Here is a 72,089-nt window from a genome sequence, read left to right as displayed (position 1 = left end):
TATACACATCCAAAGAGCTTTACAAAAGCAGAGCCTATATGTAGCCGCGGTAGACTGAGCAGAGCATAGACTGAGCATCTACACAGCAAGTTTAAAGTGGTCTTAGCGCCCACCGGAATACATCCAGACAAAAGCTGTAAAAGCAGTTTTCTTATTTCACAGTGTGCGTTTAATGCCGTACAATCGCGTGCATATAACGAAGTGGATATTAGATAAGGCTGTGAAATTGCAAAACGTCATTTCAAAGGCCGCGCGCAATTTTAGATGTCATCTTCCTGCTTTTCAGACCAATCTTCAAATACTTTTTTTGCTAACTTGCACCGCAGATTAATTTACCCGACAGCTGTTTGTGGCCCTAGAGCCTTATGGAGAGTGACTGTGCCTGCATCGACATCTGGATGGATACTATCACTTTCGTGTATCAGATATTCAATTGCTTCCATGGATTTACCCCACACATGCACATGTGTCATCTTTTTTTCCTTAAATTTCTTTTTGTAGCTGCGTTTTCTAAAGCACCCTGATCTAACTTCAAAACCTACGGCACTGTCGATTGAGTTATCAAGGAAAGGTCCGTTCCTGATCTGCCTTTTCCATTTTCGATATATTTCTCCACTCTGCATGCTTCTTTTCCATAGAATGTAGCCAAATTTTAACCTCTGTGTTTTTGTCCGATGTCTAATGCCTTTTATTTCTCCGCCCTTGTGCCCTGCATACATACTCGTTAGTTTAGTACTTGTTTTCCTTCATTTTCAGTGAATGCTTTTCGCGTATCTAAGTACTCTAGCTGTCCAACTGTTACTGTCCATTTTTCTCCCTCAGGCGTGTCTAATATAATATTTTACTCTGAGCTTCCCGTGCTTCGAAAATTACAGCCTATATCATCCTGTACCGTTTTGTTTTTCGTTTTGCCGTGGGCACCTATAGTGCTAATCGTCCAACAGCTCTGATTTATTTCTAATCCCGGCTTCACCTCTGCCTTTAGGCCTAAAACTGGATTCCTGAAAGTAAGACCTGGCACCATAACTTATTTACAATGAAAATGGGATTTATTTTTAAAAATCCCCACAATGTGCAATGTTTCCTTATCCCGGAATATTTTCACCCTTTCGTGATCACAAAAAGGCGAAAAGATGCCGGGATAAGGAAACATTGGGCATTGTGGGGATATAATAGATATGAAGCGCCGATTGATATTTGTAAATAAGTTATAATGCCAGGTCTTACCTTCGGAAATGCGGTTTTAGGCCTAAAGGCAGAGATAAGGTCGTGATTAGAAATAAATCGGATAGCTGTTGGACGATTAGCACTAGGTTCCCACGGCAAAACTACCAACGAAACGGTACAGGGTGATATGGGCTGAGCAATTTTCGAAGAACGGGAAGCTCAGAGTAAAATATTATATTAGACACGCCTGAGAGGCGAAACTGCACAGTAACAGTTGGACAGCTATAGTACTTAAATACCTATGCCTTTCCATGTATGTCAGTCCTTCGTTTATCCATACCCCTAGGCATTTATATATTATGGGTATTTCATGGCCTTGTATTTTAAGAACTTGATCAGTTGAAATATTCAAGATCACCAGACCTGACATAACTGCGTTAAATATGAAGATTAGAGTGTCCCCTTCCTCTCTACAAGAATTAACTAGAGTTTAGAAGTCTTCCCGGCTATCTGCTAACAGTACAATATCGTCCGCATACATGCATACATTTAACCGGGGAGGCGCTGCTCTACGGCTTTTCAGTCTAATATATGCGATATATTAAACCCCAGTTCACTCTGTTGTATAGCCTTCTTTCCATATTCACCATATAAAGAAGGAGCAGTAGTGGTGACAGAGGGCAACCTTGTCTTAATCATTGGCGTACCTCGACAGTTTCCGTGCTCGCCCCTTACCACGTAATTTCTACTGTATTATTCCGGTATATTTCCCGTCGGAAATCTTTTACCTTATGACTTATACCTTCATCTTCTCTGGGCTCCGTGAGCGCCATCTATCCTTGCAACGCGATATTAGTCGTCTGCTACCGCGCTCATTTCTCTATCGTGCTATAAGAGGTCTGCCTTCATTGTAAGCCTTGCTCTTGATTGAACGGCAGCATTTTAGAGTAAATTTAGAGTGCATAACACTGAAGGAAATATATACAGCTTTTGTCAAAATTTTATAGCCCAGAGTTTGCTTTTAAACCGTATATCCTGGCTCGAAAGTCCTAGCCATTTGAGAGGGTATAGACGAAAAATATTCTTGCCTTCAGACCTGGGAATGCAATAATGAGCCGCATGGTATGACTCAGAAGCAGACCCCCTGGACTCTAAACTTTTGATGAAGACCGTACTTAAGCTCACGCAAATCGGCTCAAGCACCCGATGCTTAGTGCGTATTTTGGGGTATATGTCTGGCTGCGTATCACGCATATGTCGTAGAGTTTTAAAGGATAAGCTTCGATATGTCATAACACCATACGTCACATTCCTGTTTCACATTCTCAAATCCCCATGAGTGAACCAACAGCAGTATCCCATGTGTATTCATTTTGATACAAAAAACTTTTTTTTTTTAATTCTGCTTTTTATGTTGGTCAGGCTCCAGAATAACGGCTTGAGGGGCAAGTTGGTGCATCATCGTATTCAGATATGTGGCGCAAATAAACACAAACACAGGAGAAGGTACACAGCACACGCGCACACTACCAACTGTAAGAAGAACCGGAAAACACTTCCTCTTCTACACTCAGGCACGTCTCAACTTCCTCTTCTTCTCATTTTCCTCTTCTTTGCCCAGGGGGAAAATGGCACTCACTTCCTCGCAGACCTTAACCTTGTCCAAACATGGCGGTGACCAATCTCTTCTTCCTCTTCTTCTATTCTTCCTCTTCTTTCCCAAGGGAATATTGACACTTTCTTCCTCTCAGCCCGAAAACATCAACCAATCATGACAGTCACAAAATCTATACCGTCTTGTAAATCCACACCTCTACTTTGCCCAGCAGCTCCTACCACGCTGGACAGGCAAATATCACCACAAAGTCACAAGTCATTCACTAAACACCACCACACATATACAGTAGGATATGTCCATCTACACCCCATAAACTTAAGTAGTCCCTATATAATGAGCAACTTTATCTTGCCAACATCTAAGAAGCCACGAAGCCCATGTACTTGAGGGGAAAAATTCAGTAAACTCCCATGGCCCCAAAACGTAAGATGAGTCCAAGAATACCAACTTTAGGCCAAGATTAACAGCTAGAGGCCCGATAATAATCTCATTATTTGCATAACTCAGGAGGATTGCTCAATAAAATTAAATTATTTTCTACGTAAACTCAACGAAGCTTCACTAATGCATCTCTCATCTTTCTTCTGTATCCAATACGCCTCTAAAATTTCGCGTGCCATCTTATCCCGACTCTTGCCTAATATGTTTAGCCTGCTGAACAACGGCTCACACTTGCACTTTTGGCAGTGCAAGGCTAAATTTGACCCTTTTCCATTTTCTATGGACTTCTCATGTTCCCTCATTCTATCATTAATGCATCTTCCTGTTTGCCCAATATATAGATTACCGCACGTCAGAGGAACCTCATAAATCACCCCCACCCGACATCCAATAAAACTCTTAACATGCTTCTTATCGCATTGCCCCTTGTTTTTTCTTCCTATTATTGCACATAACCCACCCAGTTTATTGGGTGCAGAAAACACAACTGGCACCTCAACCCTACTAGCCACCTTTTTCAGGCAGTGTGCAACTCTATGTATATAGGGGATCACTTGTGGTCGTTTATTCCTCAACCTATCTGGCGATCTTTTTTTCCCTTTCATTTTTTGAAGCAAAGACTCTGCCACCCCACATATAATCATACCCGGGAAACCAGCCGCATCAAGTCTTTGTAATTGATTATTAAAGCTTTCCTCTGCCATATGTATACATGATTTTAACAAGGCCGACTCCAAACAAAGGGAAGCTATCCCTCTTTTTATAGTCTTTGAATGGGCTGATCCATATGGAAGTAGCTCTTTTTTAGCCCTGGAAAAATACTTCCAACACACTTCCCCATTACAAATTTTCATATTTAAATCAAGAAACTGCAATTTGTTGTCCACCGGTAGCTCATGAGTAAACGTAAGCCCTTTTCCTTGTATCTTAAAAATAGAAAGCACACTTTCCACACTATGACTCACTGCAGCGCCCTTATCCACACGCGCGCCAAGTCCACTGTTGTATCGTTTGGGTCTGATTTGTATGTGCAGAGAAGGGGCATTTGTATAGGGTCATGTGTTGCCCCAGTTCTATGTAACATCTTTTTATCCTGTGTTGATAGAGCAATTTACACAGCCCTTAATGGATCAGGTTTTAAAATATTTAGATATGTTGACGATTTCTTGGTCATTGTGGATAAGGGCGCTGCAGTGAGTCATAGTGTGGAAAGTGTGCTTTCTATTTTTAAGATACAAGGAAAAGGGCTTACGTTTACTCATGAGCTACCGGTGGACAACAAATTGCAGTTTCTTGATTTAAATATGAAAATTTGTAATGGGGAAGTGTGTTGGAAGTATTTTCCCAGGGCTAAAAAAGAGCTACTTCCATATGGATCAGCCCATTCAAAGACTATAAAAAGAGGGATAGCTTCCCTTTGTTTGGAGTCGGCCTTGTTAAAATCATGTATACATATGGCAGAGGAAAGCTTTAATAATCAATTACAAAGACTTGATGCGGCTGGTTTCCCGGGTATGATTATATGTGGGGTGGCAGAGTCTTTGCTTCAAAAAATGAAAGGGAAAAAAAGATCGCCAGATAGGTTGAGGAATAAACGACCACAAGTGATCCCCTATATACATAGAGTTGCACACTGCCTGAAAAAGGTGGCTAGTAGGTTTGAGGTGCCAGTTGTGTTTTCTGCACCCAATAAACTGGGTGGGTTATGTGCAATAATAGGAAGAAAAAACAAAGGGCAATGCGATAAGAAGCATGTTAAGAGTTTTATTGGATGTCGGGTGGGGGTGATTTATGAGGTTCCTCTGACGTGCGGTAATCTATATATTGGGCAAACAGGAAGATGCATTAATGATAGAATGAGGGAACATGAGAAGTCCATAGAAAATGGAAAAGGGTCAAATTTAGCCTTGCACTGCCAAAAGTGCAAGTGTGAGCCGTTGTTCAGCAGGCTAAACATATTAGGCAAGAGTCGGGATAAGATGGCACGCGAAATTTTAGAGGCGTATTGGATACAGAAGAAAGATGAGAGATGCATTAGTGAAGCTTCGTTGAGTTTACGTAGAAAATAATTTAATTTTATTGAGCAATCCTCCTGAGTTATGCAAATAATGAGATTATTATCGGGCCTCTAGCTGTTAATCTTGGCCTAAAGTTGGTATTCTTGGACTCATCTTACGTTTTGGGGCCATGGGAGTTTACTGAATTTTTCCCCTCAAGTACATGGGCTTCGTGGCTTCTTAGATGTTGGCAAGATAAAGTTGCTCATTATATAGGGACTACTTAAGTTTATGGGGTGTAGATGGACATATCCTACTGTATATGTGTGGTGGTGTTTAGTGAATGACTTGTGACTTTGTGGTGATATTTGCCTGTCCAGCGTGGTAGGAGCTGCTGGGCAAAGTAGAGGTGTGGATTTACAAGACGGTATAGATTTTGTGACTGTCATGATTGGTTGATGTTTTCGGGCTGAGAGGAAGAAAGTGTCAATATTCCCTTGGGAAAGAAGAGGAAGAATAGAAGAAGAGGAAGAAGAGATTGGTCACCGCCATGTTTGGACAAGGTTAAGGTCTGCGAGGAAGTGAGTGCCATTTTCCCCCTGGGCAAAGAAGAGGAAAATGAGAAGAAGAGGAAGTTGAGACGTGCCTGAGTGTAGAAGAGGAAGTGTTTTCCGGTTCTTCTTACAGTTGGTAGTGTGCGCGTGTGCTGTGTACCTTCTCCTGTGTTTGTGTTTATTTGCGCCACATATCTGAATAAGATCAGGCTCCAGGTTTGTACATTCATCGGGTGCAACTACAACGCGTACGTATCTCGACGTCTTGAAAATGCATCGCCATTGAAATTACTTTTCATATACTCGTAGTCTGTTCTAGGGTGTACTTATAGTTATTCTTCATGAAAGTACATCCTATATGCGCACTTCCAAAGTTTATAACTGTTTAGAAAAATTTTCTTTACAAATTCCTACAGTGGGCGCTAATCGTACTTTACACACCCGGACGGCCCATGCAGCGGCAGCGGCACTACCGCAACCTTGCTTACGGCACAGATCTACGTTTTCCTACAAGCGAGCATCGCGGTAGTGACGTCATATCACTATGTTGTCAATAACATGACACAACTTCTTTTTATTATTCTTTTTGATAGATCTATCTAGCTCCAGTGCCCGGGTGCCACTGTATTGTTTGCGAGGACGAAATCAATAGTCCTAAACCTCTACAAAAAAAAAAAAAGGAAGAAAAACAAACTCGTAAATTGGTTTCCATTACATTATTAACAAGCGACATAGAACTTACGTCATCAACACCCGCTTTGATTCAAGCATTAAGCGCCTTCGTTTCTTCGCCCGCCCTAAGCGTAGACTTCACCCCAGAGCGAACGTACTGCTATGCAGAGAAGCCTAAGGAGCATTGTTCTCTCGTTTTTGGAGTGGTGTCTCCACAGTTCGAGTTTGTACACAGATATGATACATCGGTACTACTGCAGACATGCAAATATACAGGTGCTGGTTCTAGCTGATGTTCTTAAGGTGATTGTATGCTTCGTATTAAAGACTGAGCACAGGGACGACTGGCATCTGCAGCGCCTAGAAACTTTGGCATCACAATATACAAAACACAAGGTGTATATACAAGAGAAATGACGCGACATTCCCAGCCAGCTGTGAAGACCTAAGGGCGCATTTGGGCCATGGTCCTTACGCTTTGTGCATTTCCATTATTTGTGGTGTCTATCGAAGTTTGTGCCATTTGATTTTAGAGTTGTTCCTTGCCACCTGTGTTGTCGGCCCTCGTGTTTTGCGGGAAGCACCGTTATATAGAGACAACGGAAAGGTATCGTCCAGTGTATTCAACGCTACTGTTCGTGATTTTGGACGTGGAGGCTAACAAAGAGGGTTCTGCTTAAGTTGAAGACAATGCAGAGGGATATGGAACAAAAAATGGTATGGGTAACATTAAGAGATAGGAAAAGTACAGAGTGGGTCAGAGAAATAACAAGTTACTGACGTTCTAGTGGAAATCAACGAGAAGAATTGGGCATGGCCAGGACATGTAGTGCGAAGAGAGGATAACCGATGGTATCTTAAGGTAACAAATTGGATTCCAATGGAAGGAAAAAGCGTAGCAAGGGGTGGCAGAAAGTTAGGTGGGCGGATGAGGTTAAGAAGTTGCAGGGGTCAAGTAGATGCAGCTAGCATAGGACCGGGTTAATTGCAGGAATATGGGAGAAGCCTTCGCTCCACAATGGGTATAGTCAGGCTGATGATGATGATGATTATTATTATTATTATTATTATTATTATTATTATTATTATTATTATTATTATTATTATTATTATTATTATTATTATTATTATTATTATTATTATTATTATTATTATTATTATTATTATTATTATTATTATTATTATTATTTGCGATTTTAACCATGCCTTCAAAATAAAATAAATAAAGACCTGTGGTAGATATTTAGACGCCGGATGTTTTATATGATAAATCAACTGATTTGTCTCCCTTGCTAGCTGTACAGTGGCCAGTCTCCATGTCATATAAATTTATCCTGCAGACGACGTAGCCAAGAGCAGAAATTTTTCATTTTATTTTGGTATACCTTTGTTGTCTCGTGCTCACCTTTGTTAAAAAAGCTATTATTTGCACTATACATATATTCGCCCTCTGCGCCCTTTTAATACATATATTCGCCCTCTGCGCCCTTTTAACTTTAATAAATGGTTATCTGGTGCCTATAGAACAACGCACGTGATGTCAAGCGGCAATATGCCTCAACATCTTTCTTAATTAGCAAAATATAGTTAGCCTCCATCTCTTTTATGAAGTGCACTATCTCACTGGTCTTGGTGAGCTGCCTTCGCAAAATAACTCGGAGAAATTCTGGACAAAGAACACGTGGAAAGAAGGACGGTCGTCCATCATGTGTGGTGTCCTTCACCCAAATTTGTCCAAGTTAGCACTGCCCAATTCAATCTGTTATACCAAGTGACCAAAGTCGTCGCAAGCAAAACACTTCTCTCAACATTTCGAGGCGTCCACGATAAAAAAGTGGGTTTTTGTATCTGCTGTATACGATAGTTACTCGACCAAGTGTACCTCCATACTGAATTCTTTTTGTCACTGAAATCATGTCCATGACCAGGCGCTTATATTTAATGCTTAGGGCTTATGCCATAGCCAGAATCGAGCGGCGGAGGCAGGCGCTTTGTTGTACATGCTTCAGAGCAAATTCAAGTGAGTTGTTTTTTATATATGGTTTATCATTTTTTTAGTTTTCCGCCACGCCTTGACTTGTAACTCAGATCATGTGATTTCGGTATGCGTAAAGCAGTTTTCAAAGTTGTTTTCGTGCATGGCGTTCACGTTTGAATCGGGAGTGTTTTATTGTGGGTGGCCTTCGGGTTTGTGATGTGAAAGCCTTGAAGTAAAATAAATGAAATGGAAGTTGGTTAGTCATGGTATACACTGAGCTATTTTTTTATTAACTCGTTCAGCGGCATAATTTTTTACAGCTTCATTGTTTGCGCCGCATTCCATCTGTGTCCTCTGTTGTCTGAGTCATGCGGGATTCCTTCTTTCCTGCTGAGACTGCAAGGTATCTGGGGGCGGGGGCGCGGAGGGGAAGGAGGGCGAGAAAAGAGGTTTTCCATGGAAGATCAATTCTGAATCGCCATTTTTTTATACAAAGAAGCTGAGAAAGACATGCGAAATAACTGGAGCACACTTGCGAATCGTAACAACAATGCGAGAGAAATGAGTACGAGTCGCGAAAACGAAGAGGACTTCGTTATCGATGAAAGAAACCACTAAAGTGTATAGTAACTAAAAAGTGGAACTCAAGTCGCGTACCCTGCTATACGTTTCATCCTTGTATACGTATATAGTCGCAAATGCTAACTTAGCCGCAGCACATGGCCACGGGGTTATCCTCTAAAAAGACTAAATATCCACTCGGCTTCATCTCGCTACTACGGTTCCACTTCTGTATATGAACTATTCCGCCTGCCCTCAAGTAGCCTACAAGGGACCGAGTAAGGCAGCATGTAAACATGCCCATTTTCTTGCCCCACTATACGGCCGATGTAGGCCCCACAGAGATTTAATGTGGGCGGCCTCATTTCCGGTTTATGAGAGCTTTCCCATAAAGAGCCCACATTTAGGTTGGATTGCCCTCAAATATTCGAGAAGGGACCCTTGTGGTCTGGATGCACAAAGGAGCTCTGCATTAGCCCGAGCAACGCCTCTATACGGGAGCCATGCAGGAGGAACAGCGGCAAGCCCAAATGGGACTTGCCCACTTTTGCCCCGTCGGGGACCGATGCAGCTTTTATGATGGTTGCCTCAGCCCCACTTGCCTACATCGGACCTACTGGAGCCCCACATTCTGTGCTACCTGGGTGATTTAGGAGCAGCGTCAGCACCAATTGTTGCGCGTAAAAGTCACATAACCTATACGCCCCATATTGCATATCGCCAACATCAAAGGTTAATTTTTCCATTCTGTATGGTCCCTTTGAAGTCGCACTAATATACATATATATTCTGGTCTGCGTGGCGGCAACAGCATCAGCAGGGGAGCTGCCCGCACAGATATGCACATATACGGGGCGCGAGTAAAAGCAGCAGAAGCAGAAGCCCGCGTCCACGTGCGTGTATACTGTCCAGAAACCCGTCATTCGTAGAACATGCAGTTGAGTCCATCCAACGCGCGATTCGTTTGTCACTAATTTTCTGGCTCTGCATACGACATTCGCGAATCTTTATTCTATTCCGCGCACTCGACACGTTTAGCTCATTTCTTCCTCCTCACCCTTTTTCTCCTGCTCTTCCTCGCTTCATCACGACGAGGATTCCTTCGGTGAAGAACTCGAAGGCTGTCTCCTCTCGCTTTGTTGCGTCAGTGTTCTTTTGGTTCATCGCATTCATTCCCCTCTCTTTCTTTTATTCTTGGACTTTTCCTTTTTCTTTCTTTTCTTGTGAGATAGTCTCCGGGAAGCCGAGGACGAGCCCGCTGCAGCCTCTGCGGGCGCAGATTACGAGATGCCTTAGCGGACAGCCTATTTGTCAAGACGGCATCGCGAAGACTCTGCGGCGGCTGCTGCTGCTGATGCTGTTTCTACGACCCGGCGGCGGACTCCACGGCAGCGCGGAGCGCGTAGGAGCGCCCGCGCGATTCGACTCAGCCAAGTGCGAAAGGCGAGCGATCCGAGCCCGGAGACGACGACGAATTCTTATCGATGAGTGGCGTCGAACAGAACGAGTCGCCGCAACGGCAGAATAGGACGCGATAAGGAGCAACCGAAGGCGCTCTGGAATAAGAAACCAATTTGAAAAAATTCAAGCTGAAGCGGAGACGCCGAACCGAACCTATGCGCGGACGTAACGTTGAATCGCCAGAAAAATGCTCAATTCTTATCGAATCCGAGCCATTCGACCGTGTCCGCTTGTTTGCGTCACTATTTATTTCTTCTATAGGCTTGCCTTAGAGTATACAGGGATATGAACATGTATTTGGAGGAAATAGCGTATTGCAAAAGGCTGCCACTTAAAGGAGGATTCGAACTTGCCTTCGTTTATATGTGCCATTGAATACGAACGACTGGCCCCACCTGGAACAAGCTAAGCTGTCAGTGATGTTTTGGATTGGGCTAAGATATCTGGAGATCCCACACTTATCAAGAAATACTTGTCTCATTGTTGCCTGAAGTATGACTTCATTAACGCCAAGTTATCAAATCGTAGCTTTATTTGGTGCAGAAGGCAGAAAAGATGATTTTGTCCCGACGCAGATTTGAATGAGGACCGAGAAAGATGGCACATTTTACTAGTAAAGACTTCGACCAGAGAATTCTGTAATTCTGGACTTGTCAGAAAATTCCCCTGTCAACAGAGGAATTTCCTGCTCAACACCATACTACACTTTTATACCCGCCTTTCAATAGGGAGAACGAAATGCGTGTTTGACAGACACTTTAGTACAATGTTTGCTGCAGTGGGCATCATTTGAGAAGAGCCACCGTTTCTGAACCTTTAGCTCTGACGCTGATAATACCTTTTACCTAACCGCACTATTGTGCGAACATTATAGTATATGTTAATGAGATAATAACTTTCACATTCACGATGTCTTGCTTGGCGCGGTTTCTTGTTTTGATCACTATGGTCCTTTCGCACAGTTGACGCTGTGGGCATTAATATAAAAGCTAATAAAATATGATATAGCATCTGATCAGTTTACAGATTAAAATTATGTGACAGAACATCAAGAGATCATCCGAGATCATCAAACATTTATGTTAATAAATCTTATTAATAATAATAATAATAATAACAATAATAATATTAATTGATTCAAAGGAAAGGAACGGCGCTGTATCTGTCACACTTGTTCTGTGAACACCTAAACCGCACCGTAAAGGAAGGGAGCAAGGTGGGTCTGAAAGCGGACAGGGAGAAAAGGGGCGTAGTGGAGGTCTTCGGAGTAATTTTGACCACCCCGTTACGTATATCGCATCCATACAGTGAGTATAAGCTTAATTCACAAAACCCACGACGACCAGATTCCAGGTTTTTAACGACTAGCATCGTTGATTCCGAACATATTGGAGACTAGATGGAATATGCTTTTATGTGACAGTATTTCAGATATTTGCCGTTACCACTGCTGTGTTTTCTGATGTTTCATTTGTTGTACATTCTGTTAGGCTATACTTTCTTATTCAATTCAAAGCCTTCTTGCTTGGTTGAGAACTTAGACTCGCAGTACAAAATTAATTATTAAATATTTATTTATTTATTTATTTATTTATTTATTTATTTATTTATTTATTTATTTATTTATTAAACCGCTGGCACTTGCAGATTCCCAACTACACATATTGTATATAGGCTCAAGACGAAATAGAAGAATGTCCAGCCTTACATGTATTCGACAGAAAAAGAGCAATATTATATTCTATATCATTCATTCGTTTCTCACGAGACGCGACTCATTCTCGTGGCAAGCACAAGACAATTTCAAGATGCTGTATGGAGTGGTCATCGCCATGCCTTACCAATTCATTTAAGGAATGCGAGTCCGCAATACGCACACTTGTTTCGGGAGATCCGCAGCTTTATAGTATACAAAGCGCCTAGGAGATATTGTGAGAGACGTGCGAAGCCTACGCCAATCGTATATACACGCGCGCCTTAACTGCCGCAGGCGCCAGGGGGGGGCTTATCAGGCACATGGGAGGGGTGTACATACAGTGAGGTCGGTCGTCCCCTCGAGAACGTATACGTGCTCAAAATTCCGGTCGCGCGACTCGGCGACGCCACGACGTCTCCTGGCGCCGTTCGCAAGGTGAAGCTCGGGAGACGCGGACACAAAAAGTACATTAGGGCGCGCGACTGACAAATGGCCTGGTCGCCGTAACTGCGCTGACCTTTCTCCGGAAAGGATGCGCGCCAGTCCCGAGGTGGCGCCGTCGGACATTGTCGCTCATTTCATTTATATCTAGATATCATGAGAAATGCTTTCGCCATGACAATCTCGCACGAGGAGTTCTTGAAGAAAGTGGCTCGCTACAGTATATACACGTGCGCTTATCTAAGCGTGCGTTGGAAGGTATGGGAATCTTGCGTCTCGCAGCCTTGTCAAGAGAGTACAAGGTAGCAGGGAAGGCATATATATGGGCTGCTCGAAGATACTGCTACCCAGCGAACCGCGCAGAAACGGTTGTCATCTAAAAAGTCTATCTGACACCATTGTGCCCAGCTTTTTTATGGAAGTGTGGGATGACTTAATTTTCTGATACAAGAGCGCTTTGAAAATGGAGACCGAATTATCTGTATTATTTTTATTGCGGTATCTCTTTTCCATCTGTGTGGCGTGGTGTCGACTTTATTGAGAGATCCCGTTTCAAGAGAAAAACAGCGTGGCCACGTTCGCCCTCGGAACTCGGAAGAACAAAACTGATAAGAATACGAGTATAGAGATGATTGAATGCATACGGCTGGCTCGCGTGTGTTTCGGCAACACGGTGAAACCTTGGAACGGCTGAATATATGAACACTTTAGAAACAATTTTGTTTTCAGCTGGAATGTTGCTGGGGGCATCGATAATTGCGTGTCATATATTTCATCAGCGAATCAGCAGAAATCATTGCCGCATCGCAGACAAAGCAGGAAGCATGAGACATCGCAGAACTTCCTGCGCATGTGCATGGTTTCCTTCGATCATCTAACACATTGAGGCAGAGTGGCCTCTAGTCAGAGGTTTGAAATCAACGCGTTTATTTTCTGAAAATAGAATTATATATATTATAAGTGATACAGTTCGTTCGGTGGCAGTGGTAGTCGGTGCCGCGTGTCAGAAATAACCGAGGACTGCGTAAAAAACCAGAATATATCATGGTAATTTGTGGTTTTAGGGATTGATGATTGATTGGTTTATGCATGATAAGCGATGATGAGCTATTGAAATCATTGTAATTTAGTGAGCAGCTGATAAATTAAAGAAATGAGAAAAAGGAATTCAAAAAGGGGGTTCGTAGGTGTCAAAATGTTCAGAATGAAAAGCCAATGCTTGATGATGCTAATTAAGAAAATTTGGAGCGTGTAAGTGATCAATTTGTGAATTGAAATATTTGAAAAAAAAAAAGGGGGAAGATGCTTTCTAAGATGTCAAACTGCTTAAAATGAAAAGTCAATGTTTGCTGATGCTATACATATCGCTGCATAAAAATATAAATAACAATATAATGTTATATATATAACTGAAAAAGAAAAAAATTAAAATAACGGAAAGGAAACGAATAAAAATTATACGAGTGAAATAAATCATCGTTCGTGAGCGAAACGCTATCGTGTTATACCCTTAACAGCGGAGTTACAGTGTCCCCCAAACTACTGTATTCCTCTTAGACCGGGAATCCCAGTCGATCATTATTTTCTACGGATTAATGGCCAGCGCTTTCCGCAAATTCAGAGTATCTCTGCGCGGTTAAAGGTGACCTATTTTCTCTGGTGTTTTTTGTTAGCGGGGTGAGTCGACTTAGTATATTTAAATAAGAAATGATCGATCGTATTGGGCTTGAGCAAGAAGGCAACTGGAATTTAAAAAAGAAAAAAAAGTTATTGAATGGCAGTGGCGATATCGCCTGACCGAAACGCAAATAAAGATTTATTTCTAAAGCTTTGTTTTCTCGTTTCTGTTAGAATGTTGCTTATAGCTGACATATAGGACGGGACATCACATGGTCGGCTTGTCGATGTGAGTGACTTAGTGCCGCGCAGAACCCTCACGGGAGTCACATCATCGCACTTATTCGTGACACTTATTCAATTTTCATGTCAATGTCCATGCATGCAGATGGAAAAACATATACAGCCAAGTACCTGACATAAACCAATGATGACGGAGAAAAAAAAAGATATATAAATAAAGCGCTTTGAAGGAACGCGAGAATGATTGCAGTGAACCACTTTTGACCTCTTGGTTCCAGAGGTATATTTCCCGAGATATGTATCCTTCTTATCTCTCTCGTTCTTTAATTTAATTGAGGGCGGACTGGCGAAATCACTGCAGTACATGAATTGTCGCAATTTTGTGTTACAAATTACATCTCAGCCACCACCGTCGATGGGCTTTCCTTTGGTTTTACTGCATCAATTTCATTCAGACCAGCTGTCATGGACGCCAGCAGGCAGAAAGGCTGAGGCCTGGGAGAAGGAAAGGAAAGGAGGGGCAGAGGCGGTGCTTCCTAAAAATACGGCCCGATAACGTGAACGCACCGGGAGTTTTCTTTGGCCCTTTTTTTTGTTTTTTCTTCTGTGAAGTGAGAGGCTGAACACGCGCGACGCAACCCTGATAGCGACGATGATGATGATGATGATGCATATGATGCCGCGGTGGCGTCTGCGTGCCTGTCACGTCTGCGGGAGCAAATTGCCCGGTAAGTGGCGCCCACCTCTCCCCTCCTTGTCGCCGTTTAACCTCGCCCACTTTCTTCCGTATTTCAATGTTTTCTTCGCTTTTGTTTTTTTCGGGAGCGACGCTTGCCCTTCACACGAGAGCATCGGCGTCAGGAGGACTATCACAGGCGCCGGCACCGAATCACTCTCCTGTCTCGGGCCTCTTTCCCCTTCTACCCCTCTCTCTCTCTCTCTCTGCCTGCCCTGCAGCCTCCACCTCCGTGCTTTCACACTGGTCAACACCCTCCCTTGAGCGCAGTTACTACCACACAGCGTCGTCACTGCGTGAGTCTACTTAAGAAACACGAGGGATAATCAGCCGTCTTCAAAGCCTTTGTTTAGATGCCCTTGAGCGCACCGCGGGGAGCAGAATGGTGCGAGTTCGTTGACGACTCAAAAGCAAGTCTGTTTAGCTTGAGTATCGTTATTGTTAAGCTCGACCGCAAAGTGAAAGCACGCAGTTATAATTTTTTCTTTTCGCGCGAAACTTTAATGAGGGTTTTGACTATAGAGCACAAAAAATATATACATTTCGAGCTCGAGAACAGAACACTTAGAAATTTGTGATAGTTGCTGCGTACACGTAAAAAAAAAAAAAAAAAAAAAAAGAAAAAAAAGATATAAGAAAGAGGAAATCAGATTGTAACGATGCTCGCTCGCGGAGGTATACGCTGAAACATCTCCACGTGCAAGACCGCAGACATAAAGATCTTGTCAGGTTTTCCTGGTTTGTGTCTGTGCCGAAAGGATGCATTCTTTTTGGCATGCGATAAACGACATACTTTTGTCCGGTGAACGCACTGTTGAGGGCGCGGTAGAATAACAACATGTATATACTTACGAGAGAAATGACAGAATTTCACGGCAGGTAACGGCCGGAATGCGTTGTTGCATGCGTGGAACTCCCCCGAGATGCAGCGTCAGTTTCTATGCACCACGTGTTAAAGGAACTTCTTGCGACGTGATGGAGAAAGTGCGCGTATAGACCTGCATTTTCTTTTACCTCGAAAGAATGGCTCAGATATCTTCAAGGAGCAAACAAGCTCCTTTCAACTGCCTATACACGAGTCTGTTAAGGAGCACTCCATTCCCGTAGTCGGAAGGCTGAAAATGAATTTGGGTTGCCATGATGTTTTTCCACGTATATTGTGTGGATTAAATTATACTCTAATTGTAATTTTTGCTCCTTCGATACATTCACTTTAAATGAATGCTTGGTATGAAATGCGAAATTTAATCTGAGACCTTCCTCGGAAAAGTCGTTTTCCAAGAACTGAATCCGCGTCGTAGGAAAATCACTATAGAGCTAGCTTCTATAAGTTAATACTTTTGAGCGTTCCTGCAGCGATTACACGGTGCTTTTTCGAGTCTAAGTGCATGGTTTTTGAGGAACATTGTACGCCGGCTCGGCTGCATAGGCACAGCAAACCTATAGGCATTAAGTTATTCGTCCATCGAATAATGAGAAAGTGCGAACTGAGGCGAATAATGGCTGATGTGTATGGCTCGCACGGCATGAGCGTTGATGAAAGCCCCGTTTCGGCGGCAACGTGCAAGCTTGGCGTCGTACGCAAAGGTCAATATACGTTTGCCTGCTTCCACTGTCGCAAATCATACGCGCACAAAGCGAGAACGGCAAAATTCCAAGTAACACCTCAGTGCGCAGAAATGCTCAAGAGAAAGGTTAACTACGTAACTACTATTCGCGATAGTATTTGCGTGTGGTTCTAATCATGTACTGAACCTATCGGGAAAGACTGAAATACATGTACCTACTCTTCCACGGTGAACTTAATTTAAACAGAAATCGCTACATTGAACAGGTCTGTGGACGCACAACACGGTCGTATCATTCCAAGAAGCTAAAAAAGTTTGCTTGTAGGACAGATAGCTTCAATATTTTTTCTTCTTCCCACAACCCGTCCGAGAATGGAATAGCCTGAGCTGCGGTGTCATGGAACGCCCAACACTCGAGGCAATTCTTGACGGCACTTTAAACCTTCTCTTTCTTTATTTTTTCTTTTTTCCTCACAAACTTTGTATCTGCGTATCTTTGCCTCTTCCGTTTTTCAGCCTTGTTCATGCGTAATCCATCGTTCCTTACCTAGCGTGATAATTTTTCAAATGGGCTTCTACGCGTGCGTGTCCGTATTCATATATCTTATTGGAATGGCGGTACGCGTGAAACTGGCTGTTTTGCATTTTACAGCACATATCCTTTTTTGCCTGAGTTGTGTGGTGAGCACTTGGCCGTGTCAGTCACGTACAAGGTCTAACTCGGTGTAAGGTGCACAGCATGCTTTTTTGTACTGCCTTGATATTTGTAATTTTCAATGTGTTGTTATGTAATGCCCACTCCTGCCAAGGGCCTTTACACAAAGTCTGGCAGCCCGGAAATAAATAAATAAATAAATAAATAAATAAATAAATAAATAAATAAATAAATAAATAAATAAATAAATAAATAAATAAATAAATAAATAAATAAATAAATAAAATGCTTTACCAGCATGTTCCGAAGCTAAAGGTGAAGCCGAACAATTTTGTTTTTGTTTTTTATGTGGGCTCGTGTGCAGCTGCTGCTGGATTTGAATAGCTATTAACGCTTACATGAGGGCCCCTCTAAAGCTGTGTAGATAGTTTTGGACCCCTAAGCTATATAGCTTTTTAGCCTAAAGGTACGGACACACACATATATCGAAACAGCGTTTATAAAATATTGACAATTCGATAGTTTTTTTGTGTTGTATTTTAGAGCCTTTACATGCGCCGTGAAAGGTGAGCGGAACAGCTTACAATGCTCCACGCCCGCCTCTCTAAAGTTGTGACGCGTGTGAGAACATGACCATACTTCGAACGTTCCGGTCTGACCATGTGCCGTAAAGCGACTTCGTCTATTGACAACGGTGGTTTCCTTAAAGCATGTGGGAATAGGCCCATCAACAGTGTGCAGAATGACCAAAACGATTAGTCGTAAAATGTGCAGTGCGCGATTATTGAGCTTACACACAACTTTTTCCTCCTTTACGCAAGTTGTCCGCCAGTTTCCAGCCGAATATGTTTGCTTCTCCGACGTTCTTTCGCTGTATGTATAATGCCATAATCCGTACTGAGGCGTTTCCGAACATCCCCGAATGAAGCGATCCTATAGCGCCTGATGACGAAAACTTACACTAATTGACAAATGCATTAAGAAACACGAGTATATACTTCTATCGCAGACGGAGGCGCCTTCAAAAGCAAAGTCAGAAGTGTTCTTGGCAACTTCGTTATCACTTGAGAGCTCGAAACCATCGAGATCGGGTGAAATTCTAAGTCGCCTCCTCAATTGTGCACTAACATAATTAGACATTTATTGGCAGTCATACACCGTGATCACTATTCGTGCACCATAGCGGCTTTTGGCCGTTGTATCACATATGCACTGCGCCTATACTTGATGCTCTGTAAGCGCTGAAACCAGACATTTTTTGACATCTTCCATGCGTGGTTCGTTAACGATGATCCACAGCATACGCTGTGGATCATCGGGCGTTTTTAATTCGCATAACATTTGTTCCTCACCCACTGGCACTGGCAAGTGCTTTGAAGAGTACCCAACCCATCTGCTGACGTCACAGCTATAGAGTTAGATGCAATAGAGCTAATAGTACAACTTCTTCGAGGATGGTTTATTTTCGTTCTTCAGGCAACGTCGGCAAGGCAACTTTGATGTTACATTTTTATTGGACCAAAGTGAACCGTTAAACAGTGCTAGTTTCACGAGGTGTTGGAGGAAGCGAATTGCAAATTAAAAATATACATGACCAAGGTCAGCCATCTTGTTATCCATGCTGCATTCCTTTTCTGCCTGATTGGCTGTGCCTACGAACAGCGCCCTTGTTTGTCACTCGCTCAGTACACTGTCGTAAATTTTACGACGCATTCCTTTGCGTATATAGAGTCACTTGTCTCTTTAGCACTGTATACATGCGTAGCTACAGCTATTTATCTCGCGTGCTACATGTTAATTAAGGGCTTTAAAATATATGGCGTTCGAACGTGTTAAAGATAGATATCCTATGCGGATCTGCAATTCAAGTCTGAACACCATAGATGCATGACCAATGTTTCGCCGATTGACGAGTATCTCGAAGGCTCTCAGATCGAAGGGTGTTCAGCGGTATAAATACTTAAATGAACCAGTGCACAAATATAGAGAGGACAAGGACGAGAAGAGCGAAGGTCGTATCTCTCCATCTTGAGTACGTCGGACCCAGGCATGCAGCTGACAAAGAGAAATTTTATATATACTAATGCGCCCGGTATGTTCACTGTATGTCGCCACCGCGTAAAACCCTCCAGAAACATAATTTGCACAAGCTTCCGATAGCATAAATGTGTTTGGTATTTGTTGTATGTAATTTTTATTCGCTTGTAATCGAGTTCATGGCATACGGCAAACACACTGCAGCGAGTGAATTATTTCAATCTTTTCATTTTCCTTTCTTTGCATAGTAATGTTGCGACTATATACCGCTGATAGGACCTGGGGCATATTAATGGTGTTTTGTTTACACTTATAGCTTATTACGGGGCGGGACGTTCATTCTTTTTGGCCGAGAACAGTACGATGACATGTTGTATTATAACTGACCACTTAGCGTGCCTGGCTAATTCAATGAAAAAGTTCAAAATAGGCATTACGGTTGCTTTATATTAACAGCTGTTCGTCCCATTGTAACCATGACGTACTTACTACCAGTATTCCTTCATTAGGTTTTATGTAGTATAGGAGCGGATTTAAGTCCATTGATCACAATTTACAGTGTCACTTGAAGTTTCTGTCTTGTATGTTGGTGGCGTATGATATATTGCTCATAACAAGAAATCCTTGCCTGTGCTCTGAGCAGTGATTTAAACGAAATGTGTTTTTCACTCATACTGTGGTTTTTCATTTTACGTTGATTTGCAGTGACGTCACAGATAGAGATATATAGCCCACAAAATCAGGAAAAATTACCTTTGAGCAACAGGAAAAAGTTCCAAGAAATCTGACTGTAAAAACAAAAAAAAAGAAAAGAATGAAAATATGGCACGACACACTTTCTATGCAACGGAAGGATACGCCTCCCATAAGCAAACTCTGAAAAAAATCAAAACTGCTAAGCATATACACCTTTGTTAAGGGTGAATCGCGGGTCAGTCGTGCGAAATTTCATTATGACTTGCTCAGTAAGCAGAAAAATCTGGATAAATCAAAACTACTCCCGTCGACATCGATGGACGTTAAAGAAACCAAGGAGTTTAAAATTTATTCAGAGTGCTTCATTGTGAGTAGCTCACTCAATGAAGCGAACTTTAGTGGACGAGGTTCGTTTGTATAATTTCATAAAATATCGAAATATATTTCTGTTTGTATAGACTCGTCACCTTCTAATATATTCCCTGGAACGGGAATTATATTTATGTTATATTATATTATATATTATATTATATAATATATTATATTATATTTACGAACTGCACATCGCATGTTTCTTTCGGCATATAGATGCTCGCAGTTATGCGACATTATTCAATGGGTCCTTATTGTATACATTTCGTTGAGCTACTCAGAATCGCCGGTCGACTTATATTTTACGTGACTTCCGTTTCGTGTGGCCATCCACGCGAGCATGAAATACGTGCAGGAAGCTCTATTATGAAAGGAGGCATTGCTTTCAAACAATGGCAAGTTTTGTTACTTCCACACTGAAAGTTTATACACGATGTTTGTTTACATTGCACCCGTATGAAAGCTATTTAGAAAGCGAGGATAGGTACTTCTGTCACTTGGATCAAGCATTGGTTGCATGCTTATAGTATACCCCTTTCATATTTCCGTTATGCATGTGTCATCGCGAACAAAACGACAGACAGAGAGAAAGGGAAAGATCCCCTCGAAGTTCTGATCCGTGCCGCGTCGCATATGGACGTCACCTAGGTGATGCGCACTGTGCAGATCTAGACACCAGTAGCACATCGTCAGGTAGCGCCCTCACGCATGATTCACGCACATGATGATGCTGATGCGGCCACTCCCCTTTGTATGGCGGGGGAATCACAGAGTTCTGGATCGGTATCCATCTAGATGTCGGTGCGGACATAGTCACCATAGCCGAGGCCCTGGCGCTTAGAGGTAACAAAGGAAACGTGGATGAATCGGTGGAGGTTAGCAAGATGCGTTTGGAAGATTGGTCGCTAAATAGGAGGTGGGACGCAAGGAAGCTAAATCGAAGTTAAACAAGAGTATTTAAAGATAGCCCGGGTCTAAAATTAAAGTCGTTAAAGCCGATGAGTTGCATAAATTAAAAAGCGCACACACACACACACACACACACACACACACACACACACACACACACACACACACACACACACACACACACACACACACACACACACACACACACACACACACACACACACACACACACACGTTGAACATGCATGGTGACGTATACCCGTTTCAAAGGGCCTGCTCTCCATCCATTCATCCATTCGCTATTTGAAGGTGGGGCTTCCTATTTTTGGTCACGTTAGTATACGCGTGACTCGTGAGACATTGGCCGCAGGACTTTGTCAGAATGTGATCGAACGGAGGACTTGCATCGGTTTAAGCTTTTTTTTTTTTTTTTTTTTTTTCATGTCATCGTGATGTGTCCTCCATGCAGAAATTACAGCTTATGTGTAACAAAAAAGGTCTAATGAAATAGGATTATTATATTTGAGGCAAGCAAGGGAAGGATCCTTGCAGCGAAGTGCGTCTTTAATAGTAGTGCAATAAGTGGGATATTAAGACTGTTTTTATTTCCTGACATGTTAAGGAGAAGTATTCATTAGAGTATGCCGGCTGTATACGTAGGCTTGCACGTGTAATTCTCTATGCAAGCACATTGCCGTATTATACGAACCAATCCAAAACGTGCGCAAATGTGACATGTGATAAAACAAAACATATTGTACCGCTTTAGCTCATCAACTCGTCTTTCACCACTGCGCATGCTTGAAGCAAGTGAATGTGCCTTTGCTTATATGTGGGTTTATTATTACAACAAACCCATTTTGCACCAAATCGCTCATTTTGTCTCGCTTTTGCTTACGTTTTGTTGAGTACGCTCAAAACCTGAGTAGCCAAGGCTTGTTGACGGTGTTAAAGAAAATATGCACACCTTTTTAGCAAATAATTTCTTTTGCCGCAAATCTTGGACCTCATATCCCGAAAATGTGCACTTTAAACAAAAATGAGCCTATATGGGAGTAAAAAGAGTGTAACATATCCTCTAGCGCAGTCCCTCGTAAAGACATGGTATTCTCTCCAAGCCCTGGGGTAGATTTTCACCGCGAACATGTAGGAATGCTATAATTTGGTAACAGGAGCACATTTTCTTCTTTAATACTTACTTAATGTACTTACCAATGAAACGAGACATTTAACCACTGCACCAGAAGTTTTGATGTCATAAATTAGAGGACATCGAAACCTCATTTAAAATCTTCGTAATTGTTAAATTTCCGCTTATTCTGAAGTGAGGACTGGCTTCCGTATTTCAGTGATGAAAATCTTCCCCGGGTTTGGACAGCATGCCCTGACTTTAATAGCGAGGGCACTAGAGGACAAGTTACTCTTTTTTTACTCCCTCATGGGCTTTTTTGTTGCTGGCGAGTCCACAATAACATTCAAATTGTGATAAAAAGCCATTTTAAGAAATCGCCATCCTCTGCGTGTAGTAAGCTGCAGCGAACACGCTGCTGGCGCAAGACAAACAGTAGAAAACAAATCTGGACACCCACCTACTATAGTTCCCATCGACGCTCGACACACCGTGAACATGTCGTTCTTCGAAAGCGAATCAAAATTCACGTGGGATAGCTTTCGGACACTCTTGCATGTTACGCGCTATCAAGCAGGAGATGCTTCACCGTTTTGTTTGTTTTTCTCTAGGACTTCTCTCTGAGAGGAGGAATTGAATCACAGAAGCATTACCCGGAAAAGTTTTAAACAATCCTTGTGTAAGAATTTCAGACGACTTTGACTGGTTGCCAGTTCAACGACCCTGCCCCATGAAATATAAAATGACCTTTTCGGTGGTCAGACAAGACCCTTTACATTGTGAGGCATCAATCCCTTGTATTAGAAAGAATACCTCCTAAGCTATTGTTGACAAAGAACCCTAGTTGCGGTGTTATAATTCGTGCGTCGCCGTTCTCTCCCATGGGTGGATTAACTCCGGCGTATTGCCGCAAGGCTCGCGCAGGCACGTCTCAGTACGAGGCGAACGTTCCCGTCATCTGCCGCCTATACTCGGCCCTCCCAATCGGCGTAATCCATTCACGCTAGCTTAAACCCTTCTGGAGCAGGGAGCAGATTGGCTGCCTTCATCTCGGGAAAGAGGCGTCCAAATATATGGCGAGAGGCCAAGTGGGGGAAACAAGAGACCGAAAAAAAAAAAATGTAAGGAAAGCTGCTAAGTTGGCAGCAGGCAAGACAGAGAGAGGCGGAAAAAAACAGGCTCTACGAGTGAACCGAGCTATAAAACAAAAGCTCAAGTTCAGTTTAAAACGAACAGAAAAGAGCGAGCGTTGGCGCCAACAAGACAGGCTAGGGAAACTCTGAGGAGTCTGCTCCGCCCCCTAGGGACTGAGGAGGCGGAGCCTTCCGGAAATGGCGGCCTCGTTATGCGGCCTGCCGCAACTTTTTTGCGTTTTCATTTGGAGCAGCGCAGTCGCATGCGAGACGGTGCCGCGGTAAGGTGTGCTCGGGCGGTCGAGGCGAGTGAGAAAAAGACGGGAAGGCGGTGGTTTGACTCGTGATTACGAACGCAGCTAGCAGCCTGTTCGCCTTTGAGTGCGCGTCAGCCCCGTGCCCGGGAAAAATGTCTGTTCCAGTGCTGCCAGCGCCGGCGACTTTTGGATTTGCGAACTAGCGGCGGACTACGCGTACTGACTTCGGCCACTTCGACGACGTTTTATCGTGTTGTGTTCAGCGACAACCGGCGCTAAGGTGAGCTTATATCACTCTTTTCGCGCGGACGTAACTAATAGCACCAGCGTGATTAGGCTGGACTTGACGCCGCGGCTTTGTGGGCGTGCATATGCTTATCGGATATGCACGTGATAATCGCGAGTGATATATAGTTGAGTGCAGTTCTTGCTTATCTCCCTTCGCTGCACGTTGCTGATAGCATGTAACATTTGGTTTCGCTTCTTTGCAACCACGGGCAGCACCCGATCCTTCCAGTTGTTTTCGCTCATGCTGTAGGTCTATAATGTCGTTCGCTTCAAGCACTTCGTGCGTCTTCTGCTGGTCGACTTTGCCGCCTATACCTTACTGAGAACCTTAATTTACATCGCCACAGCCCCATACGGCTTATCACACGAGTATTTTTTTTTTTTATTTTTTGCTTAAAGGCAGGTGCATGCGCAGCTGCTATTAAATAGTTTCTTCGACACGACGGTTGTTTTATGCTTGCCAGGAAGGCGATGCAGAGCATCCGATTGATATCATCGCATTTGCAATTCATTAAAGCGAACTCGCTGTCTTAGGCTGACAGCTCATTGATTTATGGCTACGAGTTTTTTGAGTGGCACATCCGATCGCGGTGCTCAATTTGGAGCCTTCGCTGTATATCTCCGGTAGCCCGTGACCAAAGGGTGGAAAGATAAGAAGGCGCGGCGTTCATTTATTTGCATCTTGGAACGAAAAGGAAAGAAAGTGTACGCGATAGTTTCCAACATAAATTCCGCTCGATGGTCTCGAGCATCATCTATTAAGTTTTTGCTTCTTGCTGTTATTGGCAATTCCCGGTAATCTGTTTTATCAGAAGCCGGGAATTCTTCTTTTTCTTATAACTCATTCTGGCAATTCACCGCTCCCTTTTAGGAGTTGCCGCCATTTCTCTGGCGTTCATCTGAATAACGTTACCTTAATCCGTCAGATTTCACCCTGAAGTGCATTTTGGAATATTCCAATGTTTTCGAGTACGCGTGGTTCATTTCTGTCTCATTAAATTAAGTTCCAATGCTGTTTCCGCTCATATCGTATTGTCCGATATATGCACACCCCAGAAGAGTCCTGGCGCCACAAGTTCTGTGATGATTTCATCTTCGCAGAGGTTTGCACGTCATTACTGGGAAGTCATGGAAATAATGCAACATGTAGCGAACACCTGCAGTTACCGCTCCTCTCAAACATAATTCACTATAATGATTCTTATGATTTCCTTTCTTCATTACATAACATCTTTTGACTGCAACATGGTGTGTACAAGCCACAAAGAAAGGCTTTTTGACAAGCAAGCTGACGCTTCTTTTGTGTGCTACAGATATACATAATTGAGTATCGATAGCAAGATGTTGCGTCGGTTCCGCTCGCTTTGTAATGAATGAATTGAGTGAGGGCTGTGGAGTCTGTGATACGGAAACTGCACTCATTCTAACTCCTATAATGGTTTGATAATTGTTTTAACTCATTATCGGGGTTCACGCGCACACGCGTCGAGTACTACAAAGAAATGCCAATCAGAAATTATGATGCCAAGTCATTGGGGCGTAATGTAAACGCCTCGCCTATTTCCGGAAGACGCAGCAGGTTTGTAGAGATCGCCATAACCTCGGATGCGATTCACGAACTCTGAAAGAAAGCACACACTGATATTAAAGATAAACTTAACGTGCTAGACGAAGCTGCCAACACTATCTGCGTAAGTGTAGAAAGGACGTTCATTTTTATCTTGGCGAACAAATTGTTCATTAGCGAAACAACGCAGTACTTGTAGGTCACAAATTATCAGCCTGCTCTCCAAACAGCGTGCGTGGAACGTCTTTAGCCTTCCCCGTGGGCACTGGCAAGATGTCATTGGTCGTTTCGTTTTGCGTCACACGGCGGCAACCAATCGCGCGTACAAAGATGTCTCACAAGTGATCTGCCTCCCGCAGCCTCGCGTGCGAAGGATGGAGGGGAAAGTCGCTGCATGGAGGAGGCGGCAGCAGCGAAGAGTGAAAGTGAGCCCGCAGTGGTTGTGCGATCGGATGCGATAACGGGGCATTAACGAAGTTGTCGTTATTCTTATCGCTCGCTAACTCCACGCATGTGGCGTGGGGTGCATGCGATTTCCCTATCTTATATTCGGATCAGTATTCCCGCTTCATGTGCCTGACGTCTGAGGCACCTTATCGGTGCCCCTCGGCTGCTGCTGCGTCGATATATACCCCGCCGACCTTGCCGCTGCATTTACGCGCCTTACGCGAGCGCGTTTGTCAAAACGTGCGCTGTTCTATGCTGCTTCTATATAGCTAACCATCACCTAACTATTATCGGGCTCCATCGTGCATGTACCCTTGTCGTTCGGTTTGCCTAGCTGTGGCAGTTCTGCATGAGTTGGCTTCGCTTAGAAGTCGGAAATCAGATTATATTTCACACACTTCAGACCTTCGACCCCCTTCATGTATACGCAACGCCAAGAACGTTCAGTTTTCTTGTCTTGAATTTACGCCGCCGAATCCCCTGCAAAGTCTAATCTGATTACGTATACACCACCTGGCTCCGACAACGTTCGACTTGTGCAGCGTTAATATCGGCCATCATTTGCTTTACCGACGGCGATCTACCGCTTATCAGTGCGCGGCCTCTAATAGGCATGAAGATATCGCCCGGCACCGCTTGTCTTCACATTTCCTGTCAGACTTCATCTTTAATGACAATGCAGGAGATGGATGAGCCATAGATAAGGGCACTCGTGAACTAAGGCCAAAAGAATACACATATACAAAAAAGACCGTTTAAAGAAACAAGGCGCTATACATGAAAGTTGTTGTTGTTGTGGCTGTAGGAAGCAGGAAAAGAAAATGCACGGGCCTGCTACTGGCTCTGCAGCTGAGCCACCTCCGCTGCCTCGTGCAGACAGAAGAGAAAATAGAGAAGAAAGAAAAGGAAGAGGGAAAGAAAGACGCGCGCCGCAACAGCAGCCGTCGTCCACCACCGAAGTGGTGGCAGGTGCAAGGATGGCCTACAACAGATAAAAATTCGGTGGCAGGCTAGCCCCCGCCGCAAGCGGCGGTGACCTATACCTGCCCCTGCCCCATCAGGGGAGTATGCGCCCCAGAGAGCGGGCGACAATATAGTATGCAGGCGCCATTTTGTGCGTGTACATGTGTTCATGTAGCGCCTTAACTACATCTTTAAATTTAACGTGCTGAAAAAGCTAGCCCGACAACATAGGGTTACTAAAGCAACTGCGCGTTTATTTAATTAGGCAAGACAATAGATGAACAGGCGTCAAGGGCCTATCAAAGAAAACTACAAAATATCCTTGTCACAGCATTGATTTTCGGTATGAAGTTTATGCTGAGTCGAGTGGAGCGCTTAAGCCTTTCGGAAACATCGTGAGTTAACGTCACAGCATATCGCATGTGCTCTTAATTGGATGTGGCAGTCAAACATATACCGCACACAGGGACAAAATCTGTCACGTTATGGCCTACCGCAGCACGAAAGTCGTATAGCGCGTCAGACCAGTGTGCAAGAAGGCACGAGCCCTGCAAACGCATGCAGAGTATAAGGCTGCAAGAAAAACAAAAATGGGTGCGCTCCAGCTGCAGGCAGCTCCTATATATAAGCACGTATGTAGAGAGACATGCAGCGAGTGCCACGATGTTTGGTGTGCACGCCTCCTTTCAGGTCTCCCGCGTCTGTTTGAGGATATAACTCACCCTGACATGTGAACACGAGCCGGTGTACGCACTTCCGACAGTGATGCTGCGCATAGGGAGCGAGCGTGAAGGCTTGGTATGTGCGCCTATAGGCGGCTTTCGCCCAATATCTATATAGGCGCAGTCAATTCATCATCTCACTTCATTCATCTTCATAGCGCCCCGATCATTGGGCACTGAGCCGCGCTTTTCTTGTGCGGTATCTTTCCTGTTGATGTCTCTTTTTTCCTCTTCTCATTTTTCCCTTGACTTTTTTTTTTTTTTTTTACCCCAGGTGATACATGACATTCGAAGCCAGCTGTTGTACGGCGCCGGTCGGATATCATTTATTTGAAACACGTTCGATTCGTGCGACCGACCGTTTGACAACAACAAAAACTTGTGGCGCCGCCCGTGTACGTCGCCGCTAATCCCTATAGACGCCTGACTTCTGCTTGCCGCACTGATTTTTAATTTCCTTGTTTGTTTTTTTTGTTCCTCTTCTCACTGCTCTTGTACTCTGAGTCTTTCTGACATTTGAAGCCTTGTGCATGTACTGGGTTCTATGGGTGGAGCGGCTGGAAGGCGCTCTATCCGCGGCGCATTACAAACGTATAGATGACGTCAAAACGGGGAATTTCGCAGCTACGCGGAGACATGGAGTATTTCGCAAATGACTTGAAGGGCGCAGCTGTAGTCAGTCGTTTACGTTTGTGAAGTCTCCGATTGTCATGCATACTGTACTTTGCCTCTGAGCCGAAAAATTTACCGCCTCCTATATATCAACCGCATGTAATCCAGATAATATATAGATTGTCCCACGTAATCCAATCGCATGTAATGCGGGTAATCATAGCGGGGGACGGGAGGGGGTTATAAGTATATATGGATGAAATCGGAAAGCTCGTAGGAAAACTGCGTCTATGCATAGCAAAGAGCAGGAAAAGACGTATTAGAGGTTACCATTGCTGGCTTAATGACCAACATCTCTTAGGACCACCTGATCCGATCATGCAGCCGTTTCAGAAGCCGCCTTGAATCGGTTATTGCGAATACTGATTCAATTTGGTTTAGGTTTGGTTTATGGGGTTTAACGGTCCCAAAGCGACGCGGGCTATGAGAGACGCCGTGGGAGGGCTCGGGAAATTTCCACCACCTGGGGTTCTTTAACGTGCACTGACATCGCGCAGCACTCGGGCGCCTTGCTTTTCCCCTGCACTGAAAAGCGGCCGCTGAAGCCGGGATTCGATCCTGCATCCTTGGGCACAATATTCGAGCACCCTAACCACTACGCCACCTCGGCGGGTGCGAAATACTGATTCCCTGAGTAATTGTGGAAATACATAAACATAAGGTAAGCAGTTGCCAAAGTTTCGGGAAAATATGTATATTCTTAGATATTCTTTTCTATTGTGTTCTTAAATACTTCGCGCACCAGGTGCTGATATAATTAATTGGTGTATAAGCTTCCTATCAGTACCAAAATCTTGCTTTTGAAGCTTATCCTCAAATGTTCACGAAGAGAGGGCTGCCATATGAAAACCGAAGAGGTGCGTTTTAAAAATATTTATTAGGCAACTGTGGAATATTGTAAGATATTTTATGCACATGTTGATAGCAGTGCATAAGCTTCCAACGCGTAGTAGAATTTTGCTGGTGAAGTTTCTTCTGCGCTTATAAAAAACAAGATCGCAAAAAATATTGAGGCAATTTTGGAGATCAATAGCAAAAAACTAGAAGCCTGTCTAAGGAAGATCTGCAAATGTTTTTATTGTTATAGTGATGTTATTCAAGGTGCGAAAAGGTTAAGTTCAAAAACTCTTTCTCAGGAAATGTTCAAAATTTCTGGCTGGAGCGCTGAGCAATGGAAATGGTTGCCTCAAGCTTGGAAGAACACTTTAGCTGCGCTGCACGGGTATGGGAAAGGGGAATTAAAGAGACAGGTAAGGAAAGAAAAAATATTAGCAAAAAAAAGTGACTCGGGACGTGGCAGTGTGGCACGTGCACGGTATCAGAGCACAAGGAAGCAACAGCACACACGCACAAGGTCCTGCTGAGTAGCAACTGCCGTTGCTGGCACTTGCTGGTGTAGGTTGCGGTGCGAGTTGCACGGCAGTATAGAGGCGTTATTCTATAGAGGCGGTTTTCAATTCCCGCCTCTTCAGTGAATCGAATTAAGGCACTCAGTGCTCTTATTACCTTGTGGCTATGGGCCACAGGAAAGACGAGTTCTCCGACTGTGTTGGTAGGGGGTCCAAGTTTCTTGTATGCTCAATTGGATCAAATGTTTTTAAATTAGATTTTAAATTAGGTTTTATATCCTCGTTTTAATAACATCTCAACTTAAAGTGCAGCGGTTAAAACTTTCCTGTCTTTGCTATTACATCCGAATATTAATTAGGAAGAAAATATTCTTCAGTTACCACAGCATATATCATTCCTTACAGTTAGTGGTGAAAATCCACCATAGGGCTTGGAGAGAATACCTTGTCCTTGCTAGGGAGTGTGCTATGTTACTCCCTTCTTACTCTCTTATAGGTTTATTCTTATTTAGAGTGTGATAGTACTTTGATGAAAGACGAGTTATAGTTATTGGAGATGTCGGCTGGGAGTCCTATCAGAAAGAAAATGCTGTGCTCAAGCGAAAAGGTGATGATAAATATAGAATGTTAATTTGATGAAAAACCTTCTCTGAGCTATTCGGTCAAAAGCGTCAGAAAAATCAGGAAATATGGCGTCAGCTTTAATATCGGCATGCACCATGTATAAACTATGCATATGTCATACCTTTATCAATTGCCTACGCACCATTATCATGTAATATGTAATGTTGGAAATGTTGGAAAATTAATTTTGGAGAAACATGGGTTATTTTCAGTGCTATCGACGTGCATGCGCTGGCGCTAACAGAAAGGCGTTTTGCAAGAATATGGCCATGCGTACATTTCGGCATTTAAAAAAAAAATAAATAAATCAGGCATATTAAAAAAAAAAAATGTGTGGCGCTGACAGTTACCTTAGTTGCAGTGTCCTCTCGCATGAATTTGAGCTGAAAACTTGGATTGATCCATTTTTTTTTTTAGTCAGATAGGTATGAATAATTGTTCTACATTGTTTTTCAACGTCCACGGAAGCGCGATAACTTCACGCCATTAACTTTGTTGACTTGTTTTTAACTTTCTGGCACCCCTTACTACCGCGTGCTCTTCGTGCAGGTATGTCCGCTTAATGAACTCGCGCTTTTATCTTGCCTTTTCGGGTTCATGCATCCGTTAGAACTATTTAGTATATACCCTATATATTTTCATGCGGTAATTCATGCACAAATGGGAAGTGATGTCTCATTTCACTCCCAGTTTCGGCTCCATCGTCGAGGATCTGAAATCATCGGCATCATACGGAGCTCATGGTGTGGCATGTGCGTGAGGAAAAAAAAAAAGAATCAAGAACAACTATATACGTAGCAACTAAAACAGACACGTGGAGTATATAGGCACATTTGGTCCGTAGCTTAATACTATCGCGTCGCGTAGCACAGATCTGCGCAGCACAGATCTGAAAGCTCCTGCTATCAACTTGTTAGCTAGGTTTACTCAGGCATAAATGCTCAGCTATAATAATCTTTGGTGAAAAATAAAAAAAAAGAAGCGGGAAGAGGATAATCATAGCGGGCATGCAGAGGAGGTATGCGGTTGAGTGGAGTTTGGTGTATACAGTAGACACGTTTAAAAAACAAAAATAGTTTTTTTTTGTGCGTATGACGCGCTCCAAGCTTGCATGAGTGTGTGTGCGTGCGTGCGCGTGTGGGCCGTGGTTGTATCAAGAACGAACAGCGCGCGCCTCCGCGATATCTCTCACCGACATCGTCTTATTGCTCCTAGCCCTCTGCTGCCGGCGACGCTTATCTGATCGAAGTCGGGCCTGGCGCGTAGGAAAAAACTTGACGAAAGGAAAGCGCCTGCGGCCGTGGTATCGATGAAGGATGAATATACGGGAGCGCGGAAGTCTGTCGAGGGCTGCTCATGAATTTTGATCTGGTCGCAGCGCTGTTCTCCTTGTGCTCCCTCCTCTCCTTCCTCTGTCTCAGTGTGCCTTCGAGTCTGGCGGTAGCGTTCCCAAAGCAGTGTTCATACGTTTGATAGCATATATACAGACGTTTCTGATGACGCGGCACCTCACGCTTGGTTTGAGGAAGTGTATATAGAATCGGAGGAGATTGGAAGGTTGATTTTCGCAGGGTTGGTGTCCGTTCCTCATGAAAAACACAAAGAAAGAAAGAAAGAAAGAAAGAAAGAAAGAAAGAAAGAAAGAAAGAAAGAAAGAAAGAAAGAAAGAAAGAAAGAAAGAAAGAAAGAAAGAAAGAAAGAAAGAAAGAAAGAAAGAAAGAAAGAAAGAAAGGAGCACTTCTCGGCGTCTTCTCCAGGACAGGAGGAATGGCAATCAAGATTATACAGCGAATTGTGCCATGCACTGCGAGCAAGAGTTTCAGCGAATGCAATTAACGATTAACGACGACTAACGATGCGTGCGATGTCAGTGCACGTTAAAGAAACCCAGGTGTTTCAAATTTCTGGAGCCCTCCACTACACCGCGTCTCTCATAGCCTGAATTGCTTTGAAACGTTAAACCAAACCAAACCGATTAACGCATTCCTTTTAATCAGCTGGAATGCGGGCGTTACTCCCTGTAGCAGTCACTCGAGACGAAATTATGCGACTTTATGACCTTAGACAGCAGCGGAAAGTACAGTGCGCGACTACAAAAAGAAAAAGAATCAAGGTGATTCCACAGGTGACTGTTTACTCATCACAACTTCCACGCGGCTTTCATGACTATATAAGTTAACAAAATGGATGTGACATATGGAATAATAAATGAGCGTGACCCAGAGTAGTTCAAGGATGTAAACAAACTCACAGCTGACCGGTGCGCGAAATCGAACGGTGTATTTCATGCAGCCCACCCTGAGGCACCCATATGATGCATATTCAAAATTCACTCCCATTCGGTCGCGCTAGTAACCTCCAAAACTGCTGCGGTCTTTGTTGTACGCGTGCTGGGTGCGATGCCATGGTGTGTATATAGTCTACATATCTGCACTGTATTGTTGTCACCCGTTAATAATTAAGGGGGTATTATTAACGATGCGCCCTTAACGGTGCGCACACTCCCAGACACCCTTTGAGTGAGTGGGGGTAGCTGTTCCGGTCGCAAAGGAGATGCCCTCGACCTGCGTGGCAAGCTCAGCCGGAATTCAACTACCTTGTGGTGACAGAAGGGGGTGGTCGTTTGGTGCCCAGCGGTCGCCGGTTCAAACCAGAGAAAGGATCGGAGTCAGAAGTAACAAAAGAAACACAATTTATGCACAGCAAGAGACGATACAAAGGAATACACAAGATCACTTGAAATACATAGACGAGAGGTTCACAGAATACAAACGCTAAGCATGCAACTACACAGGTATCCAATAACGTAGAGGCTTTACAACAGATGAAACACGAGAGAGTACATAAACACCAAATTGTTCACCGGGCACTGCTGCAGTCCGACGCCTCAAGAGTCACGATGTGGCCGCCATACGAGACGAGCGCCGCTCCCTTGAAAGTCCGTGGGCTTGCCAGCAGCGGGTGATCCCCGGGAGTCCAGCCGAAGCAGAGGCGAGCACGTCGCAAAACACTGACGAATTGACTGACTGACTGACTCATCAAACGGCGCGGTCTCTTTAAATAGGGCGCGCCGCGTCTGTTTGTTAGCACGCGTCAAAGCTAGCGCGCACACACACTTAGCTTCGCTGGTTATAGCGCTCTCTCTTCCTCCCGTCAAGCCGCGCGTCGCCATTGGCCAGGTCCCATAGAACATGCTGGAAATTTCTGGCTGATTCTAGTCCGATGAACCACCGTCTTCCCCGGGCAAGGGGAAAGAGGGTGACAACAACGCATACAAAGCTACGCACTCTCCCGCGCGGGGAAGGGGGCTTTTCTCTCCATGCCTTCCACGCGACGCCGTGCGGGCCTCGCGCCGTACCGGCTTGATGAAAATGGGCGCCGATTTCGTGACAATTGTCATCTAACTTATCACCTAAGATTATACATAGAAATATTTCGCATCTCGAAGTTTATGCAATAGAAGAGGCAGGTGGTAGTTCAGGCCTACTCACGCAGTCGATGCATGCACATCACCATTTCGTTTTTTTATACCTTTCATGCCGATTGTAGGGTAGGCCCAGGCGATTTCCATTTTTCGGGAGCCCTTATGGCCTGAATAATACTAATAACCTTCAGAGTTGTTCTGTGGTTTTAAATTTTAGTACCCAATACTTCGTATCACTGGTGGTTATTTTCCAAATCTGCATGTCACGCAGGTCACACTATTGTAGTGGCATATATACAGCAAAAACTGTTATAAAATCGTCTCTTCGTTGCCTTGAATCAAAGGTGATTGTAAATAAGTGCTTATGATAAAGTGTTCAAACTAATATGTATGTATATATATATATATATATATATATATATATACATATTAGTATATATATTGATGCACTTGGCATCAACAGGACCAATGCAACATAACGAATAAACCGGAAGTTCGATTTACGGGTTTGAAATGTATTTCCCGACGAAAGACGCAGCCTTTGGTGAGCCTCAAACATTGCTGTTGTTTGGGGCTCAGAGTGGTGCGCGAAACGGGCTTCACTTGTACACAGTGGCGGGAGCAAAGTTTTTATTGGGTTCCTCTCGCTTTTTTTTTCTATTTGTTTGGTTTAAACGCGAGACGGGTTTTATTGGTCGTGGGTGTGCACATAAATTGTCCCGGCGTGTCTTCTGTGGGCGCCGCTTCCGCCTGAATCCGAGGCAGGATCTCGAGCGCGGCTTCAAAGAGGGGAAATGGCCAAGAGAGAGGGGATGGTGGCCCCGGGGTTGACTGCCCTCTTGCGGGGATGTGGTCGCTTCCTCGGCGCGCGGGCGCATCGCTTGTAAACAGTCGCGCAAATACAGGGACAGCATACCGCTCGTTTTATATTCTCCAGCGCGGTGCTTTCTCCTTTATCTATATTTCTTGTCGTATAAAGCTGTTCTCTCTCGAACGCCTCTTCGTCTCGAGAGGCCCTATATAAAGCTATCAAAAAGCAGACACTGACCGCATCAACCAAGCATATATGGCCCAACTCCATGTGTAAAGCACATCGGTGGCTGTCGGGGACAAGGCTAATTAAACAACGAAAAAAGATCAGAAATCGTTCGTTGCTCTCGCCAAACCATGCAGTCTTTGATTTCATTTTGTTCAATTACTTCACGCGACATGAAGGGGTGAGAGAAAATGACTTCGTTCTGGGTGGCTTAACGAGTTCACACCCCCGTGTACAGTTATTCAAAAATATACAGGCCAATGGGGTTTGTTTCTAATCCTCCTGATAAGGCTATACAGCAAGCACTCCTGAACATTTAAGCTCGAGAAGAGTGACGAACGTCTCCGGCGAGATTGCGAACGCGATGCGCACCGGGCCTCGTTACAGGGTTTAGAAGCAAACCGATTCGACTTATATTTTTGTAAAAGTTGTACTGCATAAAGTGAATGTCATGCATAGCACATGTGGACTGTGAATATAAAAAATGAACAACATTCAAACCGCAAAAGTGAACAGTTGCCCATGATAGAGCGAGCCGCGGATTAAATCAATCGATTTGGTAGTGTTTTAAGACGGAATAATTATATGCCCGACGAGAGGAAACCACAAATTGGTAAAGCAGGACTGCGACGTCACCGCCCCAGTGACCAATCAGCAACCGATGCCAAGTTCGAAACTGCCTCTCTGGGCGCATGACATCACACGTCTAATTAAACTTTTTTATCACATTCCAGGCAAAGCAAATTAAAGGCAACCACATGTCTCAATTCATCTATTTTATATAGTAATTGACCTCGCTTAAATAAAAAAATTTTGGTATTATCTGCAGTATTCTAATACGATAGTCCCTTTGGTTGGAAGCCAAACATATTATGTATGCTGACTAGGCCACTCAACACACGCGTGTACGGTTTGGTCAAAGAACCTCGCTATAGGGACCGGACAGCTGAACGGGTGGCGCCGCCTCTCGGCGCAGCGCTCATTGCTGGCATGCGCCGGCTCCAGCCGGCTCATTGCCTGCGCATTGGAGCGCGCTGTTAGTCGTTGGTTTGTGTGGAAATTGGAAATCCGAATGTTTAGATGATGTTGTGCGTGAATATATCCTCAGGAGAGCAGAATGCTTGGCTAGTTGTGTGAATATGTCCGGTAAAACGAAGTCTGGCCAAGCAAGCCTGCAGCGAAACGTGGTGCGTTGTTGGCTGCACTGGCAGCTACGCGAACTCGTCGGACGCTTTTAAGTCGATTCATTTCTACTGGCTTCCACACAAGCATGAGTGGCGGGTGACCTAAGCACTGTTCCTTGAAAGACAGAGGCACGCATCTACGAATTTGGTTATTGTGTGGTTGTGGAAAGTGACGGATTTTTTAAATATTTCCTTCCCCAGGAGTGACGGCACGAGAGTCTCAGAGATGAAGTCGCACTCCTTCATCTCTAGTCACTTATTGACAATTGTAAATCGAAGGAACTCAACAGCGTAAGTTGCAACGCTAGCATTTCCCCGCCTGCGTACAAGAAGACCCCAGCCCGGAAAAGGAAAAGGCCGCCACCATCGTCTTTCGAGCCGCGTTACGATCTTCAGTGATGGGCAGAGACAATGTTTGTGCAGCTACTTTCGCTGACGTAGTTATAGAGAATACTTTTTTTCTCTTAACAGAAAGAGCATATAGCAGACATGAACAATTCCTATTACCATGATCTTGTCTTTTTTCCCCTCTTCGTTTGTCAACCTCTTAAAATTTGTTAACATTTGTTTGTGGCATGTCCGTCTCGCCTAATAAAATCACTTATTTCAGAGCTCATTCAATACCGCATGGTCACAAAATCTGCTATCGGCTTCATACAAAAGGCGAACGAGAAAAAAAAATACATTTTAATCGTTGGAAATGAGCATGAGCGTAGCTTTTTTTTTTTTTTTTTAATTTCTAAGGCACGCAGATTGCCGTTTAGAGTGTTAATAGGTTCCGCACATATTTCTTCTCAAGTAGCAAATATTTTTTTTTTCTAATTTCGCATTCACGTTGTACTTGACACGGGTTTACGTATTTTCTCAGCAGTGCCCATTTCCTGGCCCGCCTAAATACAGTGTTTCTCATTAGCGTTTTAGTGAACATGAGATTTCCTGATTATGGTGCAGTAAGACAAGAACGTTTACCTCTCAGAAATTTCTTATATGGCCAATGCTGTAAACAAGCGGCAGTCCGTCAAGCTGCAGTGTATGTAAAAGGAATGGCTTTTAGTTATCCGGAATCCTTGACGTGCAAATAGAAAATACCTATATGGTCGTATCCCCTCACACTCATCAGGTATCGCGGTCAGGTATCGGCCTCAAAAGTTCGTGATATGCTGTGAAAGTAGAACACCTTAGCGAACGAGCCATCAGGAGGGATTCCTTTAACAATAGAACGCCTTCTTAGTTGTCGGTGGCTTATCTTATACAACACATCGCACTGTATGATTTTTTTTTAATTGTATTTAACAGTTTGGCAGTATTGGACTACTGCCTTCAAATGCTCAAGGCAGCTGCGGTCAATCGCATTGAACTTCCTGCGCTGGGAGAACGCCTAAATAAGCAAAAGCTAAATACTCCCAAGACCCCTCTTTCCTAGCAGGTGTGCGACAGAATAGGGCCGCTCATAGGAGGGAAATGATTTTTTTTCCTTTTCGCAACCTCCACAGCATGTGGATAGAAACGTATTTATAGCATAACATTTTCTAAGTCAATTATCTGCAGCAGCTCCGACGTGTTCAACCAGAGCATTGTCGTATATGTAAAAATGATGCTGAAGTGGTATTACTCATTTCGCTTATATTAGGATTAAGTTTGATAGTCTAAGGCCGGGTTCAGTGACCTATTGTAGCGTAATTTTTCAGGAAGTCCTGGAAGTATGTTTCTTTGCATTTCCTACCATAAGGATAATCCTACTTTTGCCTTTCTTGTTTACTTTTCTCCCTTTCCTGCTCTCGTTGGAAGGTTGAAGGCGGAATGTCACCTGCTATTATTCTATTCTGAATCGTTTGAGCCTATTACCAAAAAAGACAGGTGCAGCATCTTTTCCATTTTACATGAACGTTGACCATTACAACTACCACTACTACGGTCCCTTGGCTACACGGCTCGGCGGTATTTGATCTTCACTCGGGTTTCGACAAGAACACAAATAAGATAAACGCGCAGTGCAGGCGCAGATTCCGTCTCCGAAGTCGTCTTCACAAGCACCTAACGAAGGCGTTTCTAGCGTATGGTGAAATCGCTCGCTCGGAGTTTTCGAGTTATAACAGAAGTAACATGCGCAGAGCGCTTTCACACACACGCACAAAAAAAAAAAACGAAAAAAAAAAAAAACACGCATGCCCAGCCGAGAACTGCCCTTTCCTTTTTCAAGATTTTCCGGTACAAAAATACTCGTTGCGATTACTCAGAGCAGCTCAAAGCCGAACTACGACGGGTAGGGACATGCTCGAGTACGCCTCGCAGAACGGAAACGACTGCGCCGCTCAGCTGCCTCGGCACTCCGCTGCTTCGGCACATCGCCGCGGGCGGCGCTGTTCCGCCAAGGCGACGGTGGCGCCATACAACGGGCGCCCAGTTCCTATACTCGTGGCATAGAAATAAAAAAAAAAAAAGATACAAAACCGAAGTAAAATAAAATTAAAGCAGATAACGGTAACAAAAACAAACCTTCCTGCTTTTTTCTTTTTTTTTTTTGCTTTCGTCTCGAAAATATTAGTGGAGAGGCTTTTAAAGAAAGGAAAGGAAGACACCAAAACACGTCGTTATTGTGATTGTCAATGCAGAAAAAAAAAAAAAAAGACATCTCTCAAGTCCCTCTAATTATCCCTGTTCTCTGCCAGCTGCTAGCTGCTACGTTATCTTTAGTAAACATCCTATATACTCTCATCCGACCAGATTCTCAGCTGCCCCCTGCTGTACACTTGCCCTGTCTTGGAATATACTCCGCCACGGAATTATTATTGCTTATCTAGCCTTTTTATTACGTGACCCATACTTTCCGGATACTTTTTGAATCTAACTATCACGTTCTTAACGTGTGCTTGTTCCCTGACCGAATGCGCTATTACTCCTTTCTATTAAGGCTACACTGTCATTTTTACTGATATTTTGCCCCGCCGGGGTGGTGCAGTGGTAAGACGCCCGACTACTGTGCCGGAGTTCCCGGGATCGAATCCCGGCCTCGGCGGCTGCTTTCGATGGAGGCGAAACGAAGTGGCGTCGTGTGCTTTGCGATGTCAGCGAACGTTAAAGATCCCCAGGTGGTCGAAATTACTCCGTAGCCCTCCACTACGGTCCCCCTTTCTCTCTATCCACTTTCACTCCCACCTTCATCCCTTCCCCTACGGCGCGGTTCAGGTGTCCACAGAGCAAGTGTGACAGATACTGCGCCTTTCCCTTCCTATGAACCAACCAACCAACTGATATTCACATACACCAGACTCGATGAAGAAATAAGAGAAGTTGGTTTGTCAGTTGGCTTTTAAAAGTTAGGAGATGCTTAACCCGGCAATGCAGGAGTGAGCTGAAAAGTGCTAGTTTGGCCCATGGATTAGATTAATGTCAAAAGTATATCAGGTCATAGTTGGGCTTTGATCAGTCATAGGCTAAGCTATGCCAGCCTTAATATAAGTTGCACACACAGCCTCTACATGGCTGTGACGTCACGAAGCAGCTTAGACAATCAATTAGTGATGGCGCGCGACGTTCGAAAGTGTTCGGTTTTATATAATTTCTTCTGTATAGAGGGAGTTACCCAGGCTGCCAACTCATTTAAATTCAATCATGCCATCTGGTCTTGTTACGTCACAATCCCGCTTACCAGTCAGTGCTCGTGCAGCCTTGTCATCTGCCAATTAACCTAGCGCCTGCCAGGCCAGATACATGCTCGAGATTTTTAACGCGAGAGCGTTAGAGATCTGGTTACTCAAAATCCGGCACTGGCGTCACGGTACCGACGTTGTGAGTGAAAAAAAAAAAAAGTGCTGTGATTTAACCCTGCTAAACCCACACGAAGAGAAAGCTTCGTTAGGTTTGGTTACGTTTCTCGTTACTCATCATGATCATTACTATAGCTAATATCATCATTATCAGTCAAATTTCACCGTTATTGTCGTCGAGCTACTATGATAAATATCATTATCACTAGCTGTAGCGTCATTATCTCACGATATTACCATCAACATTGTCACAACCTGCATCCTCACGCTAGACAAGGAGAATTGAGATATGTAGTGGTTTGCGCGCTAGGTTCGATTTCCGGTGGAGAGTTATCTTTTTCTTTAAGTGCCACTATGGTCTCTGCCTATGTATAGCCATACTTCCAATCAGAGGTCAAAAGCTGGTGCGACACCATATGAGTGCTGCATGCATGGTTTTTGATTTAGCCGCACTTCGTCCTCTGGCTCATTGAAGGTCAAACCTGACCCGTCGCTGATGCTGGGCCGAGGTGGAGTATAGTGAAGCTTTTGCTTCAAAATCACAGGCATGACACTCGCAGGTGGTATAGCTGGCAGCTGGCATGGCCGGGCACCAGTTCTCAGACCTTTTGTGCAACCATCACTAGACTACATAAGAAAGTGCACGGGGAAGATGCCAGCTTGAGTCGCTCGAGCGTTTGAGGTGGGAAGGTGGAGTAAACTTTCTAGTGTTATTCCATTCCGAGCCTGGCGTGCTACATCTGTACACAGGTAAGTTCATATGGGGTATGATAGGCAGTCGATTTCCGAGTTTGTATCCACAAATTAGTGCAGTTTACGCTCTGTAAAACTAGAAGCCTGCCGATGGGAGGTCTGCGGAGATGTATACAGATTGTTATCGTGATGTTAAACAATAACTAAAAAACGCCTCAAAAATGCTTTCCTAAAAAAGAAAAAAAGCAAAAACGCCCAAGATATCTTCTATGTATACATGCGAATAGAAACGAGCTTCATAGTGTATTTTTTTTTTTTGTGCTTAACTGCCAATATCTGACAAACTCGCGTTTTAAACGAGAAACAACGGCCGTTAAGCGCTCTGCACCGACCCATTTACCCGTTCGAGCCGTGTCAGCCATGTGCAGTGGACGACACGCTTGCTCGAAAGCGCCTCGGGCATGCGCCTCTTTAAACGCCTTTCTCGAAGACCGTGGCAATCGGCGGTGTCGGCAATTACACACGGCGGGCCGACCCACCCGGGCGACTAATGCGACAAGTGCTTCGGCAAGTGTAACTGTATGGTGTACGTATGCACGCGCCCGTTTATAGGGTCTGTGGGCTGGTCCTTCCCGTCCGTGTGTATATGCGTGGTTCCTCGAAGCTATCAGTTTCGTCTACCGTCTTTCTTTTTACGGGTGTAATTTCCAAGCGCGTCTCGCCGTTCCAATGGAATAACCTAACCGTATCACCGTTGCTCGAGTTCCCAAGTTTCCTGATACTTGAGAACGTGGCGCAGATACTCCTCCTGCAAACTGCCTGAGTAGCAGTTTGTTTGTTTCTTTGTTATGTACCTCCTCTTCCATCGTCTCTCTTCGCGCTGTATATTTCCTCAAGGTGACTGTGCAGCATTCTGCCATGTACAGAAGGCCGTGGAAGACGAAGCTGATGTAGAGCAGTCGTTTGCTGCAGCAAGTTCCGAAGTTTGCAAGCTATACTCGTGGGCCCTGTATACATTTTAGACACTGGTGGTTACCGCAGTGCATGTTTTCTTGTTTACCCTCTAACTATCAATGGATGAGAAAACGTTTTCTTAATTATAAAACCGAATGCATGAGCATTTGCTAAACCAGTACCTATCAGCATCTATCTATCTGCTTCTTAGAAGCTACTTGTTATAGACAGGAATACAAAATGTGTCGTGTCTTCAGGTCACTGAATAATCTTTATATATATATATATATATATATATATATATATATATATATATATAGATATATATATATATATATATATATATATATATATATATATATATATATATATATATATATATATATATATATATATATACTCTTTGCTAAATAGTACTTAGTGTTTATCTACTCAAAGGATACCTTTGTTTGTGACACTTTAAATAAATTCCCCAATAGCGTCAACAAACTGCTGCATGAAGTTCTCTTCGGTTCGGAAGAATTCAATATTGGCACTGTCAAAACTAAGCACATGGTTTATTATTGCAGAAAAAGAAAACTACGGAATTTTATTAGGTTTACTTTTCTTCTCTAAAAAAATTCACAGTTAAATGTAGTATCGCCTCACACAAATATTTAAAGGTTATGCATGGTTCAGGCATGAGCTGGAAACCGGATGTCAACACGATAGGCTTCTTGTTGCGTTCACATGGCTTTCATAAAAAACGTTACAGTTGAAATAGAATTCTCCTGGTCTGAGTATCGAACTTGGGACAACCGGCCATCCGAGACGTTCGCTCTACCACTCTGTAAACAATATCGCACCTTTAAAGGTGCATTTCCGTTTCGACAACTCACACCCTCCAGAAACGGTTCTTTAAGATACTGATGCACCCTCTTGATGGGTGTTATGCTGCTTGCTGCATCTCATTAAAAAGGTAAAACAGTACCAAAATGCACCCTTTTTGAAGGGTGTGAGTTATAGACGCGAGAAGGGTGCGATGTTTTCTACAGTGGCATCCAGGACGGTCTGAAGATGGCACGCTAACTCGAATATGTAGAATCACCAAAAAATTCAACAGTACTGAAGTTGATTTGTTCGCTGTCATTCCTCAATCTGGGGAGCATACTGAATATATATATTTTATTTGGTAAAATGACTATCCCGGACTCACCCCTCCGGGGTGGCGGAGTGGTTACGGCGCTCGACTACTGTTCCCAAGGACGCGGGATCGAATCCCGGCCTCGGCGGCAGCTTTTCGCTGGAGGCGAAAAGCAAGGCGCCCGTGTGCTGTGCGTTGTCAGTGCACGTTAAAGAACCCCAGGTGGTCGAAATTTCCGGAGTCCTCCACTACGGCGTCTCTCATAGCCTGAGTTGCTTTGGGACGTTAAACCCCACAAACCAACCAACTATCCCGGACTCAGCCGTGGTCCCAGGTTCGATCCCCAAATCAGATAAATCTCTTTTTTTTTTTTTCTTCTGCTTCGACGTTTCCTCTGAAGCTGTATGGCAATGTTTGAGTGGACGGTAATAAATAAACATCCCCCATTGCAAATCTGCTTCATCGCGTCGGATTCTCCCGAATATATTGGAAAATAGGGGAAATTGCTTCCGGGAACTGCTTAGGAGTTTTTGGAACGCACACAGTTTTTCAATGGCAATGGGAAGATACTGGTGGGAATTCATGTTGATTTTCCTGCGATTATCAAAATAGTTATAACTAGACACGGACATTTGTCCAGTCGGAGGTCCTCATCACTTATATTTAGATTCGTTTAAACCCTTTAATTATCGCCCCGAGGTTAAGAGCACGGATAAAACTGATTATACGAGCTTAGAATAAGCTGTCCTTCCGTAACGGAGTGTGATCTAGACTTTCCCGCGTGCTGATTCAACTGTTCTGACAGAAACAGCATTGCCTCCACTGTTTAAAATGCACAGTGCTTGTTGTCGTCATGGCGCGTAAGAATAAGTATCTGACCACTCTTCGATGCTAACTGCATCCGGTTGTCTGCGGCGTTTATTGTGAGCTCCTTAGCACTGTCTGAAGAATGACGGCAGTTGTTCAAAGCACAAGTAAAAAAAAAAAAAAAAGAAAGGCCATACTTTGAAAGCTCTCCTCTAAACAAATCGTGTGGGACACATGATCGTGCAATTAACGATAAGGGACAGAAGACTCGCTAGAGGTGCACGTACTAACTCGGATATATACAAACATAGACGAAACCACACGCATGCACCTGGAGTTCCGCCACCACTTCCCGGATGAGGGACGGGGATCAAGAAAGTCCATTTCGTCGAGGATGAAGAGAGGAAGACGGAGGAAGAGAAGAGACGAACTTTGAAACCACCGAAGAGAGCGACTGAGGAGGATCGCTCGTCGCGAAAGCAAAGCGTCGCGACGTGCCGAGGCGGCGGCGGCGGTACCGACCACGGCGTCTGAGATGGCGTCGTCGGCTGGAGGTGGTCAGTGCCTCGCCACAGTTGCAAATGGCGCGGCGCTACTTATCGCGGCAGGGGACTCTTCCGGAGGGTCCACTTTTCTCACGCCGAGCGCGACCGCACTCGCCCTCTTGCTCTCTTGTTTCGTTGTTCTTGTTTCTCGATATACATCCATCCGTGAGTCCACGTTTTCTTTCTGTTGCCCCCACCACCACCTCGTCGGCTTCTTGGGCTCGAAAGAAATAAAAGTCCGCCTCTTTTTTTTCTTTCCTTTTGTTACTTCTCATGTGGTTCCGCAGTGCCGAGGTTCGGGAGTCGCCCGCAGCTAGAGCGATGACTCCGGAACACGCATGCTTGGCTGGTCGCGCACGCGCGCGCACACAAGCTGCCCAGATCTGTAGCGGCGCAGCGCGCGCATTTAGGCGCGACAGCCGGCCGCGCAACGGCGGGGTTAGTCGCACTGTCCTGCGGTGTTGCCGGCTCATGCGCGGCGCACATGCTCGCCCTATGGGACAATTAAATTTTGATAGAGCTGGTCGGACGTTTGTGTGTGTACGCGTGCATCTTGAGTGCCCGCCCGACTTTTTCCGCAGCGACGAGAGAGTGCGCACCTCTGTCCCATCTGTCGTGCGTAAGCTTTCGCATTACACTCAAAGCATAAGTGAATTTCTACTGCCGGAAGTAAGTGGGCCGGGAGGGGAAGAGGGGTGGTTGGTATCTTAGAGTGTCTCTTTAAGAGCGCGGTGACATATACGATACCGCATGTCCGCTCACATGGCACGGAGGGCCCGTTTATGGGTGATATAGTTGCAGCTGTCGTTGCTTCTTCCTCAGGACATTAGTGCGAGCTTGTTGCAGCCCTGCTGTAGCCTTTGCTTGACATGATTTGAACTTTAAAAGGGAATAAAATTCCTCGGCGTTATGAAAGCTTGGTTGGTTGGTTGGTTGGTTGGTTTGCGGGGTTTAACGTCCCAAAGCAACTCTGGCTATGAGAGACGCCGTAGTGGAGGACTCCGGAAATTTAGACCACCTGGGGTTCTTTAACGTGCACTGACATCGCACAGCACACGGTCGCCTTGCTTTGGAAACTTTTTAATGCACTTTATACCTAAAGCATATCTACAGGGTTTCAGTTTGATTTCGCACGAACCAGGGGCCAAACTACGCACCGATCACATCAGAAAAACAATCACGAACCTTTCACTCATCCTCCGCTGCTATTGGTCGACAGGTCCGCGGGCCAAAATGCCAAAATCGATCAGTAGGAGGGGAGCTATCCGTTCGGTTTGTGACAGATTTGTGACAGTTTTTATGGAGTGCCTTTTGCGTAATTCGCCCTCAGGTTTGTGAATTAACTAAGTTCGAGGTAACGATTGTTCACTGTATACTAAAGAAGGTAGAGCAAGGTTATTGATTGAAGGAGCTCCTGATTTTTTTGCAGAAAACTGAAGATCTTTATTGCAACAATGAAAGCTAAATGGGCCACTTTTCCAATGTGGAAGATGAAGTGGTATAACAATCATTGTGCGTCATAAGATAGAACTCTTGAGTTCAGTTACTGTTAACGTGCAGGGCATTGGTGCTAGTCGGACTGAACTATGGCGGAGACATAGCCAGGGAAATAGAAGTGCTTAGATTATGACACCTTTAGTCGCATGGCATAGTAGCTCACAGCTGCTACATAGCTCTAAAGTATGCAAAAACCTACAAGATAGTCTTTTGGAGCGCCTCTTTCAGCAGGTAAAATCGCCTCTAAGAGATATACGTTTCGTTGCACGACTTGACACACTAAACCACAGTGATCATCAATGCAAGACAAGCAAGACGCCTTATAGAGATTGCGGCCAGCCCCCGAGATGGCTACTAGACGTATACAGTATGTTCTGACACAATATGCAAGACATTGCAAGATGTATTGATATGTCTTGTAGCGATCTTGTAGCTCAGCTAATAATGCACGCACTATTTTAGGCTGCAAGATGTCTTGCAAGTCATATTGCAGATATATCTAAAAGACATTGCACTGAACATCAGCCATCTACCAGATAGCTGTAAAACATCTTGCCCAAGATAAACAAGTCTTCTTATAGACGTCTGAAGTGGCGCTCGAACACAGCTGCTAGACGTTTACAAGATGCTCTGTCAAGATACGATCGATGTTTCTATATACATGTCTTGTTACATCTTGTAGCTGGCTTCTAGCTCGCTAATGCTCCCACATTTTTAAGCTACAAGACGTCTCGAAATCCTCAAGATAGATTCTAAACGGTTTAAAATGAGGTCTAGAATTTCCTGCACCACTCAAAATTATTTATACACTGCTATATTTAGCACAATTGTCTTAAATGTTTTGGCACTGTTTAGGTTTCTACACCATTATCAGACAAAATATAAATCATCTCATCAGATTTTCCTATAACTATAGCTACATTTGCCATCACATACCCACAGTGCCCTTTCACACATTCTGTTACGAAGCAAACTAAAAAAATGTGCCATTGTCAATTATTAATTATCATAAACTGCAACCGCCGTCTAGTTGGTGATAACTGTACGTTTTTCTTGTTACAAAGCATGCTACATTTCACGGTGAGCAGCCATCATTTAGGTGTTATTTGGAAGCTTCGGCAGTAAAGGCACCCAATGTAGGAAACAAAATGCGCAAACTACAGAAATTTAAATTTCCTCAACATTATACACCGCGAAAGACAACTTAACATTTCATATACTGTATTAAAAACAAGGAAAGTCACAAGGAATAGTATGAAAATGACAAATGCAGTCCTCCCAAGCCTAAAAACTAAGGAAGAAAACGTACAAAAAACAACCAACTCATGAATACATGACATAAGTGGGAAGGATGCACTATTATCATTCATTCTCACAAGAATTGAAACTGCCTGTGAGATCTGCGCGCCTTTTTTGTTGCAAAACACGCCACAGTGCACTGTGGACAGCCATCAGTTAGATGCTCTTGGGGAGATTCGGCAATTACTGCACAGGACGTATACGAAACAAAAGAGTAAACTATACAACATTTCAATTTTTCAACAATGTACACTACAATGTTAGTATTAAATTAACAAGACAATAACGCAGTTCTGTCCAAGCTTGAAATTGTCCCTTTATAAAAAAACAGTGAAAACATACAATAAATACTGAAATCAAGGACGAGAAATGGCTAAAAAAGGGATAGGTATGCACAAGGGTACTGAACTGGTTGAGTTGGAGTGGCTAAATAAACTACTTCCACAAAGTTTGTACAAAATGAAAGAAGGCATCCAACTTCGAATGAAAAAACTATATATATAGTATATAGACAAAAGGATGCTGACACAAAGCACACAGTCATCACCATTCTTGCATTTCGGAATACTCTATGTGCATGCTTGCCAACCACTGAATGCTGGTCATACATACAACGTGATGGAAACTATATAAACACTTGAGCATTAGGCCCGACATTAAATTCATTAAAACATCTACACTGCAAAAAAGTAGCCAAAACTACACTTTACTGCTGGTGTTCCTGCTGGCATAGCTATGGAATGCCTTGTAAAAAAAGAAAATGCAATGGTTGCATGCCTGTCACAGTTTCACATTCTACTATCGTGACTAGAAGGCAGGGGAAAAAAGCAGGTTATCAGCCAGTTGGTTATCAAACTAACTATAGAAACAATGTCCTAACGGAATGTGTAGAAAACATTTTTATTGAGATTGTTCCTTAATAGATTAACTTGTGGAAAGCTAGGGCTGTATGCACTACAGTACCTCTGAAATATGCACATTCTAGTAGCCACACCGTCCTCACCCCTCACATTATGATCTTTACGCGGTATGCCTTGCGACTCTGGATTGGAGCCTATGCGGCGATGGACTATAGCTCCGGCTGCTTGATATGCATGGGCGGGGTTGAACTTGCGCGCAAGTTGGCAGCTAATCTTTTCCCGCCGCGTCCTTGGGGTTTTTCATACTTTGATGTGTACATACACGCTGTTTTAAGCGTTTCGAATTTTAGCACGTGTATATTTGTCTTCGTCCGTTCAAGAATGTGGTTTGTACAAGGTCCAAAAGGAAATGTTGCGCCATTATAACTCCGTATTGCTTATTCTTCACTTCCTGTTACTCGCTTCGACATGCGCTATTCGTCATATCTACCTCCATGTTTGTACTTGTTGATACCGAATATCATGCTCTAAAGCCAATGATTTAAAGTTATCTGATGACCGAATGTCATGCACAGTTTGTTTCACTGCATAGATAATCTTATAAGCTTGGTTTTAAGACAGTGGCTAAGCATTGTCGAAATGCGCGAGCACTGGTGACCATGCAGAAAGAGGGGGGCGTGTTTTTGTTTTTGTTTAGCTTTTTTTTTTATTCGTTGCCCTTGTTGTCGTACCCGAAGAACACATTTTTTGTCTCATGTCTTCGGCTCCTACGCGCGGTCGCGAGGCAGACCATTGCGCTAAAATATTTGCTATCATATGGCCCCGTTCTTTCTATCCTTTTTCTGAGCTCAACGGACTCTCAGTATGTGAGAACTATATGGTGCCGAGCTTTCGTTGCGCTTCGTTGGTGGCAGGCGTCGCTTGCCTTCTTCCCAGTACTAGTATTGGAATGAGACCAATTAATATTTCCTCACAGCTGTATATATATATTGCCATCGCTTATAGTTGGTGAGCACTGAGTAGAGTCCGCCTTTACAGGTGTCACTGTATTTCTTATCCTGTTAACACGTATCGTCATGCGTTAATTTGACCTGACAGGCACCATCATGGCACTAGTAAGTTTTTATTATATGCATCGCTGGTATAAATGCGATCACGTATATATATGAACTTCAGTGCAATGGTATTTCTCTTTCATTTCCCAGATGGCCTAACTACCGCCGCAAATATCAGCACCCCCCTCCCCACACACACACACACACACACACACACACACACACACACACACACACACACACACACACACACACACACACACACACACACACACACACACACACACACACACACACACACACACACACACACACACACACACACACACACACACACACACACACACACACACACACACACACACACACACACACACACACACACACACACACACACACACACACACACACACACACACACACACACACACACACACACACACACACACACACACACACACACACACACACACACACACACACACACACACACACACACACACACACACACACACACACACACACACACACACACACACACACACACACACACACACACACACACACACACACACACACACACACACACACACACACACACACACACACACACACACACACACACACACACACACACACACACACACACACACACACACACACACACACACACACACACACACACACACACACACACACACACACACACACACACACACACACACACACACACACACACACACACACACACACACACACACACACACACACACACACACACACACACACACACACACACACACACTCTCTCTCTCTCTCTCTCTCTCTATCTGTCTCTCTCCTCTGGCACTTCCGACTACTGTGGTCTCTTGCTCCTCTCAGAATTCCTGTTTCTCTTGAAATCCGCAGGGAAACTTTGACGCCACATGGGTTGTGGGACTATTGCATCAATTCCCCGCCGGAGTGGCGCAGTGGTTACGGCGCTCGACTACTGTCCCCAGGATGCGGGATCGAATCCCGGCCTCGGCGGCCGCTTTTTGATGCAGGCGAAAAGCAAGGCGCCCGTGTGCTGTGCGATGTCAGTGCACGTTAAAGAACCCCAGGTGGTCGAAATTTCCGGAGCCATCCACTACGGCGCCTCTCATAGCCATGAGTCGCTTTGGGACGTTAAACCCCACAAACGAACCAATCGCATCAATTATATATGATCCGTTCATGCCCATTCTTTGTTCCTGATATCAGTTCCGACATTATTAAGTCAATTTTGTTCCCTAGCCCAGCCACGCTATTCTTTTGACATGTAGAACCCAACATAACCGATAACTTCTCCGTTTCATAGCTTGCTGCACTGATTAAAAGTCATCAGTCGCCGACCAACGCCTCGAGCGTTCTCCTTTCTATGCTCGTATCGCGCAGTGTATATACGAGTCCAACTTCCTCCTACTCAGCCCAGGCACGTATACACCCATATAAGCAGACCTCGTATACACTGCTGAGGAATGCAGAAAACCTCGTTTGAGACTGGAAATACCGGCAACCTCGTCGCGCCCTCGGAACCTGGCTCAGCTATTATTCTTTCTTTTCTGATTTTCTTCTACATTTTTTTTCAGCACGGACCGGGTCAGCAATGTTCCATCAGATAAGAGAGGTCGCCACTCGGGACCATGCAGCCGCAGTCTCCCAACGCATATACACAGTAGTTGTGCAGTGCACAGTAGTCGGAGCGGCTATTAACGTCCAGGGTACACTGTATCTCTTTCTCGCTATCTCGCATGCGATTCTTATATATCACGATCTCTAAAGAGATCACTCGAAACAAGCTGTACACGCCGTAAAAGTATAGCGACTGACGCTCAAGGTCATGTTGGGGGTATAAACGGTGATTTTTATGCGTCTTTTCGGAGGTGGCCTCAATGAGTAGCCCTCAGTAGGGCCTGTGCGTTGCGACTGCTAATTTCAGAAAAGCCACCGGTTTATATAGGAAAAGTAAACAAACGATAAGTAAAGGCAGAGGGGTAGATGGGAGGGGGGATAAATTTTATTTTTTAAGCCAGACATTGTTTTATTAGTTATTTCTTCAATATGCTTCATTTGAGAAGAAGCTTCGGAGCACATGCTGCTGGGTGTGTTGGTGCATATTCAGGAAAATACAGGAGCGCGAAAAAAGGGTACACGAACGTGGAAAGGGAATAGGATGTCCTGTTCGCTTTCTACGTCCGTGTACCTTTCTTGCACCCCTGTGTCTTTATGAATTCATAAATAGTGCACATCCCTGAGGCTCTTAACTCTAATTGGAAATTCATGTATACCTGAAACAGAAATAATTCAAAATCCATTCATGAAGTCCCGGTCACAATATCATGAGTACGCTTTGTCTACAACCTATTTATTGCCAAGTCTTACTTTCTGAAATTAGTAAATACCTTGTACATGTATACAAGCTAGCAGTAGCGGCTGATAGTACAGGAGCCCACGAAGCTCGTCTGCCTCTACAGAAAGCGTGAAAAAAAATTTAATCTCTGAAACTGTTCCAAAATATTTTCGTCACACCTGTCCATTGTTTGCTTACTTACGTCGAAGATTACACTTGTATGAAAATTTTAAAAATGATCGACGCTTGAAAATTTGATAGAACTCGAAGGGCACAAAAATTTCGTTCGAATTATGCAGTTTTTTTATTAATTAGTACACTTGATGTTGATGGGAACTTGAAAGCCAGTTCGAGTAAACCGAGTGTTCAAATTGAGTGAATTCGAGTTACCTGAGAAGAGACCCCTGCATGGTATTCGCTTGCGCGCCTGCGTGTATAATTACAAATTGAAATAAATATAGCATACACCGCATTACAGAACCAGGGTTGGGTCACTGACCAACTGTCAAGAAGCCGTTAGTTGATATTTAAGTACCCCCTACGGGTTTTCTGCCCGCAATTTTCAGATGCCATACGCCATCCGTCAAACCCTGGATTATGTATATACACTACACTGGTTGTCCCCCTCTTAGACTGTATCAGTCACATTGGAAGATTAATAGGCTTGAGCCATACTTCGCTTGATATTGTTTCCCTTCCGTGTAATTTTCTCGTATAGTGCCCATAACCACTCCTCTATCATTTGAGCCCTTTCTCGCTCTGCAAGAGGAGAAAGAAAAAAATAAAGTTCCCTTATTGAGGCGCCTTCTATGTAGATTTCTTAATCGATTTATATTGAAGTCAGCATTTGTTTTTACAATTTCCACTTGCAATCATGCGAACCATAGAGTTACAAGCTCGTTAAACTCTTGGAGAAAAAAAAAAAAAAAAAGCTACTGATGGGACACGTTGTATGTCTCGTTTTAGTTTGTTCCGGAGCGGATAAGGCTTGTTTTTCGCCATACCTGATATCAATTGATTGTGCACAGCTGCACGTACCGATCTATTATAATATTTCCTTCCCTTTCATGATTTCATGAACGCCCAGTGCCTCACTGGCGACGCGATGGTGGATTTCGATATACTGAAGTTGCAGTCTTGCGTAGTACGTCTAAGGAGAAACCCGCGTCGGACCGCGTTATCCGCATTTATGAAGGTGCATATAAATCAGACGAAAGCTCCAGCAGCCCGTTTACCCGCTCCCGGTGATTACTGTGCTGGGAAGTAAGCTTTGCATGGTCGACTCGAAGCCCCGTATTATACAAACGCAACCCGTTCGTCTGTTTAAATGTTTGCCACCGTCCAAAAACAGCTGCGGCGCCGTTGCCTTATTTTTATTGCGGGTATACGAGCGGAAATATTCGCGGCTCTCTTTTAATAGCGGTGTGTGTATAATTGGCGGGACCCGCTGGCAATTATGGAACAATTTCGATATAAACGAGGCCCATCGGGTATAATATACGCGCGACGATAATTGCTCTGGTCGACTGCGCGGACAGTTGTCGCGGTACTTGGCCGATCAGTCATGATCAAGTGGCGCGATATGAACTCGATAAAATAAAAAAGGAAGTGAATAAAGATTCGCTACGCGCAGCGGGACGCGTTATAAAAAAGCGGCTGCCTCGAGCGATACGCCGCGTCGCGAGAAAGGTAAATGAAACGGCTAATCGGAAATAGGGTGACAAGTTGTCATTTCAACGCGGAGTTATTGATTGTTGGCACGGAGAAGGTCATGATATTGGTAGGAGAGCACTGATTTTTTAATAATAACTGCTTTGTTTCCCATGATATGGGCAGGATACAAAATGCTTGGCACCCCGTCTAAGGATATTATCCTTGAACCAAGGGAGTCAGGAATGGCTCAACATCATGCTTGCAAGGGTGAAGATATATGTATATATATATATATATATATATATATATATATATATATATATATATATATATATACACACACGCTGCGGGATGTAGGGAAAGATAAAGTGAAAGCTCGTCCTGTTGACTGTGGCATAGTGATGGTGAGATTGTACATGCAAATGAAGAAACGTGAGGAACATTTTAGAATACGTTCGAAAGAATCAGTGAGCTCTTTTATGAAAGGATATAGCTGTGTTATGCGGGCGGACGAACAGTCGCTTTGCATGCGGTAACCAATCGGTTGGGGTTGCTGTCTATACTGTTAATATGACCGCCTCAAAGGCAACCTGGGGAGAAATTAAGTTTGCCTCCACAGGTGAAAGAATGAGGAATTTATCCAGAAAGTAAGGCACAGACTCCAGAGATGAAACACTGCTTTCTGATGACAAACGTCTACTATAGTTTGCGCTAACTATGCGCTGACTATGCGCGGATTATGCTGTGATTATGCACTGAATATAGGTTAAGGCTAAAGTATTGGTGCCACCATTAGCAAATATCAGTGACATCAGTCCTTTCTGGTTGCGGATCTCTGAGGGATGCCTTCAAAGCCATTTTTATTCGATATGGTGTTTGCGGTGTCCATCTGGTGTAACTTCCGCATATACGAGGCCGCTGACCAGATGCAGTTCTTCGTTATTCAGCCGGACTGTTCGCGTCATGAAGAGAGGATGATGTTTCGCTTTCTAGTTGGCTGCTGCATTCGTTCAGGGGTTGCAATGATCCCGTGAAGCTTCACTAGCGGAGCGGGCTCTGTCTGCGTGACGCGTTCAAGTGGCTTCTGCATATCCTGAATGGTGCCGTTCAGTTATGCGAATGAGGTGTTCGTTCGCCGTTTTCCGGAGCGGCACCGATTGCTTGTAGATGTGGACTATATAGGTGAAGAGATTGACCTCTCGGTAACGTGCACTGGTAACGGCGTGGAGCACTGCTATAATGATCTTAACCGGTGGCGTCGACGGGCACTAAGTACCGACGTGAATCGGCTGGTGTCTGAAGGGAATGGGATGCGGAGGATGATGCAAAGCGGTCGCTCATTGTTCGCGGGATCTTAGCCGATGACTCGTCATTCTCAGAGACATCTGTCAAGTATATAGCTTTTGATTGCCTCATCATCGACGCAATCGCAGGTCTTGACTACTATATATCCTGTTCTGACCACGCAGCAATTGCTTTTTGACTCCGAGAGGTCCAGCCATTCATTGGCTGCCGTCTTCCGCTGCTCAGCCGCATTCTTTGGAGCGCTTATGACTTCATATGATGACTTGGTGATGCCGTTCACAACATGCGCTGTTGGACCTTGATGGCTTCTTAATGTGTCACTGAAGCGTACAGAAGCCTCATGATGCATGATGCCGTGGTATTCATAAGGATATACAGAGGTCACATGTTGTCGACTCGTATGGCACTATAAGGGCCGTGCAGCGGGCGAAGACTATCCCACATTGTTTATTCTCCGCGTATACGTCTTCTAGCTACCACCACATATATACACTGGTAAATCCGCGGTAAGTTTTCAGTATACTTGCGGTGGTTGGTCGCAAGATTGAGTCCTCGCAGGGCTGTGATTGAGGTGGACACTTGCCGCTATATATACGCCACCGCCTTTTTGCCGCCAAGCCCTCGTCCCTTTCCAACCGCGCCGCGTTCAAAGCATGTCCACGGCTCGCATGGCCCCATTCGTCTCTCTCTTGCCGAGAGCGCAGTCCGCTCACGTCGCATGCTCGAAGCGCGCACGAGCGCGCTCTTCGCGTCGCCGAGGTTGCGGCTTGCGCAATCCCCGTCTTGGCACCGGATTCAGACTTCCTTGGCTGCCATAGCATACGCTCAGACGAAACTGCCCTACCCTCCATGCACTCCCTTTATTCTTTCCCAATTCAACAATTTTATATTTCTGGTTTTCATTTCTGCTATTTTAGTTCCTGTTCGCTCGGATTTTTATCTTCCAACCCGCGCCCCGCCTACAGATAAGTATATAGTGCTGTCGTAGCACTCATGTAACTTGTTCATGATTCTGTCGTTACCTTTAGAGAGGTCGTTGTTGGTGGCCAGTCATTTCCTATATGTCTGGATGAACAGACTGCGTAGTGCAGCTGCCGTGTGGCTCGTCGCACACGCTTGGGACCAGATGCATACGTCATGTGTGGTATTTATGAGCGCTCAGGTGCGCACTACCGCGTGCCGTGTTCATCCTCTCTCTCTCTCTCTCTCTCTCTCTCTCTCTCTCTCTCTCTCTCTCTCTCTCTCTCTCTCTCTCTCTCTCTCGCTCGCTCGCTCGCTCGCTCGCTCGCAGATGTTTGTGGTGGCGAATAATATTTAAGATGAAAAAAAAAAGGGCTCTCAATAATTTTATGGGCTCTTGTTCGGGAAGGCGGATGCGGTACGCGTCAATTTATTCCGATCCGTGTTTTTACGCTGAAAAACGAGTTCCCCATAGACGCTGTTAGATAAGAGAGAGACAAGGTGAAGCAGCCAGTTACGCATCAGCGATGATTTTTTTTTTCTTATTTTGTTATCCTTAGCGACGCTGAAACTGTAAACTCGATCTGTCTGCTCTAGCCGACGTATAGGCCATTAGTGACAAGAGTTCCTCTAATTGTTACCAAGTGTTCTCTGAAAAGCTCTAGCAGGTGACTTTTGTTAACCGTTTACAAACTTGCATTTTAAAAACGGAGACAGATACATCAGTATGGTCTGTGCAGGTGGCTTTTTACACCAAGGTGGTTTACATAACGTACGGGATAGAGCTTGATGGTTAGAAGAATAAGTCAGGTAAATTAACTAATCGACTTTTTTACTTTTCATTTCAAGGAGCTAAATTTAAGGTCGTCATCACTAAAGATGAACCCCGTGTTAAATCTTGATAATCAGCAGGGTGCTTCAAAAATGCCTAATGTCAAAATGGGCATTTGAAAGCTTGTTGAATGGGCTTTCCCGCATTGAAAAAATGTTTAATGTTGTCGTTACGCGTGGTAATGTCACCAAATTACGTCAACTTTAATGCTATCAAATACGCAAGTGTAATGTGTATTTTATGCTAAAGAAATGCGATAGACGCGATTTTAGGAATGCGCAATGCTGACAAGCCAAATCAACATTCTTCCAAATGAGTTTCTTTGACGTTCAGTATTTTCAACACACTGCCGACTCATAAAATTTAAAAAAGCAACTCCCACTTCATACTGATGGCCTTCAGTTTCGAAATGTAATATTGCTAGTTAAAATCAAAAGTAAAATTAATTTTCATTAATTAATTTTCATTATTACTAGTTTTATTACCAAGTTCTATCACTTGCATGATACCCGCCTTGCTGTAAAGCACACCTGAACAAACCGCACAGACATATCTCGTAATTTTTAAAGCAGTATTTAAATGGTCACAAAAATCGCCCTGTATATATTGTGTTCTTTATTTTTCTTTTCTTTTGCATGCCTCAGCATAATATATGTATATATTGTGAAGCTCAATGTAGGTTTCTGTTGATGTATACTGGACGTTCTTATTTTTTTATTTGTGTTTTCTATATTTCCTTTCCACTATTCTCTTGTGCATAAATCTACCGTTCGCGGTGTGCTGCTGAACGCTGGGGATATGAATGACAGAAGTCTGGCTGGCTGGCTTGAAATATAAAAGCATAGCAACAACACCAACCAAAAGTTTAATTATTAAAGTTTAACGTTTCGGGACCGACTTTGTCCTGCACTGACTCATTTCTCGGTCGTTTCAGAAGAACAGATCGGATATGTCCCGAAAGTTGGTCTCTATAATATTTTTATTTTATTGCTGTTACCGTTTCTTTACCTTCATAGCCGAATGCTGCAAAGTATACTTCGAACAATTACCGGCAATCCGGCAGTCCTCTGATAACATATGCCTTGCACGTAGACTCTATTAATTGATATCCCTTGTGAACAAGAAATCTGTTACGTTTCCGAAACGTGTGTATATATATATATATATATATATATATATATTGTAAAGACTGAACAAGCAGAAACACGGCCGTTCGTTCGAACGCCCTGCTTTATTCTCCTGTCATCGTCGTCTTCCCCTGTTTCGCTCCTGCACACTTCACTTCGTCGTCGGCTAAGCACATCACACTCGGCCACGACTGCGGTCCATAAATGCATCATCCCACACCGCTGCTGTCGCATCTGTTGCACATGACGGTTTTTTTTCCGGGCTGTCTTTTTTCGGAGCCATGAAGATGTTCGCATCGATAATATTTGCACATGTCTGGTCCAGTTAGTGGCAAGTTGCTCTCTGGTAGAGATTCTTTGGGTCGTTGCCACTTGCGCGTTCCTCCAAGGCCTTGTTGAGAGTCAAGTACCTCAAAGTTTCTCCTGTGCCAGCTACTTGGTGCTGGATCGCTCTCCTTTTGCGGTATTCGATGGTTTTTCCTGATCTGTAACTGCACTCGTGATGCATCCATAGTGTTGACGGAAATGGAGAAAGCTGCACCGAAATGCCTGTTCCTGCTGCCACCGCTTCCACCGGAAGCACCGTGCCGTGCACAACTTTGCTGCGTACACCGGTAGGCGCGGTCTCGCTCTTTTCCAATGAACTGGCGACGTTTATGCTGAGACTTTACGTCTAGCACACTGACGTTGGCAGCAGTAAGGCCTTTTTCTCCTGGAATCACTTCGTATTGAACCTCCTGACCTTTCCGGATGCGGCGAAGTTTACGCGAGTGTTGGAAGGCGGTGCGGTGGACAAAAATGTCCTCGCCAGTGTCAGCGCGGTTGATGAAGCCGTAGCCGCCGATCACATCAAACCACTTCACTGTCCCACTCATCCTCCATCGGGAAACAGAGGCTTCCTTCTCGTGCTGCAGCTTTTCCTGTTGTTGTTGCATGCGATTATCCTCACCTACCGGATGCTTGTCCACAGATGGGCTAGAGGCGGTCCGGCATGAGCGGAGCTGCACTTCGTCGTTTTGGATGGATAAAGCCATGCATGGAGGGACAGCATGCTGAAGTGCTGCTGATATCCCGGCAGCAGCAAGGACCCCGCGACGACTGGCGGTGTCATGCAAGGTGGCCGCCCGGTGGACAAACATGGAGAGGCTGTCCGTGTCAAGTGTGGACATAATCAATGCGTGGGTGTCATCGTGAAGCCCGTCGACGATGTACTGTTTGGCTGCGGACGTGGGCCACTCGATGTTGCAGGCCTGAAGAAGACGAACCTTATCATAAATGTAAAGGGCAACGTCTTCACCTGGAGCCTGGCGCCGCGCTCTCATCGTCGTGAGTTTGGCGTCGTGTGCACTGGCCAGAGGCGTAAACGCAGCTAGGAGGGCAGAGGTCCAGGCCGACCAAGTGGTGTAGCGGCGGCCTTCGTAATGGTGCCAGGCGCGGGCGGCACCACGGAGATGGTCTTCCGCGATGGCGAGCGTGGTGGCTGGGGACCAAGCGGAACGCCGGGCAGCAGCGTCGACAAGTTCAACCCATGCTTCGGCGTCATCAGAGAAGCCACGAAACTCCGGAAGCGGTACCGGTGGTACTGGGCACCCGGAGGACATCGAGACGCGGCCAAGTGCTGCGGCGATAGTGGCGGATACCTCCCGGAGGGTGGAGAGCACTTCGGGAAGGAATGCCGCCAGAGCCGAATCCGCCGAGGAGGCATGGACGCCGTTCTCGAGTGGAATTGGGGTCCCAGGCGCCGAGTGAGCCGGCCGTGTGACTGCCCGACCGCTTCGAAGAAGGAGCGGCGGGTCGTGTAGGTCCGGGTCGGGCCCTAAGTTGGTCGACTGCGCCATTGTAAAGACTGAACAAGCAGAAACACGGCCGTTCGTTCGAACGCCCTGCTTTATTCTCCTGTCATCGTCGTCTTCCCCTGTTTCGCTCCTGCACACTTCACTTCGTCGTCGGCTAAGCACATCACAATATATATATATATATATATATATATATATATATATATATATATATATATATATATGTGAAGGAAAGAAGCCAACAGTCGGCAAGGCCAAGGAAAGTGTTGGGGATGGTACTTTACGTCTTTTTTTTTTTAATGTTTACTTGGATAATTATAGAGATTAGTAATGTAATCTGTTTAGGGGAAAGATAAGTAAACACAAAGTAGAAGAAAAAACAACGTGCCGATGGTGGGAACCGAACCCACGACCTCCGAATAACGCGTCCGGTGCTCTTCCAACTGAGCTACATCGGCCGCTGTCCCCCCTGCTACTTTCTTGGGTATTTATGTTGTCTGTATACGAACCTTGAGAGTGTTCACCAGCGCCACCCTCAGCCAAGGCGGCGGACGTGGAACGTCCTTTGTTACCGCCAGCGTCACGTAGAACGTGATCAAGAGCGAGGGCGAACGCTGTGCTAGAACCTTCTTACGCTACCTATGGCTTCAAGACTGCCAGAAACGAGACCCCCGTAAGCTACAAGCAGATCAATTAAGGGGAAATGAGGGTGCTCGTTATAATACATGAAGGAAAGAAGCCAACAGTCGGCAAGGCCAAGGAAAGCGTTGGGGATGGTACTTTACGTCTTTTTTTTTTTTTTTTAATGTTTGCCTGGATAATTACAGAGATTAGTAATGTAATCTGTTTAGGGGAAAGATAAGTAAACACAAAGTAGAAGAAAAAACAACGTGCCGATGGTGGGAACCGAACCCACGACCTCCGAATAACGCGTCCGGTGCTCTTCCAACTGAGCTACATCGGCCGCTGTCCCCCCTGCTACTTTCTTGGGCTGAGGGTGGCGCTGGTGAACACTCTCAAGGTTCGTATACAGACAACATAAATACCCAAGAAAGTAGCAGGGGGGACAGCTCCACTGCTCCTTTCCTTCACCGCTTTTTCAAGTACAGCCCGCGCTCTACTGTTTTTCGCTTAAAACGAAACAGCGTGAAAGAGTAAATGATACGCCACGAACACGAAATAGAAATTTTAAGTCTCGAAAGAAAGGCCCCAAAGAAAAAGGAGAAAGCAATGAACGACAGAAAGTAGGGAATAAAGCCATGCCTTGACGTTCGTGTGCCACCCGCGGCGTTTGTACATGCTCCCCTTAAAACGCAAAGAAAACACAGCCACCAGCTGCACTGGTGCTTGAGCCCCCCCCCCCCCCCCCCCCCTCCCCTCCCCTCCACCCTTTTCTTTTATTTTCATCGGAAGCAGCCGCGCAGTGGGGAAAGCGTTGCTGCAGTTCGCGCATCGTGCGCATGTATGAATTGGGAATAAGAAGAGAGGGAAGATCGTGTGTGTAGTGTGTGTGAGTGGGTGGAGTGGGGATGTGTGGCGGAGGGGGGGGGGGGGGGAAGGACTCGCCGTGGGTTATGTTTCCGGTGATGCGAATTTTACAGCCTGCGCGCCCATGATGTTGCTCTCAACATGAGGGTGGATATCTTGCGCTGCTCTGGCAGTAAAACTGCGCAGATAGCTTTCTGGGAGGCAGATACGAAGAGCCATTTGGTGTGCTTGGCTGTGCGCAGATTGCGTACAGAGAATATCGAGCGTTCTTTACTGTTCTGAAGCGTACACAGTAAACGACTCCCGAGAGCGCCACAACCAGAGCAGGGTCTTCTTCGACGTGCGTTCTCGTTTGTGAGCGTCGTTAAACGCTCTTCTCCAAAATATCGTCTCGTTAATCGCGTGTTAGGTATGGTAGACATCAGTAGAGAGGCAGCAGAGAGGTGGGGGTTTAGTCATATACTATGCAGCGGGCCTGAATGGGCCACAAATTAGAGTTAGCATTGTTCCTCTCTGTACAAGCGTGTACTCAGCTTTAGGTATCGAATGGCCGGCCATATGTCAATGGGTTAGGGCACCTTGTAAATAGATTGCATTATTGTTTACATTTATAGTGTAATGGATGAAAATGTGCGGTGTTTACTGTTCGCACCGTTGCCTTTAGATCAGTTTTGCACCATTCATATAACACTGTTTTTCCCAGCTGTAAACCTATAACCATAACCACACAAAAAATTTAGGGATATCATTTGTACGGTGTGGCTTGAGAAGCTGCCATGAGCTATCCCACTAATGACAGGCGGTCACTATAGATCTGAGAAGTTTGCAGGCAACCCATTCAGCAGCCTGAAGGGTTAGTGAGGTTTACATCTCCAACTTGTTAAATACGTTTTCATTGACATACTTGGAACTTGTTGGAGTACCTTATCCCGGCGCTCGGCTTCAGCCAAACGACATTATGATAACATGGAATGCCAGGTGTTTGTTTCGTAAATTTTTCCCGTTTACTTTCAATTTTCTTCCTTTCTCGCATGTACAGCAGCAATAAGCGGTAGAAAAGCTGGGTTGATATCGTGGTTCTTAATCCGTCATTCGTTTTTTGTTTTGTTGTTTTTTCTTTCAAATAATCAAAAAAGGGCTGAATATCTGACGTCACAGCGATGTACTTGCTGAAAGAAACGATGGTGGCGACATCTTTCATTGCTTTTCCTCGTGTACCTTCTATATAAAAACTCGTTTTTCTATGAAATTAGCCTCCTTCGATTAGGAAGTAGCAATCTAGGCCTGTCTAAGTTTGTCTTTTTATCCCTTAGTATCAATAACGGGAACTTAGTATCTGTAGCGAAATAGACATCCGCGGCTCGTGTCACGTCTCAAATGTGCTCTGTGTAGGTAATCTATAGACTGTAGCAGATTACTGAACACAGTGACTGATGAGTGAACTCATAATTATTTACCTAACGATTGCTCGCATACTTAGGATCGGCAGCATAGCGAGATGGACGAGTGGATCAGACACAGAGGCACTACAACATGCAAGGCTGGCGTTTTGCCTTGGTATAATACTCATGACACAATGAACGTACCAAGCAGTGATCGACAGCAAGGGCAGTATAGACAACAATGCAAGTGAGGCAATGTAGAAGACATACCCGCTGATAAAGATTACTACAAAAGCCACAGCTTCATGCTGTCATGACCTCGGCTGATAAAATTCGGTTGGTGCCGCATTCCCTTACGCAATGCTGAAAGGGCCAGACACTTTCTCTTTTTTTCCCTTAGCCTCCTTGGCCTTGTTGCTTCATCGTCGCGTTGGCGTAATCCTGGGATGGCCAGCGGCCCCCGCCAAAGGTCTCAAAAACGCCCACGGCCCGATTATACGGGAGAAAAGGAGAGCATTGCCGATGACGGAGATTCCTGCGGGGCAGACACCGTCTGTCGTATCCGTAGTGCGCGCGACCGCCAGCCCGATCTCGCTCAGTGAGAGGAAATAACGAAAAAGAAACCACAAAGAAGCGAGAAATGAACAAGGGTGTAATCTGATTGCGAATGGACTTCACGCGTCTCGGGCAGGCTCCTTGACGTGCGAGAAGACGGCGCAGTTCGTAAAGCGAGCTATAGCAAGGGCGGCATTTTCGATTGAACGGAGCGAATTAGTCTTTTTCGTCCCCTTGCTCTTTCTCAGCGTGCCTTCGTTCGTGGTTGCGGAAGATCGTTACGTCGAGCTGCCCCCTTGGTATGCCCCGGGCACTGCATGCGCAGAGCGCTGGCCGCAGAACAGACAGCGAAGGATGCGGGGGATGAAGCCGTTATTTACGCGGAATCGGCGAGGGGGGTCGCTATTTCGTTTTACTACCGTGGTATACAGAGGGAGCTCGCTTCATTCGGGTTATTTCGCTCTACCTCGCAGGCTCACGCCTGTGCTATCTTTCTCTCTCAATTATATATCTTATGTGTGCTATATACCCTCTTTCTTTCGTTCATGCCCGATGGAGCGCAGAAAGCAAGGTTTTGTTCGCCACCCGTCCTCTCGAACCCCCGAAATCGGTATGCGCATGCGTTGTGTGGAGTGGCGCGCAATCCTTTGCATGCACACAAGGTGCACCCCTTTCGTGCCATATGTCTATTTCAAACAACTCTGCTCCAAATAATCGCATAATATGTAAAAGAAAGAAAGAAAGAAAGAAAGAAAGAAAGAAAGAAAGAAAGAAAGAAAGAAAGAAAGAAAGAAAGAAAGAAAGAAAGAAAGAAAGAAAGAAAGAAAGAAAGAAAGAAAGAAAGAGGAACGCCAAAATCGGGAGCGCCCTGGCTCCTTCTGATCGACTGAGATATATGTAATGCAAGAATTTAAGAAGAACGTACTGCGGTCGCACTGCGGCGTTGGATTATGTCATGCACCGCTTGCAATATTTTTCCCTTATCCTTTTGCAATCGTTTTTAATCCGTAAAGCCAGAGCTTTCTTTTCTTAAGGGGAGCGAAATGCGGAGAGCCATACAGTGAGATTACATTTCCGTCATCCCCGTGGGCGGGTATACGATCGCAATCAAAGAGAGGAATTCGTATCCAAGGAAATGTGGAGATAGGAAAAAAAAAAAAAAAAAAAAAAAACCGGCTGTCCGCTCGCCGCATTCTTAGCTGTATACTGTCGTTTTTTATACAAGAAATAATTGGTGGCTCAGGCCAGTTTTTTACACGCATTCACTACCGATGAACGTTCCTGTGTGTCATTTACCTTTCTTCAGAAGCTCTTCGCATCCAATACAGAGTGGGTAGGAACATGCTATGGTGACGCTCATCAATATATATATATATATATATATATATATATATATATATATATATATATATATATATATATATATATATATATATATATATATATTGGTTGGTTGGTTTGGTTTGTTGGGTTTAACGTCCCAAAGCAACTCAGGCTATATATATATATATATATATATATATATATATATATATATATATATATATTCTTTTTTGTGTCATGGTACTGGTAATGGGGCTTGCTGGCGAACTAGGAAATTCATTGACACTTGCTGCGGGTTCTCAGGCGAAGGTCGCGGGTTCTGTTCTCTTAGTAGCGTCGGCATTTTGATGCATAGATGCTAGCCTGCTCGTGTAAATGAGACGCTGCAGAACCGCACGCGTTCTAATATTTTGCCCGAATGTATACGTCAGCCTCGTGCACGCGCACTGTGGTTCCCGAGGCAGCCGATCCGCCGAGAGAGAAAGAGAATAAAGAAGCACAGAAGGGCACCGAATACGAAGCCGACAAACATTCCCTCTCTCCGTCGGCCGGCTCTTTGAAAAATGTCGGGCCAGGTGTGGTAACCGCACCTGGCATTATACGCGGAGAGGACAGCGGCGCGCCTATGCGTACCACAAGGTATACGCAGCGTGCGAAGCAGGCGACAAGCGTCCTGTGTTCCCGCCGAGCGTCTCTGAAACGGAAAAAGGAGCCGATCGTTAATTTTGTTCACGCGTCGCTAATAGCTATAAATTCTTTGCCGACCGAAGAGACCGTTTATAGCCTGACAGGTTCATTTCCTTTTCTTTTTGTCGCTTCTTTCACAGTAACTAATACCCCTCCTCAGACGATGAGCCGGAAAGACGGCCCTCAGCAAGCAGCCATGTGCGGCCGGCCCGCCACTGGGCTCCTGTAAAACAAAAAACAAAAAGAAATGACCTTGGTGGCTGTGCCTCGCTGCAAGCACTGCATGTGCGGTGTTCTCCCTACAGGAGCGACATGTCCGCCCCGGTCGCCCGTGTGTTGCAGAGCAGTCTCCCACAGCGCCGAAGTCTCGCAGCTATATAGGGGGGCCAGATGCAACATTTTTTTTATTTCTATCTTATGATGTCGCAACTCCGGTGCACCTACAAGCTGGAGCGGTTGTATGTGTCTCTCTTGCCATTTGGTACGGGGCTTCCCCGCGGCAAAACCAAGTGGTGTGACTTCTTAAAGCGTCCACAGTTGCACTCAGTGGTATAGTGGTATATTAAACGCTGTCGCCCTTGAAGGCGCTTAGTAACTGCGACCCCATTCAGGTTGGCATGGGAACCTCACCGCCATTAATAAAACAGGGTGGTCTGTTTTCCTCACCGGCCGCTCGGGAGCAATTAACTGGCGGCGAGGAGCATAGCTGTAAATAGGGCGTTTAACAAGCCCTGAAATCGCTTGGACATGTCTGTTTCTTGACGATACCGTGTAACGGCTATTAAGGAACTTGATGCACATGCGCCGATAAGATCGTTGCTCATTAGAAACGAGTCGCTCCTCCCTCACATTAATTATATGATATAACCCCCCCCCCCCCCCCCCCCCACACACACACACACCGCTCTCTCTTTCTCTTTTGAGCTCATAGAGACACTGATGCGGCGTATGATTTTTGCTTTACATTGTCGATGTAGCCGATGTGCCACAGTTATGGCTCTTGAATGAGATTCAATAACTACATTGCCGCCCTGACTCAGTGGTTAGGGCGCTGTACTGTGGAAGGATACGTGCTCGATCTCAGCTGCGTTGGCCGAGTTTAAAGATGGAGGTGAAACGTGGCCTCCGTGTACTGTGCGATGTCAGTGCATGTTAAAAAACCCCAGATGGTCGAAATATTCGGAGCACTCCACTACGGCGCCTTTCATGGGTCGCTTCGGGAAAGCAAACCCTATACATCAAACACCAACTTCGATCACTCGAACGTATTTGCTGTCGAACGAAAAGCTCGCTCGGCTACCGGCTTCCGCTTGACAAACCGCGATGGTTTCGTATGAGAATTATTATGCGCGTTAACTATAATTTCCCTTGAACAAACAAAGATGAGGGCATTTGGCACGTCCAAGGCTTTTTTGTAGGCATGGCAGCAACTGCCTTCTGGAGGTCGGTGGCATTCGGCCTTTGGCCTGACGTCAGCACAGGAGTTACTGCTGGCAAGTCAGTTGCTAACACGTTCCGCGTAAAATATTCGTTGAAAGAAGTTAAAAACGCATCTCGAGGCAAGCAAGGTTGTCGAAGAAGGTCATTCGTTTGCACCCCGTATAAACAAAACCGAAACAAACCTCAAAGAAAGCCACGGCCCCCGACACGCACAAAAAGTGAAGGAGAGGATGATTAAGTGGGACATTTTCAACTGTGGAGTATAAAGTAGTGCGTCACTCAGCCAACAAAAGCTGCTGCAAACGCTGGCGAGCAAGGAATCGTATCAATGCACACCGTGATCAATGATCGCTTAATCTCGGTGCGCCGCCTTGAGCGGGTCAGACGCAAAATGCTACCCCCGCCTCGCCCCCTTACCAATCAGGGCATTCCTGCTTCGGTACATCAGGACTTCAGGACATCATCCTATATATAGTAAGGGTGGAAAAAGAGCTAACTCGACATTTTTTTTTTTTTTTTTCTGATCTTAGACACAAGCGTTCAAGTCTCGTTAAAATCTGCGAGGGCACCGTAGCGTAATGTGCAGTCGCTGAAAAAAAAAATAAGAAAAAAAGGAAGAAGTCATTGTTAAGGAGGAGCTCTACACCAAAACTTCGCTGTTTTGTTAAGAACGATTATTCCTTCGTTCTCGCCTGGTACAACCTTTCTTTTTTTTTTTTTTTTCTGCTGTTTCTTCTATCTGCGATGCCAGTCGTGCGAGCAAAATGATCCACCATTAGTCTTTCCACTTGCTCGGCTCCTTTCGAGCGGCCACTGTCAGCGCCCGCGCTCAGCCGGCCACGAAAATAGTCCGTCGCGCGCGCAGGTGGTAAATTGAATGCTCCCGGTGTTGGTGGCAGCGATAAGGCTATCGGCCGCTGTATTCTCCTTCCCCACTGTTTTCCGCGCTGTGTGTGTACACTCCGGTGCCTTTGGCCAAACGAAGACGGCAATCCGTCCCCCTGCCACCAACGGCGCTCTTGCCGTAAACGCAAGCGCACACGCACGCGCGCAGTTTCCGTTTTTAAGAGCTACCGGAAGTGGAGGCAATTGCGCGTACTGCCGTCCGCGCGCTGGCGATGTCTCGACGCTGATTCTCCCTTTGAGCCTATTTCTATGCAGCGAGGCGAAAGCTGAGCATGCGCTACAGATTTAGTTTGATTTCGGTTTGTTCCTCGAAAATTCGTAGTCCATTTAGCGTATGGATCGGAACAACAAACATTGCGAAAAAGAAAAGAACAAATGCAGGACAGAGTTTTATCGGGCAAAACGATATTCCTCTTGTACTGCATTTCCGGTTTGAGGTCATGACGTAATGGAAAAGGGAGATACATTGCACCGTTGCCTTCCTTGTTATAGTTGCCATTCTCTATATATATAGCGCGCAACTCCCCGAAGCAGGTTAAATGGGCCTTTCGTAACTGTGGTGTCAATTCCTGTTTTGGTCAGCAAAGTCAGATAAGTGGTTAACCCTTCAGGCTTACTCTAATAGGGTACACTCTTTAGGCAGCCGATACTGATAAAGCATGCTTCGGCTAGCTTGTTTTCGTTATGCGTTTAGTATGTTCACCACTGCATGCTACTGCGTCCTGGAAACCAAGACGTTGGCTAAACAAAGGACAGATAGAACGCAGCCGTGCAAGTCAAGACGCTCTGCTCGCAACCACGACATACATATGGCGCCTAAGTCGTCGTCCAAAGCCAGCAGCGGGCGTCAAGCGGAGCGCGTATTCACGCTCACACTCACGCGGCCGTCCGCGACCGTGAAAAGCTGAGCAGCCAGGTCGCTTGATAAGCCGCGGGGCCACATAAAAGAGACCGGGAAGCAAGCGACCTCCCTCGCTTCTCGTCCATCCGTCCCCGGGGTAACACGCTCTTTTGTTTTGCATTGTACTTTTTTTGCTTTCAGTCGAAAGGTACTGTTTTAACATGCAACGAGTAATAGGGAGTGGAGGGGGAGCAGCGTTGTTCGGCTCTGTAGACTCAGCGAGGTCCTTATCGTCCAGCTAGATCTGTTTGCTCTGTCGGCCTGACGGAGTGCTTGTCCCTCGCTGACCGTTGAAACTCGAGCCGACTGCCGGGCACTAATTGTTTACCGCGCACTCCGAGATTTAGCAGCGGCGCGCGGGACTCCTCATTAGACGGACGGACTGGACGGCGCGCGCTTTTTTTCCTCCCTTCCCAGCGAGCTCCTGCGGACAGGTCGACCCGCGCACGCGGGCAGCGCAGTGGGCGAACGTTGGAACTTTCAAGGAACGGGGGGAGAAAAATAAATGTGGCTCCAGTGTGTACGTGTTCGCGTGCGCATGCGTGCGGAATACCTAAACTATATCCCACCAGGCGCTGCGCTGTGGCAGCCACGAGACCTGCCGGTCCCATAGAAGGGGAGGCGAGTGAGCGATGTCATCTCTGCGGGTGACGGTGCAAAAAGAACGCGCGCCGGTACACTGCAGCCGGCTCCGATCGTCCGGCAGGAGTTATGACGGCCGTCCATTTCAGACCGAGAGCTTAAGCGGGCCCCACGAGTGCGGACGAGGCCTCGCGTGGTGATGGCGGGGTGTGCGGACACGCGCGGGCGTTTTGTTTCTTACGCCTCGCGATCAAGCCTCGCTGTACTAAAGACTCGCAATCTGCAATGTGGGGAAATTCTAGCTCTGTTAGAGACGATGAACACGTTGTTTCTGCTGCACCGGGTCGAAATCGCCCTTTTCCAGCCTGTCCTGGGCGAGAAGAGGCGAGACAGGCTCATTTGAGCAATGTCCACAGCTATGTACTCTAATTGTGCTGGTAGCACTATCTTCTTACTCGTCTCACGCTCGAAGCGAAGTGCCATTATGTGATGCACACAGCAGAACTATGAGGATGACGTCGAGTGCATGCGACTGCAGAATTACCAGTTCTTCCGAATCATGATCAGAGATGCCTCTCCTCAGTATCTGTGGTGCAATAATTAGCCTGACAAGTCTTGGCAGCCTGTGGAAAGTCATGGGAAAAAGCAAATAATGATTCAACCCGAGCCTTACGTTACTAAGGTTTAAAATAAAAATGTCTCCTCTATGGTCACGGTGCTTACGTACGTAACTGGTTCACAGAGTTTTATCGAGTTATGAATGAAAACTTTAATGGGGTAAAAAAAAAAAACATAAATAGCTTGGAAATATCATACACTCTTCAAAAAAAAAAAAAGGGGGGGGGGGGCTACTTACTAAGGCAAACCTAGTAAGGTCACATATGTTTCTTGATTCTTAGTGAGTACAGTTAGTAAATGGAGTGGTAGTAACCGTTACTAGTTCAAAGAGCTAGTCCCTGTAACTAGACTATCCTGGCGAGCCTATGTAATGAGAACTAGCTTTTGACCTGTAGCCACCCAAGCAACTCAAAATTTTGCCGGAACGTTGCCTGAATGTCTTCATATATCAGTCAGTAACGTTGCAGATGTTTTGACAGAGCACATTATTAGCACAACTAAGCACATGCACACCGAGGACCAGGTCATATATATCAGTCGGACAAGAAGAACTATGGCGAAGCGCGTGCGCACACAGAACATCCTTTTTCAGCCAGCTTATCTCCATGATGACACCCTCTTTTAGAGCCAGTGACACTCGCAAGTTCAGAGATGATATTTCAATCCTTTTTGCGCTTGAAATGGCAAAAATGAAAAATACAAGCGTGTATGATCATGTTGCTAATATTTGTTATTTTAAATGTCCGTTCTGCCATCTTGGTGCGAGCCCTGTCCACGTTATTTTACAAATTTCTGTTCACCTTTTTAGTCCTAGTAACCGCTGCTAGTTCACTTCTAGTAACTAGTAATCGCTGCTGCATTAACTACCTTGGTTAGTAATGACTCCAGTTACTACCTGCACTGTGTTTGGGGTAGTAAACAATTAGTAGCATGCTAGCAACAGTCGCGGAAAGGTAGTGTAATGACTGTGGTTTCTAGATCCCTTAGCAACTCGCAAGAGTTTATTTTTAAGAGTGTAAAGCTATAGATTTTATTTTCTCACACATTCTTCTGCCTTTTCTGTTTGTAATTTAGAGCAGTGACAGTTGATGCCTTATGCCTTTCACTGTTTTTTATATACTATATTTCTTTTAGTTTCTTCATTAAATAATACAATCTATGCATGTGTATCACTACAGGTACATAAAGGAAGGGCCATACTCTAGGTGGTCGGCCTAACTTTTCGTTACATAGCTTTATATACCAGCAGCAAGCAAATATAATTTTGAACGTGGGCCGATAATCACTTGGGCCGCGTATGGCATCGCATTTAATTTTATTTTGTTCACTTGTTTTCTTCATACCATCGGCTATGTTCGCTCATTCAATACACACGGTGTGAGCACAGAGTGTGAATACACACTCACAAAATATGAAATGATTCTTAAATTAGACCAATCAAAACTAAGGTATGTTCTATATTAAGGCTATGATTGCTCCGGCTGAAGATAAAAATTAAATCAGGCGAACAAATAAAGCAAATAGAAAAGAGGCAATCAGGCGAAAAAATAAAGCAGTTGTATAATGAATTTGCATTACATAATCAAGCTCTGCACACGCAGTTTCTGTTGCAATGTGCCCAGATTTATCACCTTCCGCATAACAAATCGAGAAGATAAGGACTTCCACGTTGACTGTGCTGACAGGCAAATGATGATGGAGCTCATGCAGTACACCTCTCCCGACTTATGCAATGACATGAGTTTTCTACGCGGAGAGGAGGAAGAGATGTCTGCCTAAGTGGTAAAGATTACGATTCATGCGAAAGCAAATTATAGGCTTGACCTGTTACCACGACCAGAACGAATGTGCGATAACTGCTTGGCTAACCGCTAAGGTAGAATTAATGAGACTCGCGAACTGCGCTGATGTTGACTTGCACCTGCGCACTTTTAGCACGCAAGAGAATGGAGTGCGAATTGTCGCCAGCTAATGAACGCAGCCTCTTGTGTTCAAATGAATATGCTTGCAGAATACGGCTGGTCACTCTTTCGCTATGCCTACAGGGTGAAAGTTAAAGCTTTATGGAGTCCTCGTCGTCAGCTAAAGACCGACCGAGCATTTCGCAACGCGGCAGTTGATTGTCGTTTGCACATTTCCAAAGCATGTGGACTTATAGCTGTCTTCTCCGTAGTGTTTCATGTAGAAAATACGACAGCGAAACAAATTAGGAAGACATGAAAGAGAGTTGGGCGCTAAGGTGGGAGTTAAAAACTTAGTTGCGGTTTAACTCTCGTTAACTCTAGTTGAATTGCAATAGCAACGGCGGAAGCCTTTTTTGTCTGCTACATTATTCCTCTATCACGCCCTATCAGTGTAAGGTGCTACATTATTGGCCACACTTAAGCTCATCCTTTAAGAATGACGCGAGAGCGTTAAGTTACCAGTCTTCTTCTTCTGCTCCTCCTCCTCCTCCTCGACTGTTCAAGGTCAAGCGTGGCCTCCGCCGGGACCACCCGACGGCTCGAAATCTGACGCAGTATATTGCTATCGAAATAAAATGAAGAATGCGGTGAAACCAGTCTTATAAAACATGCCGCGTTGCGTATGGGCAGCGACTATATACCAAAAGGCTAGTGAAAGAGAATAATAAGATGCCATTTCCGACTGCGAGTGGCACAACAGGGTTTCACCTGCACTTGCTATAGCTTCGCAAGTGCGCGGTTTGCAGGATATACGCAGGCGTGTTCAATGCAATTAAATTCTATTAGATGTTCCTGATTAATGGACTGTCGAGGTTCACCCGTGCAGTGCAGCAGAAAGAGGCTGCAAAAAAGATATAACTTCTAATTCCTGAACGCGTGCTACTATAGTTAAGGGGTACTCAATTGTATGAAGTCATTGCTCATGCGCGACCTCATGGCGCGCTTCAGCCGCAGGCTGAATGCACCAAATTTTTTTTTTTTTTTGTGCAGCGTCTGTGCATATTATACGTACGCGCTTTGAGCTGTTAGCGTTCAGGAACGCTGCAGGTTTACGCGCATGCATATTAACCCCGCGTAGAGCTGCTGCATATTTAGATGTGTGCTAGTTGTCCCGAAAGTGTGGCATCTTGGGAGGAGTCTATGAGAAGCACGCCTACTGCATATTCGTAGTCTACGCTGGCACGACAGGATACAGCGAGTTGTATCAACAGGGATACGACAGGGGACAAGAAGGATACAACAGGAATACAACAGGGATACAACAGGCATACAACAGGGATACAACAGGGTACAACATGGATGCAACAGGAATACAACAGGGTACAACAGGGTACAACAGGGATACAACAGGGATACAACGAGTTGGAAACATTGGATGTAGTGAA

This window comes from Amblyomma maculatum, chromosome 1, assembly GCF_055883805.1.
Source record: "Amblyomma maculatum isolate TAMU_Amacu chromosome 1, ASM5588380v1, whole genome shotgun sequence".
Classification (NCBI taxonomy): Eukaryota; Metazoa; Arthropoda; class Arachnida; order Ixodida; family Ixodidae; genus Amblyomma; species Amblyomma maculatum.
Note: the sequence above shows the minus strand (reverse complement) of the source record.